At 36.8% G+C, this 62,062-nt stretch overlaps 5 protein-coding genes, 1 long non-coding RNA gene and 1 pseudogene across 10 annotated transcripts in view; 4 read left to right on the top strand and 3 right to left on the bottom strand.

The window, feature by feature from the left end:
- Nucleotides 1–12,333: 12,333 nt before the first annotated feature.
- On the top strand, nt 12,334–16,857 carry CLP2 (CLP protease proteolytic subunit 2). Of its 2 annotated transcripts, none has more exons than XM_086652959.1 (8): nt 12,334–12,609; nt 12,696–12,772; nt 13,570–13,687; nt 14,612–14,749; nt 14,858–14,974; nt 15,220–15,288; nt 15,398–15,493; nt 16,420–16,857. In XM_086652959.1, the coding sequence occupies exons 2-8, from the start codon at nt 12,738–12,740 to the stop codon at nt 16,555–16,557; spliced, it is 711 nt and encodes a 236-aa protein (XP_086509085.1). In that variant the 5' UTR covers nt 12,334–12,609; nt 12,696–12,737; the 3' UTR covers nt 16,558–16,857. The 2 variants fall into 2 exon arrangements, with proteins under 2 accessions (XP_086509085.1, XP_086509084.1); XM_086652958.1 differs by having other exon boundaries at nt 12,467–12,609; nt 12,696–12,765; nt 13,567–13,687.
- A 2,814-nt stretch (nt 16,858–19,671) lies between these two features.
- On the top strand, nt 19,672–20,711 carry LOC147566459 (protein FAR-RED ELONGATED HYPOCOTYL 3-like). The gene is made up of 2 exons (XM_086654681.1): nt 19,672–20,654; nt 20,708–20,711. Exons 1-2 carry the CDS (start codon nt 19,672–19,674, stop codon nt 20,709–20,711), a joined length of 987 nt encoding a protein of 328 aa, XP_086510807.1.
- Nucleotides 20,712–20,958: 247 nt separating this feature from the next.
- LOC147566458 (uncharacterized) lies at nt 20,959–21,732 on the top strand. Its single transcript, XM_086654668.1, has one exon. It carries the CDS (start codon nt 20,959–20,961, stop codon nt 21,730–21,732), a length of 774 nt encoding a protein of 257 aa, XP_086510794.1.
- A 5,231-nt stretch (nt 21,733–26,963) lies between these two features.
- LOC147566457 (F-box protein At5g49610 pseudogene) lies at nt 26,964–30,073 on the bottom strand (annotated as a pseudogene). Its single transcript, XR_015237432.1, has 2 exons — nt 27,243–30,073; nt 26,964–27,083 (listed from the first exon to the last, which is right to left on the bottom strand). The product of XR_015237432.1 is annotated as an F-box protein At5g49610 pseudogene (transcript).
- A 19,542-nt stretch (nt 30,074–49,615) lies between these two features.
- On the bottom strand, nt 49,616–52,757 carry LOC147566456 (putative splicing factor 3A subunit 1). Its single transcript, XM_086652966.1, has 3 exons — nt 52,583–52,757; nt 50,250–52,404; nt 49,616–50,144 (listed from the first exon to the last, which is right to left on the bottom strand). Exons 2-3 carry the CDS (start codon nt 52,389–52,391, stop codon nt 49,875–49,877), a joined length of 2,412 nt encoding a protein of 803 aa, XP_086509092.1. The 5' UTR covers nt 52,392–52,404; nt 52,583–52,757; the 3' UTR covers nt 49,616–49,874.
- Nucleotides 52,758–53,640: 883 nt separating this feature from the next.
- On the bottom strand, nt 53,641–57,485 carry LOC147566455 (endoglucanase 5-like). Its single transcript, XM_086652968.1, has 9 exons — nt 56,942–57,485; nt 56,206–56,619; nt 55,962–56,051; nt 55,661–55,825; nt 55,384–55,507; nt 55,106–55,269; nt 54,540–54,873; nt 54,326–54,397; nt 53,641–54,232 (listed from the first exon to the last, which is right to left on the bottom strand). The coding sequence occupies exons 1-9, from the start codon at nt 57,143–57,145 to the stop codon at nt 53,940–53,942; spliced, it is 1,860 nt and encodes a 619-aa protein (XP_086509094.1). The 5' UTR covers nt 57,146–57,485; the 3' UTR covers nt 53,641–53,939.
- A 1,232-nt stretch (nt 57,486–58,717) lies between these two features.
- LOC147566454 (uncharacterized) overlaps nt 58,718–62,062 on the top strand; it is a 3,811-nt gene continuing 466 nt past the window's right edge. Inside the window, exons 1-4 of one of the 3 annotated variants that reach the window (XR_015230465.1) lie at nt 58,718–58,951; nt 59,043–59,104; nt 61,543–61,667; nt 61,867–61,954. This is a non-coding gene — a long non-coding RNA (uncharacterized LOC147566454). Of the gene's footprint in view, nt 58,952–59,027; nt 59,105–61,542; nt 61,955–62,062 lie in introns of all 3 variants that reach the window. The other 2 variants (XR_015230463.1, XR_015230464.1) reach the window with 2 other exon arrangements.

The raw sequence follows: 62,062 nt of genomic DNA, 5'->3' as shown, positions 1-62,062 counted from the left end.
TATTTATATTTTGTGTTTGTTGTGATGTATAAAAGTTTTGATGTACAAAGTCCGGGATTAAATCTCAGCCATCCATCCATCACCCAATCATAAATATTTATATATTTATAATATTAAAAGTTTAAAAGTTTTAAATACCGGTTTGGTTCGGTTGCTTCGGTTATCCGGCAACCTCATCCATTAACCGATCCGAAGGCTTCGGTTTTGAGGTTTTACTAGCCGAACCAATATGAAACACTTTTGGATCGGTTCCCGAACCGCCCAAATTCGTTTGGATCGGTTTGGATTGGTCGGTTCGGATAATAAATGTTCACCCCTAATGAATTTTATAAAACAAGTGTCAAAACTTATACTTGAAAATTTGAAGAAGTTCTTTTTTACTTTAAATAGTATTATAAATAATTACTCAACCTTAAAGACCTTTAATTTAGCTTAATAAAAGCTTCCTCACTAATTAAATTACAAAAAACGATTAGCTTATATAAATAAAAAATAAAATAAAACTGGATGTAAGGAGACTTGAACAAGAGTCTCAAACATGGAATGTTGGCCAGAGTGCTCACAACTCGATGGATTTCTAATGGCTCACTTTTGTAGTACCTATTGATATTTAACCGAACTTTAAAAATCAAGGGGGTCATGGCCCTTCCTGACCCATACACAATTTCGTCTCTGATTTGTATGTTAAACTAGACACATAGTTTAGGATATGTTAATCTAGGGATTAAGCAGAAGTGCGTAGATGTATGGTGTGATAGTCAAAGTGCGATCCACTTGGCGAAGAATCGGGTTCATCATGCTCGTACTAAGCATATCGATGTCAGGTATCACTTCGTACGAGATGTTGTAGAGGAAGGTGATGTTTCACTTATAAAGGTTCACACAGATGAGAATCCCGCGGACATGTTGACTAAAGTGGTGACGTGTAGCAAGTTTCAGCATTGCCTGGAATTGCAACAAATCGGCTCGTGTTAAGTTGTCCGAAAGGGCGTAATGGCGACAAGGTAAACTTTATGTGAAGGGTTGGCAGAACTGCGGTAGGCTTGATCCTGTAATAGGGTACGTAGGCAGCCATGGTCATATGGTGCAGTTGGATGAAGTTACAAGAAGCAGATTTATCTTACAAGGAGTAGAGCTGGTGTTCGTCCAAAATTTGAAGTATATCAAATTGTGTACGAGGTGGAGAATTGTGAGAGTTGGTGGTGAGAATACATTGAAGTCGGTGGGATTGGAGTCTCCAATTGAAGTCGGTGGGGTTGGAGTCTCCAAATTGAAGCAATTGAAGCCGGTGAAATTTGAGTCGGTGGTGACTTTAGTCGGTTTATAATATATATATATATATATATATAGGATATTCTTGAGTGTTAACACAACACAACATAACAACTATTCAACATAGAGTGAGAGCAAGAGAGAGAGAGAGATAGAAGGTTATTTTCTATACTGTCTTGGGACGAACTTGCGGGTTGTGTAAGTCGTTTTCATCTATCATTCAATAAAGTTTTCTTGTTCGCCCGAGGACGTAGGCTTTAAGCCGAACCTCGTTAATTCTGTTTACATATTTAGTTTTGGTGTAGCTTTTCGATTAATTTTCATAATCAGATGAATTACTAGGATAGGTTCGATAGCTTCCGCGAACGTTTAGTACTAACACTCTTTATAGATTCGAAGGGGCGCCCCTCTTTAATCCAACGACTAAGTTGTATTTTAAAGAGACACCCTACCTCCGCCGTTGGATCTAAAGATGGTACGAGAATTTTCTACCGGGCGGACAGGCCGAGCTATTGGATTGGGGATTGGGTATCGGGCGGGCTTATACATCAGGTAGCGGGCGGATCGTCACGGACGGGCTTTTCGGGTCGGGACTCGAATTAGAGCCCCTGTCCGAGTCCCGCGCACTAACACCCGGTTCATCGGGCTGGGTATGCTCGGATCGGGTTCCAATCGGTCTGCGAGTGTAAACGGTCCGGGCGGATCGGGCTGGCCCCCGGGTTTCCGAACCGTTTTCCCACCCCTAAATTCATCTATTGTAATAAAACAGCTAAGTCGGTCACATGAGAGATAAGTCTGGTGATGGGCCTAGAAAGTTTCCTTAAAAGGTCTCCACCCGTAAGTGCACGGGCGTCAAGTAATAAAAACCCGGTAAGACCGTGGTCGATCCTCAGAGACTAAGCCAACCTATTCTAAAACTTAGAACTAGCCCGATTTTCTTCGAATGATTTGGTTTCTGTGATTAAACAATAAGAATAATAAAATACTTAAACAAAAAGAGACCAAGAACTAGTCGTCGAAGATATCAAAATGAGAGAGAACTCTAGAGTTCAGATTCCGCCTCGAACTAACATAAATAATATCATTTCCCTCCTAGCATGATTCTCTACCTTTATAACTCAATATTTAGTGAAGTAGTTTCGTCTAAACATCGGAACACTGAGCATATAAAACAAATATATTCGGAATGAATTATGCTAAATTGAAATCCTAAATAATCATATCCCAGATATCACCTATCAAACAACAAGTATAAATCATCAAAGAAAATCTCTTCTAAGCATGACCTATCAAGCTATAAGTGTAAACGATGAAGTTACTATCATTACTCTATGGAATCAAATAGGCATAATTAAACAATGATGCACATCATAAGAATCACGAAAAGAAAGAGAATAAACTAATTACTTCTGCTCGAAGTTTCATCTTACATCTAGATGAAGATTTGGCTACTCATACTTTGCATACTCATAAAATATTTTCTCATTAAAAATTAAAAGTAAGAGAAGAGAAGATCACTGAATAATTAGCTTATAGATCAGATTGCTCCTCCTTGTTGCGTGAGACGGATAGTTGACGATGAGGTTCTCTCTCACAAAGAAAACGCAAGTGCAAATACCCTCATTCTCTTTGTTCACTCTGTTCACTCTCTTTTCTCTCTCACAAAGAAAAGGAGATGAAGAAAATGAAGAATAAAAATAAAATATGATGAAGAATCTCTTATATTGTTCTCTCAAAATTCAATGAACCATCTCTTTCTCTCTACAAAGTTCTCTCTGTTAATAGAAGAAAAGAAATCAATTCAAACTCTCTCTTTCTTTACAATTTTCTCTTTCTTTAAATACTCTTTTTATCTATATCTTCTCATAAAATAACAAGAAAATAAGCTCTTTTACAGTCTCTTCCTCTCTAACTCTCTAGAAAATCAGAAAGGAAAATGAAGAAGAGAAGGTGAATTCTGTTTCTATCTCTATTCTCCTTCTTCTTCTCTCTCTCTAGATATTTAGTTGAAGCCCTAGAGAAGAAGAAGAAGAAAAAGGACCAAAGTTTATTCTAATTTGAGTTCCCTTTTTTTTTCTAAAAGATGAGATCCCCTGTTATATAAGAGAATAAAACCCAATAAGACTCAAATAGCTCTCTCCCTGATTTCTCTATCTCTCTGTGAAATTTCTATATAAGAAATTACTTCTCTTTCTCACAAGATTTTTGATATTATATCAATCGAATTTCTCTCTGTCAACAACTCCATATTCCCTATCTGACAATAGCAAAGATATGAATCTCCAACCATCTCTCTATGAAATCTTCTCTTCAATCTCTCTAAATTTCCATACTCAATGAAGAATATATCTCAATCGAATCTCTTTCTCTCACTAAGTCCAGCTCATTGATCGGACTTCTCTATGGGTTTCAATTGAATCTCTTCATCATCTATCTCTGATTTCTAAATGTTCCACCTTGTAGGTACAACTAGTCCGTGAACAGCCAACCATCGCACTGTAAAAAATTAGATAGGTTCGATCTATAGTCATTGGGGCCTCCTAAAAGGATCTACTAAATTCATCGAGTTGTGCCAAAGGATCAAAACGGCCAGTTATTAATGGAATTCCTTGTCGGCTCTCTGTAAAATACTCGTTTGGCCAAGGGCTTCCAAACACATCGTAAGCTAAACCCATGCTGACGAATAACCAACCCGCAATAAATAGGGAAGGTATACTAATGCTATGAATGACCCAGTATCGAATACTGGTAATAATATCAGCAAAAGAGCGTTCTCCCGTGCTTCCAGACATGTTGCGCTCCACATATTCTGTACAGTCAAAGGGGGATCGATTCCGTGAAACATGGGATCAGTAAATGGGTACAATTGAGATGGGATGAGCCTTTGAGTAAAAAATAATCAATAATATTAAGGTATATTGTCTCCTGCTTAGACTGAAAAATCCAAAGAAAATTGTTATATCCTCTATTCAAAGAGGAGAAATGAGTCTGGATATAATGTTGATTCAAAGGGGTCCAACTCTTACAAAATTGATCAAAAAGGAATATTGATTCTCAAACCAGTTCGCCTGGCTATAAAATGGGATGGGCAATTTATTATGTATCAAACTATAACTATTTCACTGGTCCATAAGAGTAAAGACCAAACTAATTGAAAATGCCGAGCAAAAGGAAATGTTGATAAGAATTTTTTGATGAATCCATTACAAAACAAAGACATGAAGGGGTCCTTGGGAATAAAGATGAAAATCATTATGAGTTTCTTGTTCCTGAAAATATTTCATCTCCTAGACATCGTAGAGAACTGCGAATTCGAATTTGTTTAAATTCGGAGAATATGAATGTTGTGGATAGAAATAAAGTATTTTGCAATGAGAACAACATAAGGAACTGCGGTCCATTTTTGGATGAGAGCAAGCCTCTTGATAGAGATCCAAATAAATTGGATACAGATACAAATAAATTCATTAAATTGAAATTATTTCTTTGCCCAAATTATCGATTGGAAGATTTAGCTTGTATGAATCGCTATTGGTTTGATACCAGTAATGGAAGCCATCTTCTTTCCTTCATGTGCTCTCTATGCTTTTGATTTCGAATTCCATCTTCAGCTCTTACCATCTCTGTTTTCTAATATATATCTAAAAAGAAAGGTCGCCAATATATGGACAACCAAAAACCTTATATGGACAACAATTTTATATGGACAAATAAAAAAAATTAGAAATCTTAAGTGGACAACAAATTTATAGGGGACACTAAAATAATATGTTTTGACTAATGTCCCCTCGAAAATACCATTTTTAATTTAAGTTCATCCCCAATTTTTTTCATAAACCCCAGTTATCATCTTGTTATTCCTTCTTCTTCATTATCATCTACTTAATTTATAGAGAGAAATTGTGGGAGAGGTGGTCGATCATGGCAAAACCAAGAAAATCATCATTCTTATATCAATGTCAGCATTCTTATATTTGGTTTATGGTTGTTGAACTTAAAATTTGGTTAGTAAATTTCATTTGGTTTCTGGTTGGGTGCTTATATGGAAACTGAGAATCACCATTGAGAAACCACAGCGACATGAACTTTATTGGTTAAAAACCAACCCTCTTTATCAATAAACAACCATATCCCTGGTTTTCAATGAATGAATTAATGAACTGGGTTGGTTGAAAAAAAACTTTTTTGAACCATACGCCAAGTTTGATAATGAGAAAATATTTGCCTATTAAGAAAGATAAGTTACAGAGAGAATGTGAGTGGGACTCATGATTCCATGAATTCTTGAAGATAACTGCTGTAGTTTCTGTTTTTCTCTTTCAAACGTTATCCTTGTTGGAAATTAAAAATACTTGCACAAACAAAGAAGAATAAAGAAGATATTTAACTTGAATTGAATTACTTGACTTGATTTGATCTGAAATTAACTACAAAGACTTGTCTATTTATAGACTAAAACTTCAAGCACTAACTAAGACCACTACTAAAATCATCCCACTAACTAGCACATTAACCCACTTACTAGTACATTAACTCCACTAACTAGTACATTAACTCCACTAACTAGTACATTAACCCCACTAAAATTAACTCTCTAATTACTTAACCAATAAAATATATCTACTCATTAATTTTGAGTTTAAATAAATTTAACACCCTCCCTTAAACTCAAACGACATAACGTCCATCATAATCTTCAACTTGAAAGATAAATGGACCTTCAATGGCTTAATAAAAACATTAGCCACTTGTTCTTCAATTTAAAAACTGCACATTAATCTGGTTATTGATCATACTCTTTCACAATTAATTTGTCTACTTGACCATCATCTGGTTTGTACTTGTTTTTGGAAGACCATTTCAACCCAATTGTCTTATTTCCTGTAGGAAGATAATTTAACCCCGAATTATCATTTTTCTCAATTGAATGAATTTCATCATCCGTAGCTGAAATTTGCCCCACATTTTTTACTGCTTCTTTAAAAGTAATAGGATTGCAATCTGCAAAAAATGCAAAACTTCCAAAATCTTCGTTAGAGTCCTCATTATCATTGCTTACAACGTATTCATCAAACCTCGACGACATAACTTGAATACAAGTTGAACTGGGATATAATTCTGGATTTGAGTTTTCATGAATATTCAGAGAAATAGGTGGAATCTCAATTACTTGAGATTCTGAAGCTACTGTCTCATCATCAATATCAATTTTTATTTGATGATCTTCTTTAATAAGACAGTCCCAAACTGCATCTTCATCACTTCTACCGCATAATCATCTAAATCTTCATCCGAATCTTCACCTGAATCTTTATTTATTCTGCAAGCTAATAAAAGAATTTCTCCCTCTTCTACATCATCTTCAGCAAAGTTAGCATGCTCTGAGTATTTTTTTGGAAACTCTACATTCCGACTTATAATGACCTAATTTTTTACAACGAAAACATCTAACTTTAGATTTGTCATACCTTCCAATTCTTTTGGATTCTTTACCATGACTCTCTTCACCATTAGAACCACCTTTTTCAAGCAGAGTCACTTTGCTTTGAAAAGCTTGTTCAATAGACCCTGCAGCAGCTCTCTGGTTCATCCTATGTTCATAAGAACATAATGAACTCATTAGACCTTCAACTGACATAGTTGAAAGGTCTTTTCCTTCCTCAATTGCAGCGACAACATAGTCAAAACGACCTGTCAATGACCTCATGATTTTCTCAATAACACGTAGATCAGTTAACTTTTCACCATTAACCCGCAATTGATTAACAATAGACTGAACTCTAGAAAAATAATCAGAAATACTTTCAGAGTTAATTATATTAAGAGATTCGAATTCACCTCGTAAAGTCTGCAACCTTACATTTTTTACCTTCTCATCGCCCTTGTAGGATCTTTGCAACAAATCCCACACTTCTTTAGCTGTTTCAGCTCTTGAGATTTTCTCGAAGACAATCTCATCAACAACTTGATAAAGAAAGAACAATGCCTTCTTATCCTTCTTTATGTTCTCTCTCAAACTATCTTTCTGGACCTGAGAGAGAGCTTCATGTGCTACCTGATCAACTGGTTCTACATACCCAAATTCGACAATCTCCCAAATTTCCTGGAAGCCAAACAATTCTTTCATTTGGATACACCATTGATAAAAAATTTTCCCACAAAATCGCGGAAGCTGAGGTTAGATTGATCCCTTCATTTTTTAATTCGGTTAGTAATCACAAAATAATTCTAGCTCTGATACCAAATGTTGGAAATTAAAAGTACTTGCAGAAACAAAGAAGAATAAAGAAGATATTTAACTTGAATTGAATTACTTGACTTGATTTGATCTGAAATGAACTACAAAGACTTGTCTATTTATAGACTAAAACTTCAAGCACTAACTAAGACCAATACTAAAATCATCCCACTATCTAGCACATTAACCCACTTACTAGTACATTAACTCCACTAACTAGTACATTAACCCCACTAAAATTAACTCTCTAATTACTTAACCAATAAAATATATCTACTCATTAATTTTGAGTTTAAATAAATTTAACAATCCTCCTTACCCAATAGTCATAAGAACTCTTATCATCACCAAACAGAGGAAGAACCAACACAATTAGAATTTAGAAACAAGAATCTTTGTTCTTGTTCCTAGACTAAGGCACTAATTTGTGTCAAAGATCAATCCAAAACTCCATTATGTATTTTGCTTCTTCAAGCCGGTACCATCAACTATGATACATACCGCTTCAGCGAAAAGAAGAAAACAAAACAGAAAGAAGACGAAGAACGAAACTTTTTTTACTTAGGTTTAGTGTTTGTTTTATGATCCAGGTTATTTCTTGTTTTAATATTTGAGTCCTAAAAATTATGTCCCCCAATCAAGTAGAGGTCAAATAAGTCAACTAAGATTAAACTTGCATTGGGTCCGAAATCTGTTGTCCGTATAAATTTGTTGTTTGTCCATATCTTGGCTACCAAAAGAAAAGAGAAAATAAAACCTCTCTCTTTGCATCTCTGTCAATCGAATCTTCTCCATATTATTTCTCTCTAAATAAAATCCATCACAACTCTCTGATTTCTCTATAATGAGAAACTCATATGAAATCTTTTTTTTAAATCATCGATCTCTTTATTTCCAGTTCTATTCTCTCTCTAATTTCAATTTTTAAGAGAGAAGCAGAAGATAAAAGGGAAAGAGAAAAACAAATTCCCAAAAATTTTGGGATTTAACCAATCGAGTGATGCTTGTAGGATTCCATGTGTAGCTGTTATGAGGGACTTGTAGGGTACATCGCAGCTAGAGAATATTGGCGCAACCCACTTTATCAACGGTATCCATGTGTATGGAAAGGACTGAAGGAGTTGAAGGAGATGTCCTTCGACCAAGGTGACAATGCGAACAATTTGTCGGATAGGGCAATTGATGTAGAAGATCATCAAGTCTGGTTGATTTAGGGGTCGTGGAGTTTAAGCTAGAAACCAACCACGACCGTCGAATTACGAAGTAATTCGCGGCTAACTTCGACTGGATCCTACAACGGGTTACACATAAGAGTGTCAATTTGATCTAGGATATGACTAGTGGGAGTGAGATATAATAATGGGAATGTCCCATAAATATATCTCATAGGCCTAAAGAGAAATTAGGCAAAGATAGTACAAAAAGCCCAAAAATGGGGTTTTGGGCCTAAATCGATTCGGGCACTTTTAGGGCTCGGATTGGGCTGATTTTTGGAGGGACGTTTCCTTATGTTATGAACGTTAAGTCTGCCAATTTTGGCTTGGTTTGGACGTCATCTCCTTAGGGAATTGAGAAAATATCAACTAATTGCTATTTTCGATAATTTCCCTAAATCTTATTCTAAAGGGTGTTTTAGGAAACCTAAAAGGAGGTAAATTCTTATTAGGGTTCTATATAAACACTCTTAGGGCAGAGAATAAGGTGTGGAATTTCTCTCTAAGCTTTCTTACTCTACCACATCAAGTAGAGGGGAGAAAGTGAGCTAATTCCCATTACTATCTATCTAGTCAAAGAAGAAATGTGTTCTTCTTCCAACCACCATTGGTGTGCTAGCTAACAACAAGGTGAGAGATCAAGTTGATTGCTCGTGTCCCAAGTAGAGGAGCCACGTTTGAAGCTCTTGATCTTCTCAAAAGCAATTGGAAAGGTTCGAGGGAAAAACTAGCGAAGATGTACCAAAAACTTCACATTCGCCGTTAGATTTCATGGTGTCTGGACGACTTGGTCAATTGATAATTTTGACCCCGACTTTGACTTGCTCTAACTTTCTCGCCCGGATTCCAATTTGACTTCCGCTTTCGCCGTTGGGTTCTTCTCGGACTCTACTTTCATCGCTAAATCACATTGGCCAAAAATATTAGAGTACCCTTCATCACCAAATGATAGAAATGCCCCTTTGTGTGTCTTTCTCCTGTTTTTTATCTATTTATCGTGCACAATTCTTCAGAAGACACCTGGGTAAGAGAAACAATCAATTCATCAGAGTAACTGCTCGAAATGGAATAACTAGCCCAAGTTAAGAGATTCAGACGAGACATTTTCATGTCTCATCATTTGGTCGTCCACTTTTATTGGGAGTTTGATAAAGATCGCATTCAACGACTGATATAAAATCTTCTTCATGTAAATCGACTCAAAATAGATGGGTATTAGTGTCAACAATCGGTTATGATATTCTTTTCAAATATTAAAGTTGGAATTTCAATTTCTTCTCTATCCAATAAATTGTTTAATTTGAAATTTATATGTTTTTTCTCTTTCTTTCTCTTCATCTTCACGTTATAGTTTTTTTTCACTTTATATTTGTGTTTTCATTTTCTCAAATCAAAATTAGTGTGATCTACCAAAACGACATTAGTCAAGAGGGATCTGTTGCGTTCATAAGATGCGACAGAAATCTAGTATTTTAACAAAAACGATAGAGCAACTGAATGTTGAGGCAGATTTAGGGCCTTAACATTGGGTTTTATCACTCTGGATATTTAAAATTTATTTGGATATCACTAACAGAAGAGGATTAACCACCTGATACCATCATTTCATCACCGTCTCTTAGCAGAAATACAACTGGTGCAGAATACAATGATGGGATGCCAGATTCCGACCGGTAAGTCCCACGAGTTGGTGATTGTGGCGATAGGCTCAAATATAAGCCTTATTGAGATGATCGACATGACCCAATTGAGTTAGGTAGTCTGTGGCACTGACAAAGTTTGTTTACAGAAGGTGAAGCTATATTGTTTGACGACCATAAATTGTATGAAACACGAGCGATGAATCCATGAAAGGTGGAGATTTCTTGCTGGGTTGAAGGAGAAATGTTAGGGTTGTGTTGAGAAGATGAAGATGGAGTAGTCGGAATTGGTTGAAGTGGGATTACGAGGAAATGGCGGTCCTTGTTTTAGTCGGATTACGATAAATTCGTTGGATTTAATGGAGGTCTGGTGACCAAGAAAGCCATTTTATTTGTTGTTTTATAAATTATTTAATCTCTTTTAAAGTCATAATACCAGTATTTAGATTGGAATGAACCTCCTTTGAGTAGAAGAGTAAATGGATTGACTAAAATAAGAAATTTGATTTAAAAATACGAGGATAAATTAACTTACCAAAGAATAATGCTTATAAGGTCTAAAAGGTTAACAAGACTGAAGTCCGCACATAAAAAAGGTCGCGGCTTTGGGGAATAAAGAAAATTCTCCGGGGAATAAAGACTTTTCTTAAAATTAGTCAAATAAGATTGACTTTTTATGTTTCTTTTTATTGCTAAGGGGCTTCTAATTTTAGAAGATGCTATAAAAAAGGCTCCTCCATCTCATCACCTCTCTTTACCACTTCATCTTCTCGACACCTCATCATCTTCTCCAGCGAAAGTCGTTGGCCGACGACCTTCAAACATAATTTTTTTTATATTTTCTCTCTCCTCTCTCTCTCTCTAATTTTTTATTTATTTTCTCTCTCTCTCTAGAACAGATCTAGAGAGAGAAGGTATGTTCTCACGAACAGACCAGATCTGTTCTCACGAACAGACCTTTTCTCTCTAGATCTGTTCTAGAGAGAGAGAGAGAAAAGAAAAAAAAAATTTAGAGAGACAAAGGAGAGAGAAAATAAATAAATAAAAAAATTTATGTTTGAAGGTCGCTGGCCGGCGACTTTCGCCGGAGAAGATGATGAGGTGTCGAGAAGATGAAGTGGTAAAGAGAGGTGATGAGATGGAGGAGAACTTTCAAAAAAATGTATTCTGTATTCCCCATAAAAATTTATTCCCTAGAGAATTTTCAAAAAAATCTGGATTCCCTCGAGAATTTATTCCCCAGAGAATTTTCTTTATTCCCCAAAGCCGCGACCATAAAAAATAAGCTTAAGCCTTCAGAACAAAATTAGTGTTAAGATACTCTCTTGATGCAATTAGCTTTGCAAGTCAATACTCAAAACTAAATAATTACTGATTTTACACTCTTTGTAATCATATTAACGTCACATTCGATTGTTTAGAATAAAGTGGCACAGTTTTGAAAGTTCGCAGTTGGTAAAGTTTTTTTTTAGGTTAACTCATTAAATAACTGCATATCTGCAACCTCTTCTTACTAATTTTTGTTTAAAATTAAACATCTTTTTATTTAAAACGCATTACTATCTTTTTTCTTCTAGAGATTGCGAATAACAAACCTGACGGCGAATATACAAGTTTATATTCATCTTTGATAATAAAATAAATAGTCTAACATTAACATCTTTCCAGTAACACACAATTGTTGGAAAATAAGTTTGTTGTGGAGAAAAGTTGAGGATGAAGAGGGTGAGATATGAAGATAAGGAGAATTTATCTCTCTTGCATTGAAAAAATACAAAATCTAACAAGATATAAGAAAGGAAAAGTTAGGAAATCGAAACATATGTCATGAGAAAAATTAGACAAAGTTAGTGTAAGGGCCCACTTTGAAAGCTGGTCAAAATTAGGTCTATTTTCGTATGGTAGTCATCTTTAGAGGACCAAACTAAAGTTATCCCAAGAATAACCGAGATGATTTTGGGGCACACGTGTTCGAAAACTAAATCACTAATACCTAAACAATTGTGTTAGTGATCAACATCTATTAGGTCTTTCTATCTGTGTTTCTCTTCCTAAAGCTTGAATTTTTGACACCCAAATTATCTCTTCCCCCCTTCTTCTCTCTAAACTCTCTTCCTTCTCACAATGGCAGCTCTACTTCACTCGACATGTTCTTCGTGTTTTCAATCTCAGAGTGGAGGTATCGTTCCTCAACCTTCTCTCAATTGCAACAAAGTTTTTGCAGGATTGAAGCTCCATTCATCAAGTATGCTCCTTTTTAACCCTAATTTTCTATTCCCCCTTTCTCAATTGATACTTATATTCTTACTTTTAGTATCTTAATTTTTGCAGGCACCTTCGGATCCAAGAAACCTAATTTGACTGTTGAATTCCATGAAAAAGTTCAAAAAAGCCTCCTATCTAAGCAAGTGATACTAATTTCATTATTTTGTGTATTTTTTTTCATTCTATTTTGTGGTGTTGAAGTTTTTTTCATCAGAAACCCTAGAGGGACTAGGGACATTGCTAGGTTATCTTAAAAAGACGTAAGGGTTAGAGTTTAATTTAATTTTATTATCATAGTTCATGTGTTCTACATTTTAGCCTAAGTGATTACTGCAGTTTCTATATTCATATCAATGAACCCAAATAAATTTCACTCTTTGATATTGATTTGAACACTTATGGGTATTTATTATTTTTAAAGTTTTCTTTGAACTAAGTGCTACTTGTTTCTTTTAACTTTAAGAATAATTCTAAATGTACTTCCACTTACACTTCCTAATACACTCCAGACGTCTTAAATGTGAAATTCTCGAGATTGACACACGTATCTGTATAAATTTATGATAAACGAAGGGTGGGATGGTTAAGGGGAATGTAGTAGGAAGTGCAAGTGGAAGTACGGCATCATTCAGTGGGGCAACTGTGATTTTATAGGCCTACTATAAAATGGGTATGTAAGAGAAAGGCATCATAATGTGATTGGTGAGATGGTCTTTTCATCATCCTTGTTACAATTTTGGAAGATATGAAGTCGTTGCATGATCAAACGGCTGAGTCATCTACACTCTAGCCTACAAAATCTGACTCCCTAGTGGCGTGCAGTTAAATATTGCATGCACATATGTTAACTTGTCTAGGTTTATATTTTTCATCTTGTACTATTGGTTGGTTTGTTAGATATAGCTGATTCAACATGCATGTGGTGTCTCATTGTCTGCAGGTCAAGTAAAAAAGCAACTCGAGCACGCATTGGAATGATGCCCATTGGTACACCTAGAGTTCCCTACAGAACACCAGGTGAAGGAACTTGGCAGTGGGTTGATTTGTGGAATGCTCTTGTAAGTTACAGATTTACAGGTTTATCTAATTAGGGTTATATTGAGTATAAAGGAAACAATAGATACTTCTTTAGGGAAGCTTTTGAAAAATTCAGTGTATCAGAAATTATGGTCTCTAGTTTGCTTCTTAACCTACTAAATATAGTACATATAAGTACTGAAGAGTATCAGTAACATTTCCAATTGGTCGAGAGGTACTTTAGTTACAATTTTCGGTGTTTATCTACTGAATAGTGCAGGAAAAAAGAAAAAATTCAAACTCTAATGTGGTGTGCAATACAGAATTTCCCTGTTCTGTACAAACATTACTAGATACTCTCCTCCCCCTTGCGTACCGGACACGGGATTCCTCGTACCATTTTTGGGTGGGTTCGTGATCCAGTACTCCAAAATTAGCATACAAGAAATTTTAATTTTAATTAACCCAAAGTAAGTGTAAAATCAATAAAATCAACTAGTAGGGTAGTTAACTACAAGTTTAATGGAGATAAGATGTCTAAGAGTAGTTGTGTTATTATAAATGCATCGTAAAAAGTATATATTGTCTAGGAAAATAGTCCAAAACGTACTGCAATCGAAAATGGCGTACCAAAGAAGTATACCCCTAGCGTACCCAATACTCACATGGTAGCGGACCCCGTACCACGTACCGGAGCGATCCTCTTATTAGGTAACCTTACTTCTGTATCTATATTATTTTATAGGTTCCATTGGTATTGAGAGGTGTAACATCAGAATAGGGCTAATCATTTTTTAGTTTAGGTCTTAATGTAAAGGGCCACCACTAATCATCCTAACCTTGAACACGTCTGTAGACATTTCCCAAATCTCATGATTCTGCTGTAATGAATCTCCATGTGAGCTACATATTTTGCTTTATGTTGTTTATAAATCCGAAATCTGAATAGGATTTGTGTTTTGCAGTATAGAGAACGTGTCATCTTTATTGGACAAGAGGTAGACGAGGAGCTTAGCAACCAAATTTTGGCGACAATGTTGTACCTTGACAGTATGGATTCTTCCAAAATGCTCTATCTATATATCAATGGCCCTGGTGGCGATGTGAGTTCTTAGAAGTTTTATCTTTGATAATCAAAGTTCTAATCTTAATTTCTGAATCTCATTCCTTGTTTTGCTGCGTTCTGATGAATATATTTCATTATTTTGCAGCTTACTCCGTGCATGGCAATATATGATACAATGCAGAGCTTGAAAAGTCCTGTTGGTACACATTGTGTGGGCTTTGCCTATAATTTGGCAGGTTTTCTTCTAGCAGCTGGCGATAAGGTCATACATGCTCTCAAACATTCTACTCCGTCCCTACGTATTCCATCTACGGATTCTTTATCCCACAATTTTCATATATCTAAGTGATAGACTGATATTAACGATTCATCCTGTAGATGAATAGATATCTTCATAGTGATCCTCTAATTTCCTGAACTTCCACCTGTTAGGAACCTTTTCTTTGTTAGAAATTCAGATTCTCACTTCTTTTATATTTTTAATTTTGTTATATACCAATCGTACAGAACAACCGCTTTGCAATGCCTCTCTCAAGAATTGCCCTGCAATCTCCAGCTGGGGCTGCTCGTGGACAGGTAGATCTTTGGTACTGCGGAAACTCGTCATAGCTGCATCTGAAAGCTTTAGTAGGATGAATATCATCTGAAGATTCTCTAAAAAATTGATGTCTGGATATCTTGACAGGCTGATGATATCCGCAATGAAGCAAATGAGCTTCTGAGAATCAGAGACTACCTCTTTGAAGAGCTGTCCAAAAAGACAGGACAACCTATTGAGAAGGTATCTTTTCCTAGTAACTGAAACATATTTGTCTTTCTTCGATAAGTGAATCTGACTCTTTATTTTTCTTTCCTACTGACGCAGCATCATTTAACTTGCTACTGTTCATTATTCTACAGTTAATATCAAAGATATAATTTTTGCCATAACATGGTATAGGTTTTATAGGACTTGGGGACATATGCTAACAATTCCTATTTCTTGATCATTGGTTGTACCCAAATTAGGTGTTCCAATAATCAATTTTTTAAATCATCGTAACTATTCATCATAATCATCATCATCACGTTCTAATGATATTCTGATGACAATATCTATCTATTTATATCTCGTTTTATACTACTCTAGCTACTCAGTTCTAAACTAAATGTAGCTTTTCTTTTTTATCAACACCATTATCTATTAATATCCAGTCTCCTCTCGTCCTTTTAGAATTCTTGATTTGTATGAATGGCCACAAACTGTTGGTACTTTCTCCTGTCGGCCGTCAATTGTTGGTTGTATGTCTATATTTGTTTTGTATTTTCATCACAGTCAACCATCTCATATCTTATTTTTTCACTCTCGTTCTATGGGCATGCCAAGTTAAAGTCACAAAGATTTATTTACAAATCTAGATATCTAAGATGTGGGTTCCTTGTTTAGATTACTTTCACATATTTTAATAGTAAAAACGAAAGTGCAACTTAACTGTATTTCACTATCTGTGTCTTTTAACTGAATCATATTTCCATTCAAGACTTTTAGACTCCGTTGGAACTGCACAAGATATCACATATGTGGCTCTATAAAGCTATTGAAAACTTCTTTGTATGGCATTGATGTTACATATTCAATTGTAGGCATGGGAGTGGCTTGGTTTCTCCCAGGGAGGAGTTGATTTTTGGTGTTTAACCAAGTGCATTTTGATTTTATGTATGTCACAGATCAACAAGGATCTTAGTAGAATGAAGCGGTTCAACGCTCAAGAGGCTTTAGAATATGGACTAGTCGATCGTATAATTAGGCCTCCACGTGTTAAGGCTGATGCACCACAGAAAAAAGCTGGGACAGGTCTGGGTTAAGCTGATTCTGCAATCAATAACCAAGGAAAGGCTATGTGACTTTTCGCGAAGTCCCTATTTCCATCCACAACCATCTACTAGTCCAGTCCTTTTGAAGCGACACGTATTAATTAATGTGAAGTTGTAATGGGCTTAGAGGAAGATGATTACTCTCTTTTGTTTTATACTTTATATGAAGTTTATTCAGCCTTTATTGCAATCGCTTCAGTCTGACTATTTGAAATTCTGACATCATTTGTAGTGGGCAGGCATCACGATGGGAAGACTATTTTCAATGTAATAATCAGCTTTTGGATCGTATATTCGTATCCATGTAATTGTATCAGGATCCAAATGCCATGAAATTGAGTCTAGTGTTTGCCCTAGTAAGAACAAGAGTTTAAGAAAGTGATAGTTTGCAAAAGGGGAAAAGAAGAGATCAAGGTGATGCCCTTGTGGTGCATTTGGAGCATGATTTGATAGTGTTCTGAGTGAGGGGTATTGACAAATGACAATGTGGTTGACCGTGATAAACAACAAGAGTTTTTCTCAATTGTCATGCATCTAAAAGGCTATATTTTTTTTGAGATAAGGTTTTACCCATTCTAAAATGTTCCAATTAAATTAACTTTTGAATAATCATTTTTAAAAAACTGCCATTTTGGAGAAATAAGAAAGAATTTCGGAGAGAAATTGTGAATTTTGACAAATTTTATGGAGAGTAAAATTTGGAAGGGAGACATTTTATATATGCTGCTCATGTTTAAACAAATATTTTCAAGAATATGGAGCCGAAAAAATGGTGAGTGGTGAGGTTGACTTGTTGAAGTTGGTCTGTTACGTGTAGATCAATTTTTCAAATCAGAGTTTTTCGCAAATGACTCAGCTTTGGTAGTTTGTAGTTTTTTTAAGAAATTGTAGAGCTAAAACATCAATGATCTGAACGAGAAGTTCACAGAAATGGCTCAATGTTTGACCTTTTGTCTAGTTTCCTAGACCTTGCATTCAAACTAATGACTTAAAGTCTAAAAATCTACTCCTTCCGTCTCAAAATGAATGACTTAATTTTCTTCTGGGGTTGTCTCATTTTAGTGTCCCGTTCCTAAAAATAAGGAATAAAACTTTTCGCACTTTCCAATAATATCCGTTACCTTTAAATTTAATGACGACTTTATTTTAAAAGTAAGTTAAACTTTTTTATTATATGGTTAAGAAGTAAATGAGGGTACAATCAGAAAAATCATCTTACTTTTAAAAGTCAAGCTCTAATTAATGATGTTCCCTTCAAAAGTTGGGTTTTCAAATGGCCAGCGCTTTGGGGAAAGCTAAATAGTTTCCGGGGTGTGAAGACTTGGTCAATTTTGTTTGACAATTTTATTTAGGGGGAAAGCAAAATAGTTTCTCCACCTCAGCTCTCTCTCTCTCTCCACCTCACTTCTCTCTCTCCACCTCACTTCTCTCTCTCCACCTCACTTCTCTCTCTCCACCTCATCTTCTCTCTCCCTATCATTCTCTCTCTCTCTTCTCCGATTAGGTCGCCAGCCGAAAAATTTTCTGGCCGGCGACGTGTCGGAGAAGACAGAGAGGTGAGGTGGAGAGAGAGTGAGGTGAGGTAGAGTGTTTTTTTTATTTCCCCTTAAAATTTATTTTCCCGAAAAATTTCTAAAATTCTACATATTCCCTTTAAAATTTCACACCCCGAAAACTATTTAGCTTTCTCCAAAACGTTGGCCTTTCAAATAGGGGTGCTTCTAAAGGCACCTGACCAAACAGCTGTTAGCATCCAAAAATATTGTTGACTCAAGTCAATGATTTTTGACTCGAGGTCTCTATAAGCACCAGTTTTTAATGTGGGTGACGTTCACCTTCGTTTACTTCTTCCATCTTCTTCTTCCAACAAAAAAGGAATCCTAATCAATTCTTCTTCCAAAACAAAACCCTAGAAAAGAGTGCAACATTCTCCGGCAACGGCGACGGCAACGGCAACGTCTCCGACACCTACCGGCGACTATTCTTTTATTCGAAAAAATCAATCCGGGTGATTTATTCATCATACAGCTGTGTTACATCTAATTTATAGCTTCTTTATATCATCTTTTGAAAAGAAATTAGGAAGATAACCATGGAAGAAGAGAGTTCTAAAAATTTAACAACTACATCGATTCCAACTCTTTCACCTATTTCCGAGCAAGGAGAAGTTTCTCATGAGGTATACAACCATTCCCCGATCCTATTTTATATGTTTTTATACGTGTTGTGTGAGTTTTTTAAAAAATCAAAGTGAAACTTCGGTGACGCGGACGGACTGAACCAGTCCGGTACTTATCAGTCATTAACGGATCGGTCTATCCGTTTATAAATGAAATGGCACGGACTCAGAAGTCCGTGATCCTGTAGATTTGGACGGATAGACTGATCCGTCCTTAGCTGATAAATCCCGGACTCGTTCAGTCCGTTCCATCCTGAAGATATTTTTTATCTTTAAGTGATTTTTATGTTTTTTTCACCTTTTGACAGATTCCGGACCTTAATATTGTTCCTATTGAAGAGGAGTACCATGCCGAAGAAGAAAATCGACCTTCAAATGATGGGTGTCAATTTATTAGTATTGATGTTGGTGAGTATTTTGTGACTGAAGATGTTTTTCAAACTAAAGAGGAGTTAATCGTTTGGGCTCAAGAAATTGGGAAAAAACATAAGTTTGTAGTATTGACCTCTAGGTCAGGTAATAGAAAAGGTGGACAGAAACCCCGGTTAGAATTATGTTGCGAAAGAAGTGGAGTATTTCGTTCACATGAGAAGAAGGATTTAGTTCCAAAATCCCATCAACCACCTATAAAGAAAAGGAAATCGAGCACCAAAAAATGTCAATGTCCGTTAAAGCTCAAAGGAATACCGGGGGTTAATGACACGTGGAAAGTGTCAGTTGTGTCTGGAATCCATAACCACGAGTTAGCTGAAAGTCTTCTAGGTCACGCATATGTGAATAGGTTGAAACCCGATGAAAAAGCTGTTGTGAAACATCTATTAAAAATTGGTTCGAAGCCAGCTCAAATTCTTTCTCAAATTCATGAACAATTCAAGGATAACACATCAACGTTGAAAACCATTTACAATGCACGTGCGAACATACGTATGGAAAACCAAGAAGGAAGGAGTCCGATGCAACAAGTCATTAAGTTGTTGGTGGAACACCATTACGTCTACCATTTTTCAAAGAACGAAGACACTGATGAGGTAACAAATCTATTTTGGGCACATCCTGATTGTATTCTATTATTACAGAGTTTTCATACCGTGTTATTGCTCGATTGTACGTATAAAACCAACCGATTTAACAAGCCATTGCTTGAGATTGTCGGGGTAACTTCTACGTTGAAATCCTTCACCGCGGCCTTTACATTTATGGATGGGGAGACAACTAATCAGTACACATGGGCCCTTAATCGTTTGCGGACGTTGTTTTCTCCCAACTCAATGCCAATCGTGTTTATTACCGATCGTGAACTTGCACTGATTAACGCCATTGGTGAAGTCTTTCCAAATGCTCAAAGGTTGCTATGTACTTTCCACATCGACAAGTGTGTGGTAGCCAAAGTCAAAGGTCATTTCAAACAAGAACAATTCAATGTGTTTATGACAATGTTTCGAGCTATCATGTATGCTGAGACTGAAAGTGGTTATAATGAGGCGGTGGAAACTTTTGTGAAGTTTTGGTCAAACACACATCATAAAGATGTTAGTTATGTTCAAGATACCTGGTTGGGATTGAAAGAGAGATTTGTGACTGCATGGACTAACGGGGTTATTCACATGGGAAATACTACAACAAATCGTGTGGAAGGTGCTCATTCCAAATTGAAAAGATATCTATGTAGCTCCGAAGGTAACTATGTTACGTGCTGGGAATTTATGCATATCATGACGGAAACCGAGACATGTGAAATTATAACATCTTTTGAGCACAGTCGTATTAAGGTGAAGGAAGGGCATCAAATCAAGTTTTTTAAAGAGCTACGTGGTTATGTCTCGCACGCGGCATTAGATCTTATGGTAGATGAGATCGACCGTGCAAATGGGATTGATATTAACGTTCAAAATTGCGGATGTGTTCTAAGGTATGTCTATGGTCTCCCTTGTGCTCATGAGATGGTATCTTTGATGAATCAAGATAAGGTATGTCCAAAGGACATCATTCACCCTCAGTGGACCAAGCTATCCATTAACCCGACTCCGCCGATTCATAATGATCTTGACGCATCACATGAGATGGAGCACCTTTATTTAATGTGGGATAAATCCAGTGATGCTGAGAGGACCGCAATACTTGAGAAGTTGAGGGAAATTTCTTTTCCGGTCATGACAAACTTGTGTGAGCCATTGCAACAAACAAAGACAAAAGGGGATCCGAAACAAAGAAGAATGAGCAAAAAAGAAAAAGAAGCTGCAAAATCTACTAAGAGGAACCCATCTGCTTTCGAATATGCAAAGTGTGTTGATGAATGTGTTCCCTCCACTCAGACAGTACGTAAAGTTAACAAAGTAACCAAAGCACCGAAAGCAACCATACCCAATTTTGAAAGATACAAAGGACATATTCCGTCAGTTATGCATCCATTCTTGGATGACATTATAGATGTGCCAGGCGATGGTCATTGTGGGTTTCATGCCGTTGGTAAAGGACTTGGGTTTTCACTAGAAGATGGTTGGAAACAAGTTCGCGAAAATGTCATAAAAGAACTTGAGGATCAGTACACACTCTACAAAGAGATGTTTGGAATAAGAGATTACACTCAAACATTAAGTGCCGCGAACAACTTCAATTTTACATGTCCGGAAGATTGGTTCTACATTCACCCAAACACTAGTATAGTTGTGGCGAGTAGCTTCAATTGCATATTAGTTCATTTGTCTTACGGTTGTTCGACAACTTTCTTACCCTTACTTAGTGGTCCACCTTCTGAGGGTTATAAAATTGCATGCATTACATATACTGGTGGTCACTTTATGAACGTTAAACTCAAAAAAGATTCTATACTCCCTCTCATTGCACCGCAATGGTCTAGGTATGCATCGGTAGAGGCAACGGGTTGGCTTCCACTTGTTAGAGATAGAATCGAGGATGGAAAGAAATTTTATTCTCATGATAATTCGAATGAGCCAAGTAGTAGTGTGATAAATTTAAGTGATGATTAAGTTGTACTGAAAGACCGAGTTACAAAGTTTTTGATTTTATATTTGAATAAATTTAGATGATTAATTGTCTTCGTTACTTAACTTTTTTTTTCTTTGGGTTTATAATCGAAGAGAAACAGAGATCCGTTTCTGATTTTATATTTGATTTTATATTTGAATTTCATACAGGTCACGGATCCCTCAATCCGTTCTGGTTCACAAAGGGACGGATCCAGAGATCCGTTTCTTGTAAAGTCGTCACGGATCCATAGATCCGTTACTTCTTATGACCGGGGCTATTGTTTTCATGTTAGAAAGAAACGGATCTATGGATCCGTTTCTTGTAAAGTCGTCACGGATCCATAGATCCGTTACTTCTTATGACCGGGGCTATTGTTTTCCTGTTAGCAATAAACGGATCTATGGAATCCGTTTCTTGTAACAAAGTCACGGATCCATAGATCCGTGACCTGAGAAGGGAAGGCACGGATTAGCTGATCCGTACGTTTTTTTTTTTTCCAAACAATGGTACTTAAGGTAGATATTAAAACTTGTTAAAAAAACAAGAATAACAATCAAAATGTAATACTTCATTCCCTTTGTGAAGTTAAGGTAGATACACATCGTTCACAAAAGAAGTTAAAAAAAAGTAACCGTTGTTCACAAAAGCAATTCAAAATAACGAGACTTAAGGTAGATATAATACTTCATTGGGACCCTACTTCATTCCCTTTGTGATTTCCTCGATTTCTTCACCGTAGCTTTTCTAGACGATCTTCTTGGTTCGGGTTCTGATTGAGGTTGATGAGGACATTCGGGAAGCGGCATTTCAGCCCTCGCATTAGTTAGGATTTCAAGCCCTAACGGAACGTCAGACGCATGAATCGCTACAATGGCACGATCAATTCCATCTCTCTAAAAAAACAACAATGGATTAATAACAAATTAGGTAACAAATTATAGCTACAAATTCAAAAGTAACAAAACAAAAGAATGATAAATCGAATACTCACGTAGTACGATACCGAACCTATGTACTGTTCTGGTCTATTGGATTTGTACAAAGCTGGGTTTTGTACAAACGGGTGAGATACTCTCTTGAACCAATTGTTATACTGAGCGCTTGCCTCCCACGGAGCCAAAGATACCTCCTTCGGTCTATCACTCATGTTTAGTAGGTGATCTTCCCAACGCCCCCAATAAGAAGCCACATTACCAAAGTTTTTAGAATCTCCATCCTTCGACACCTTTTTTGGTCGAATCGGTTCTTTAGGGATGACTTGAACCAACCCAAGTTGCCTTAACACCCTATCAGGGTGATAGGGCTCGGCAATATCGTTAACCGCGATGCAACCAGTGTAAAAAGAGTATTCAGGAAGTGGTAGTGCATCACCAGACGATAAGGGACGATATGGGTCCCAAATGACCTACATGATACAGACGTTTAACGAGTGATTCCTATAGCATACGTCAGGTATTATAGAACACAGGAAAAAATTAATAAATAAAATACATACATCTCTCTCGGTCAGACCGTCCAATTGCTCACGAGTGCTTCCTAGAGCACATGCCTTGTTGCCTTTCAAAACGTGTTCCTCCCATTTATACATCCGGGGCACGTTAGATGTAGGATCATATTTTGGGTTGGGAACAGACACCCCAAGTTTGAAGTGTTCATCGATCCACGCCTAGAAATGTAATGTTAAATACACATTTATTATTCGCTACTCTAATATAATAAAGAAATAATTGAGAGACAAAAATAAATATGAAATTACCTGAAATAAAGTAAGATAACCAGCCAATTGATTTCCTCCCCTCGAAGCAAAACCAATCTGCCGATAAAGATAGGCAAGCGCCGCTGTTCCCCACGAGTAACTCGAAATATCATCTAAGTTCTTCAGATAACGTAGATAGACAAAAGGAACCTTAGTTGCACTCTTATCAGCAAAAAGAGTACAACCAAAAAGATGCAAGAGGTATGCCCGTGCAACAGCATCTTTGACAATTTCGGGGTCATCCTCTTTCGACCCACTGCATTGCTCCCTCAACCACTTAAGCTCCACAGACTTAGATTTACCCAAGTGCAGTTTTACACCTTCGTAATCTAATTGTAAATAACGAGAGACTAGTAATGCATCTGGATCTTTTGTATCATCGTCATCGTCATCGTTCAAATCTTCATCATCCGTCTTGGACAGAACAACGGGTTTACCTTCAATTGGAAGACCACATATGCGATACACATCCTCTAACGTGATCGTCATCTCCCCGAACGGCATGTGGAAAGTATTTGTGTCCTCGTACCACCGCTCTGTAAATGCCGAGATTAGAACACGATCTAGCTTGGTGTATGAATATTTGGCGATGTGGGCCAATCCCGTGTTCCGGACTCTCTCTCGAACACTTTTACACTCAGTTTCGAGGTCCCACCCATTCGTCTTCTTCAAAGCAGTACCCACAACTACGGCAGACGCATGGTTGTGTAACTTCAGCACCGGCCTCTCCTGAAAATAAAAAAGATATTGTTTTAGATTGATGATTAACAAAATTTTATCATAACTACTAAAATTAGAAAATAATATTTGCTTACCGGTTTGTTCCAAATCGTATAAGCAACATGATTCTTGAAACAAGGTAGAAGCGAACGATCTATCGGACCTCCAGAGTACGGGTCTGAAAATGAAGATGACCCCCCTACTTCTGTTTCTGCTGTCGAAATAGGAGGCTCTGTTTCGTTCTCATCTCCTTGCGTTCGTCGTTGCTTACGTGGTGCCATAATAACTTTTGAATAATACGCGGATATGTGATGCACAAACAATAAATAATCAAAATATGTTTTCCTACTCTAAATTAATGAAGGAAAAATTAGACGTATCGCTACAAAAAAGGTCATTCAAAATAGGCACGTATCGCTACAAAAAAGGTCATTCAAATAATGAAGGAAAAATGATGAGAAAAATAAAGAAAGAAAAATATGAAAGATTAAAAAAAAAAAAAAAAAAAAAAATAAGGTCCCGGATCAGGTAATCCGGACCCTTTAAGTCCGGAACGGATTACCCAGTCCGTCACGGACTGGAAAGGGAGTCCGTTTCTTTGTACTAAGTCACGGATTAGCTGATCCGTGACTAGGAAGACACGGACGGACTGGACCAGTCCGTCCGAGTCGTTCCAGAACCTTCATAGATCTAGGGCAGTACACATGGGCATCAAATATTCACAGAAAATGCTCTAAATATATTCGAAATTGAAGAATACAACATTCTAAACATGTTACAACACACTATTAACATCCCCAATCAATCAAACAACAAATTTATTCAAAAAAATTAAAAAAGTTAGGGTTTTTGAACCAACCTTGAAGGAGCAATTGTAGCTTGATTTCAACTTCGTCTCCACCAAATGATTATTGATTCTAAGAGTTAGAGAGTCGAATGACTTATTCTCAGCAAAATTTGAGGGAGATTAGTGAGATTATGAGCGATTTGATGAGGTTTAAACTCGGTTTTGTAAGAGCTTAGAGAGAGAAAGTTTAAAATCCCCAATTTTGGATGGATTTTGTGAGAGATGGATGGAGGGGTTAGGGTCAACAGATAATGGACCGGTGCCTACATACTTGAGTGGTGCCAACAGAGAATAGAGCGGTTGGGCGTGGTGCCAACAGAGATGGACCACAAAGTTTGACTTTAGTTCTGGGAAAGAAATAATGAACAACCACTTCTGACTTCCTTTTTTGTTGTCACACGCATACATATTGTGCCATTTCTACGTGCTCCACTGGTTCGGGAGTAGCTTGTACATTTCATCAACAAAGAGACAAAAATTGTTTAAGAATGAGACCAAGTAGATAAAAGGTCTAGATCTTCCACAAATTTCGTCTGTAGAACAACCATCTAATTAGAGGATTTATTCGTTAAAAGATCCTTTCTATGAGAAAAATAAGGATCCCAAAAGTCAGGAACAACGATCATTTAAGTAAACGTAAGAAAACAAGTCAACACTGTAAGTGTCGTATTCTAGCTCGCCCTGAAAAAGATCGTAAGAGGAACCTGTGTCCCACACGACTTCGCTCATCTGAAACAATATAATATATACGAAACAAATTTAATCACCCACTTCCTATATAATAACAATATTAAATATCTCGAGGAAATATTCAACTTTTGAGAAAGATCAATGCATCTGAGAAATCTTGTACCTAAATCAAACTTGGGAGATTTTTTCACTACTTCAAACTTCTCAATCCAATCAAATACTGGATTTTGAATTTCGCGAGAAAACCTAAAGTTGTATCAAACAGGGAGAACTGAAATCCCCATCTTTTCAAAATCAAGGGACATGGTTAATCCAAAATGTAGCCGTTTTTTGGATTATAAAATTTCAGAGAACCAGAATTATAAAATTTTAGAGAATTTCAAAGTATCAAATGGTGTATAAAATTTCAGATATAAAATTTGTTCGTAAACAAAATAGAGAAACCTAGACAAGTGATTTAGAAAATAAAGACTGTAAGTATAAAGATTCAGTTAGAATACGAAGAGAGAGGGAGACTACGAAAAGAGAGGAAGAGTACGAAGACAGTCTGTTAACAACATCTCTCTCACTATTTCTTTAATCAACTCAATATGAACTTGAAAGATGGAGATAGAGATTACCTGACGAATGAGAACCTTGTCTGTAATTGTTAGAAACGCAAAGAGTATGAATTATAAAAAAACTTTAGTTCGAGATTTAACAAAGTGAAGATGAGGGAGAGAGGGTATCTTGAGACGAGAGTAAGCTATGAATGTAACAAAAAAGACTCCACCGTATCAACTTGGACTTCGTTTTAGTTATAGAAACTATGGTCAAACTTACACCACCATTTGTCTTAAATCAAGAGTGTAGCCCATGTAAATTGATATTATTATTTAATAATGTTATAAATCTCTCGTATTAAAGACGTAAATAATACGATTTAGAAATGAAGATAAACATACCTAAATCAATTCATATTAAACTTAAGTTTATCTTATCAAAATAAATTCACCATAAATTGATACTATTATTTAATAATGTTAGAATAGTTAGTATCAATTTATAATAAATTTATTATAAATTGATACTATTATTTAATAGAGGTAATTTCTATAAAGGTCAAAATAATATTGAAAATTAGTAGAGAAGCACAAAACATTTGAAAATTATTATTCAGGTCAAAAAGTGTGCAAATACTAAAATACCCCTTTTTGTCATTTTGTGTAACTAAATTCTTTTATTTTTCTTTAAATTTTAAAGCGATATAACTTTTGTTTGAGATGTCGGATTTCTATAAAAATTATATATTTAGAAATGATTTTTCATTAGCTTTCTAACAAGATCTACTTTCAATACTTTTTTTCAAAGAAAAAAACCGTTTTTTCTCTTTACGTTTTTCTGCAAACATGTTTGCAACAATCTGTTATGCAAACGTGTTTGCAACAATCTGTTATGCAAACGTGTTTGCAACAATCTGTGATGCAAACGTGTTTGCAACAATCTGTGATGCAAACGTGTTTGCAACCATCTGTTTTGCAAACGTGTTTGCAACCATCTGTTTTGCAAACGTGTTTGCAACCATCTGTTTTGCAAACAAGTGTGTGCAAACAAGTTATGCAAACATTTGTGCGCAACTATCTGTTCTGCAAACATGTGGTCTACAAACATGTGTTTGCATAATGTAAACTGCAAATATGTGTTTGCATAATATAGATTGAAATTGAAACATGTGTCAAGGATTTCATCGCTTCAAGATCTTCAAATACATCAACATCGTGGTTGCTCTTACATTTTCCATTGGGGTTGCATTATATTTGTGGTATTTTACCGTATAATGTATGTTTTTAACAAATAACAAGCAAAAAAGAACATGACATTTTTTTAATCGACAAATGCAATTTTGTACATACAAGGAATATGTCAACAAGAAAATGAACCCTTACCATCCGTTCTTAAAGGGAAACAAATACAGCAATATTGCAAGCAAAGCACAAGAAAGTTGGGTATTTCACGAGTAATTAACAACAAACTTCCTCAAAAGGCACTTTATAGAAGGCTCTATACAACTAAGTATTGGACTTGTTTCAACAAAAAAACTAAGTATTAGACTTGAGAATACCATAAATGACAGAAGAAATCTCACGGTCAAGCAAAACCAGAGCAACCAACATAAAAATGAAAATCAGTTTCGATTTATTCAAATTTTATGTAAGATCTACAATACAAGGAAGCATTTTGAAGTGAATCATGAACCTAGTTTTCTTTTTAATCTGCCACAATTTCATACAGGAATGGGCATTTGAATCACAAACCTACATTTTAGTCGAGCAATGGCTTGTTATATGCGTGTAAGTACACGAACTTCACTTCTGAAAAAGCAATCTTCAAAACTCCAATCCGAGCCCTAATCCAACAACCCAAAAACCCAAACTTTCCAAATTTCAAGTAATCAAAGTTCAATCTGAGCCCTAATATAACAACCCCAAAACCCCAAAATTTCAAAATTCCAAGTGATGGAAGCTTAAAGGTGAAACCTAGACAAACCTATATTTACCGCCACTCAACTTTCAGAGAAATGACGTTTCAAATTAAAACATATATGCCTGCAGAAGTTAGGAGTTACCAACCACCCTCTGATCATGACCATGGAAAACAGTGCTTCGAAAGCATGAGCCGAGAACCACAACGGATGCGATGAACTAAACTTCACCTAATACGTTTCTTGTTAAAATTTATTTTTCCGATGATAAACCAAAATCTGTCGTTGGGTCGCCAATGACACAAATTTGTCGGTACTAGTCCTTTGATACATCTAAGAATAATCCTATCTACTATTTCCCAATTCCCATTCTAGTTTCTGATAATCTTTCAAAACTCAAATAGCCATCCGAGCTTCTGAAATTCGAACCACAGACAAAAAACCGTCCAATTTCAAAAGACGAATTATAATTCCAATCACACCAACCACTTCTTTTGGCAATAAAATCTTACTCCAGACATCATTTTACAAATTAAAAACAAGTATATTTAAACAATTATATGGCGACCAATGGATGCACATACACCCATTCACAAACACAACCTGGTCCCTATTCATATGAGTGAATTCTTCATCTAGAGGTATAATTGTTCTCTTCCAACTATTTGTTTCGGAGTTAAATACCAAGCAAATGAAGGGCTCTTGTGGTTCTTGCAAACGACCGATGATAACCAGCCAAAACAACATTAAATCTTCAAGTAGAAAAATCAACTGTCAGACCAACAAAGGTAGCTTCATCATCAGGCTGGAATCTAGTGGAGGGTCTTTCCCTAGTTCTTGGAAGCAATTTGAATTCTCTAGTCATTGGATTACAAACATAATAGATATCCAAACCCTAATTTTAACCCTATCCTCCAAAAAATCCAGAAAACATTCAAAAACACCATTAAATCCATCCACACAAACATAACTTGATTTAATATAGAATGATTTCAATACTTCTACTAGTACCATATGATTCTTTGATGAAATTTCATGATGGAGTTGAAATGTTAAAACTTATTAGAAACCAATTCAAACCAAAGTTTACAAACAAGCTTATATCTTAAAAGGGATATAATTGGTAACCTAGCTAGAATTTGAATAACAACTTCTTCTGGGAAACCCCCATGCCTAATATCAGATGAACTCATGATTTCTTCAACAAAACTAGGTTTTCAATTTGTGAACATAAAAGGGTGAGTTTTTCCTCTTACCTGATCAATTTTTCCGAATGGAGTTTAGGGCTTTTGCAGATTATGCACTAGAGATAGGAATTTGAGGATCTGAGAAATTGGTATTTTCCTCTTACCCTGTACTCCTTGATTTTCCAGATCTTGTGAAACCATTTGTTGCTTTGCTCTGAAAGCTTCCTCAAAAAAAAAATGGTGATGATTAAAATATGCCCAAATCTCACCATGAAACCATAGTATTAGGAACTAGGTTTAGGTTTTAAGACACCTAGCAGAAACCAATTAAAATATGCCCACATCTCACCATGAAACCAGGAAGGGTCACTTCGTTTGGATTCCTTCAAATGACGCAGTACCTCTTTGTATACCTTAATCTTTTGCTTTTATCGTTGAAGATTTGATGGTGATGATTTGATATCATAAACTATGACGAACTGAACTTCTTAGAGAGAGAGAGAAATGAATCAGAATGCATAAAAAAGCAGAGAAGATTTCGAAGAAGAAGAAGATTTGGAGAAGAAGCATGGAAGAACCCTAAAAAAATTCTGGTTTTGTTGAGAGAGAAAGTGAGTTTTGATATGAAAGGGTATTTTGAGAACTAAAATATTAGAAAATGACCTGAATAATAATTATCAATATTATTTTAAACCTAACCTCTAATTAGCCTTAATATATTGATAGAAAATAACTAATAGTAAAAGATCGAGGCTTTTCTAGCTATTTTGAAATTTTTTACTACCTAAATAGTCATTTATCCTATTTAATAATGTAGTTAGTATCAATTTATAATAAATTTATTATACATTGATAGTATTGTTTGATAATGTTAAAATATTTTTCTTTAATAAATTTGGTTTTGATCCCTAATTTGCGACCAACATGCATGTGGTGCTTCATTTAGAGTAAACTAGCAACTCTAGCACGCATTGTAGTGATGCCCATTGGTACACCTAGAGTTCCCTATAGGTCACTAGGTGAAGGAACTTGGCAGACGGTTAATTACAGGTTTATCTAATTATGCTTGTACTGAGTATTAAAAAACCTAGTATATCTGTATAAAAAATGATGGTCTCTACTTTGCTTATGAACCTACTAAAAATTGTAGGTATAAGTATTAAAGAGTATTAGTATCATTTCCAATCGGTTGAGAGGTACTTTAATTCCAATTTTCGATGTTTATCTACTGAATAATTTAGAAATAAGGAAAAAGAACCCAAACTCTAATATTGTGTGCAATATAGAATGTCTATAAATCTGAAATCTGAACAAGATTCATGTTTTGCAGTTCAGATAACATGTTATCTTTATTGGACAGGAGGTAGATGAGGAACTCAACAACCAAATTTGGGCGACAATCTGTACCTTAGACAGTATGGATTCTTCCAAAATGCTCTTTCTACATAGCAATGGTGCTGGTGGCGATGTGATTTTTTAGAAGTCTTATCTTTAATAATCAAAGTTTTTTATTTTAATTTCTGAATCTCATTCCTTGTGTTTGCTACGTTGTGATGAATGATTTTGCATAATACATGCTCTAATTTACCACAATCCCGTCACCTCGGTTTATTCTTATCTCTCTTCTCAATCCTCTCTCTCTCTCTAATCCGGTGAAGGAGAAATCTCCCAAACCAAATCGACTACTGGTTTATTTCCTTCAAATCAGATCGGCTACGGGTGATGGTGGTCGAAAGTGGTGAACGAACGAGAAGAAAGATTCGAAAAAAAAATTAGTTTAAGAGAGTGGGAAAAAATGGTGGTGGAGTTGGGAAAACAAAACGGAAAAGCTAACAAAATTTCACTCAAAGTTGTTTCTTTAGAACAACTAGAAAATAAATTATCATTGACCAATTTTGAACAAAGTAAAATATTCTTATTTTCCCAAAATTAAGAGAATGAAAACAAAAACGGAAACTTAAAATAAAGATGAATAAATAAAATGAGTTGAGAAATCAGATCAAACTGATTCAGAGGTTAAATGATTTTAAATAAAGTAACCCTTAACAATTGGAGGATAAAACGGATGCCTATACACATATATGGGTTAAAATGACCATTTGGTCACGAACTGAGGGCCAAAACATCAAGCGTGATATCCAACAGGTTAAATTTAGTCACACAAATAGAAATTCAAATTCTCTTGCGGACAAACTCGCTAAATGGGCTCGAAGGAAGGAGATATCAAAAATGTGGAGTTGTATTCCCTATTTTCTTTTACATATGTATTGTAATGCCACTCTGAATGCTTAGTTCTTAATATATTTATCCTTAACAAAAAAAAAAACATTAACCCTACATAAAACCGTTAAAAAAGTATAGAAGTGAAATAATATGGGCATTAATCCCCACAATGATTAAAATTTGTTCTTCGTTACCTATCATGATAAAACAGTTATAGGAGGGATAAGTATGATTGTCTATTTTTGTAGGAAGTTTGATAAAGATCACATCCAACGTTTATATAAAAGTCTCTTCATATAATTCGACTCGAAATAGAAGGGTATTATATCGACAATTTTTTGTGATGTACTAAAATCGGGTACAATCTCCCTAAAATATCTCTCTACTTTTTTATCGCGATCTCCCTAGAATAGCTCTCTCTACTTTTCTCTCACGATCACCCATAACCGATACACTTTCTTCTCCTCTATATATAGTTTCTCATTCTTCTTTACTTAAAAGAAAAAACAAATCCTGTTCAGTTTTTTTTTTTTAACCGAGGGGTTTTCTCTATCTGTGTACCTATAGTCAAGAAGAAACTCTTGCATCGGCAACGAAACCTACAAAATGTATAACACTCACCAACATGAATATATGCCTCAAGTGTGTTAAGTTTGTGGTCATCCAATTCTAAACCAATTGACAATGAGCGGAGAGGAGCTAGACATCATATACTTGGTAGCTAGTTACCCCTTCTTCCATGTGGGACTATTCTCACAAAGTGGTCCTTATTGGCGTCAGTTTTAAAGTGGCACTACCTTTGAAGTGGTGTTCATTGCAATTTACACATTTGGCCCCCACGGGTTAGTTAATTGGAATTTTTTTTTTGTTGAAAGGGTTAATTGGAAGTTGATAACAGTTAATTTTGTTTTCACCAATCTGCGCATTTGGCCCAAAAAAATATTTGGCTGTTATAGGATGGTGGGGACCAGCCTTCCGGACTGCTAGTGACACTGTCCGCTTTGACACACTTGGCCTCACGATTTTAAAAGGCCTTACTAGGGAAAGGTGCTTAACCTCTTAAGAGGAGCACCACACTCCGTCTCACCACCAATGTGAGATTGTTGCCACAACACACCCTCCCAATACCACATCATAGTAGCGCGAATCTTGCTGATAACGTGTTATAGGATGGTGCAGACCAGCTTCCGGACTGCTAGTGATACGGTCCGCTTTGGCACACCTGGGCCTCACGGTTTTAAAATGCCTCACTAGGGAAAGGTGTTTAACCCCCTAACAGGAGCACCACACTCCATCTCACCACCAATGTGGGATTGACTTACAACACACCCTCCCAAGACCACATCATAGTAGAGCGAATCGTGTTGATAACGTGTTATAGGATGGTGCGGACCAGCCTTCGGGGCTGCTAGTGATATTGTCCGCTTTAACACACCTGGGCCCCACGATTTTAAAAGACCTCACTAGGGAAGGGTGCTTAACCTCTTAAGAGGAGCACCACACTCCATGCCACCACCAATGTGGGATTGTTGCCACAACACAACCTTTCAAGACCACATCATAGTAGAACAAATTGTGTTGATAACGTGTTATAGGATGGTGCTAACAAGCCTTCCGAACTGCTTGTGATACTGTCCGCTTTGACACACCTAGGCCTCACGATTTTAAAAAGCCTCCCTAGAGAAGGGTGCTTAACCTCTTACGAGGAGCACCACACTCGGTCTCACCACCAATGTGAAATTGTTGGCACAACATTGGCCTCCTAGCTAATTACTACTATGTTAATGAATTGCTATCATCATTCTATGGGAAGTTCTAAAGGAGGCTCTTGTAAGCGTTAAAAACGAGTCCTTCATTCACAAACTCTTCCCCAAGTTTGCCTTGAGGGGGGCCCCTTAAAACACTTCTTTTTTTGTGAAACATTTAGAGTAGGTGTCTTTAAAAACCCTCATTCTAATGCAACTTTACCCTATTAATTTTCGCCCCCTCTCCGTCTTTCTTACTCCAGATTAGGGCTGGGAAAACGGTCCGAGACCCCAGGGTCCGGCCCGGACCGTTAGAGACCGCTGCCCGTAGTCAACCCGAGCCGGGCTAACCCGGCCCGATGAATCGGGCTTATAGGGCCGGGATTCGGACATAACCTCAAATCCGAGTCCCGACCCGTTATCGATGCCCGAAACCCGCCTGATATACCCGCCCGAGTTGTGATGCCCGAAACCCGCCCGATCAAACATATAAAGATTTTGTTTTAAACTGATCCAAGGGGTAAAATCTTTTGGCCATCAAAGAGCCTTGCTCCCATATCTTGGACCCAATAGTGAGGGACTTAAGAGATAGAACTTACATAAATTTTGACCTTGAAGAAGCTTGTATTGTAGAGTGTTTAAGAGGTTATATATAACCATTCCCTTTTCTCCTTCATCTTCACCCCCAACAATGTGGGACTAAATAGGTTTAACTTGCTTACAATCCAAGAAGTGTGATTTGATTCATATAATCACAACCCATATGAATTCTTCTCTAGATGTTCAATGTGGGACTAAGTCTCCAAAGAGAACAACACAAATCTCTTAACTTTATTAGTCCCACATCACCTATTTACAGTTAGAACATGTATTTGAGACTCTTATTAAATAAAAAAAATAAGGTGTCTTTGATGATTTATGACATTGCAGCACTAGAAGAGATACTTTGTGTTCAAAATGTATGTTTTGGATATCTAAAATGAGATCACTATCATTGGCTTGTTGAATCAAGATTTTTCCCTCCTTCGGTTATTGGCCGAAGCAAAGGTATATACAATATATTAATTTGAGGAAGTGCAAACACCGAAACACCCAATTATCTTTTTCTGTTTCTATGTCTTCCATTTTGATCTTGATCTATTTTAGTGTTTCCAGTTTGTTTAATATTTCATTGAACACGAAAAAGGATATTTGTTGAAAAGATGGTTGAAAAGGTAGCTAAAGACAACGAGCATTTGAAGAGAGGGAATATGGATGATATTTTGGTACCAAGACTGATTTCTAAACTTTTGTGATCCAATTTTGATTCACATTTAATCGAGATCTTGATCATTAGCATCTGTTCTGGTGATCGGAGATAAGGGACTCTTGACCCAATCGCAGGAATTTGGCCTGATTTGTGATCAGAACTCTAGTTCAGATCAGAACTCAAGTCTATCTATTATAATAGAAGAACTCTAGCTGATAAAAAGCTTCTCTTAACCTTCCATCATCTAACAGGATCGAACCATAAATCTCTTATCTCTCTATACTCTTTACTCATCCACTAATACCTTCCTAACGTGTTATCTTTAACGTTTTTTTTCATCCCCTCTTTCAGGTGGCTGCTGGTTTCTCCGGTTGTGGGAGGAAGGTGATGAATCACAGTAGCAAGTGTCAAATGAACAACTTTACTCCTGGACGACAAGTGGCAACACGTATGACATCAGCAGGGATTATCCCTTGGGGTTTGGGGATTCACCATAATCTCTTACCTCATCCCCACACCCTCGAAACTATGCAAGATGGAGTCCGTTTACCAGCAGTTTACTGGGGTAGGTTTATTGGAACCACAAACGAAATGCCTACATTCTCTATTGGCTGCAGCCCTTTTCCCAAGAGTAACCACGTAGAGCATAATCAATGGATTGCATGCAAATTTGACATTACCTCTCTTCCATACTTAATTAACACACACGCTAACCCCTACTCCTCCTCTAACTCTTCATCTTCTTCCATCATCGTCTGCACCGTTCAAATGGTAACCTCTGAAAACAATCAAAGTCATAACTCCACAGACATTACTCAGCTTACCTCTAACATGGAAAAGCAGCTAAACCTCCCAAGAACTTCTGAAACTACTGTCTTCCTACCTAAAAAACTTACACAAAATAAACCCATCTCAAACATGGATAGGAAACTAATAGGAAGGTTATGTAGCCACCATTTTATCCCTCTGTACAAGATTCAAAATCAGCTAAAAAGAAAGTGGGAAATATCTTTTCCGTGCTCTGTAGAACCCATCCCTAATCGCACAAATTGTTTCATCTTTACTTTCAAATGCACCAAAGATAGAGATAGAGTCCTCATAAACAAGCCTTATCTTGTCCTTGATTACCTTCTCATTCTGCATGTCATAGATGTAGACACTAACCCTGAAACCATACCTCTCAAACATGAAATTTTCTCTGTACAGCTCTCTCCCCTACCTCACTGTCTCCAGTACGAATCTGATCTTAGAGTTATCTCCAGCCCTTTAGGGCATGTGCTTCGTTTTTTCCCTGCTCAATGGGGATCCCTCCCTGGAGACAAAATCAGAGCTGACATTGTTTGGGACGTCACTAAACCATGTCCAACAGGTACTTCTGTCCAACTTGAAGGAGATAAGATTCGAATTGAGTATCAATTCTTCCCTTTCCCCAAATCCACTTGTCTCTATTGCAGAGTTATTGACCACTCCCCATTCCCATGTCAAGAACAAGAGCTCCAAACAGCATCCTCATCTCAACAAACCTCTGTTAGAAATACATCTCTTATGCCCACCACTTTGGAGTCCCTTCTTTACTCGAACCCCTCCCTAATCACATCCATCATGCCCACTACTAATTCAGATATAGGCGCCTCCAGCACCCCCATCACAGTGGAAGAAGACACAACTGAAATTTCACAAGGGAACATAATCACCACTCCACCTATCATTCACACAACAAGATTCCAAACCCCTCAAGCTATGACTAGTCTTCCTTGTTGGACTAAGGCTTTTCTCAAAGATACTTCCACTCAGGCAGAAAAAACTGTTGCACCTAAAGGTATTCACATTCAAGAACCACAACCTTCTTTAAATCAAAACCCGGGAAAGAATCACTCCTACTCAGGAAAAGGAAAAGAACCAATGCAAGTTTTAGATTTCAGTAGACTTGATAGCAGGGAAAAAAGGAAAATTCTCAGTGACGAGAGCTTAGTCAAAGGGACTATCTATGAAGACACTGAATCCTTTCTCGTAGGATTAGAGTAGTTATGGAAGAAACACAAAGATAACTCATCCTTTAACCATCTCAACTCTCCTTGGACATCTGATTACAGCACTGGAACCTTTACCTCGATTGGTATAGACAAACCTTTCTCCTGAGCCCCCTTCTCCTCTGCAGACATTCCATACATTCCTACTACTTTCTCGGATATAAACTTCGATCAAATTTATGGAATGGCTCCACCTCCCTCAAATAGACAGAACACTCAAGCTAAACCAAAAAAGTACAGAACCCCAAGAGCTAAAATGTCTATTAAACTCAACAATTCAGCTTCTCAGGCTCAGGCAGGAACTATTATTCAGGAACAGAATAATCAGGAAAATTGCAACACCCAAGATCAAGGAATTACTGTGATTCAAAACCAAGCTCCTACAAATGGTCAAACCAGTAATCCACCGAACACCACAACTCAGGTACTCACCCAAAATCAAAATTTATCTTCTCCTTTGGTTCTTACTACTAAATTTAACACTATATATTACATTTTTTACATTGAGCTTTTAGATATGCATCATTATCCTTTCTCTATTTTAAGTTGGAACTGTCAGGGTCTAGGAGGGAAAGTTACTAGATACCATCTTTATAATTTAGTTAGAACCCATACTCCTGATTTTATTTTCCTCTCAGAAACAAAACAGAATGATGTATTTGTTAGGAATGTGTTATCCAAGTGTTCATATGGCAATCAAATTATACAATCTCCTAATGGTCTTAGTGGAGGCCTGGTCATAGCTTTCAACAAGAATTTTCAATTCCAAATTCTCCACCAGACAAAAAATTGGATTCATATCACTACTAGTACTCCTCAAGATAGTATACAAATCTCGCTCATATTCATTTATGGAGAGCCAAGTAATGCTAACAAGATAGACTTCTGGAACAGTATGAAGGATTATCTTCATCAAACAGAAACACAGAATATGCCACAACTTATCATTGGAGACTTCAACATCATCCTTCATCCTCATGAAAAATTAGGGGGATCAATACTTTCAAGACATCAGATAGACCAATACAGCTCTAAGGTTCTTGAATGTAATTTCCTAGAGATTCCTTATCTAGGTTCTCCTTATACTTGGACTAACAATCAATCAAACAACAACTCTGTCCAACAGCTTTTAGACAGAGCCCTGGCAAATCAATATTGGCTTGATCTTTTTCCCTTTACTAAAGTTACACATCTGCATAGGTTAGGCTCTGACCACCATCCAATTCTCCTTAACACCATCCAAGAGTCATACCAAAAAACCAAACCTTTCAGATATAACCCTATCTGGTTCTCTGATTCAGAATGTTCCACACTCATACAAGCTCACTGGAGTGAATACAATGACTCACATCCAGCTATAATGGCCCATAACAAACTGATGGATCTTTAACCAGTTCTTAAGCATTGGGATAAACATCATTATAATGCACTTCTAACCCAAATTAAAGATATCTCAGCCCAACTTCAAGTGTGTAATGACAAGAGGCAATACCCTACTCTTCTTGAAAATCTTAACCTACTGTTAGACACCCAAGAAAAGTTTTGGAAGATCAAATCCAGAGATAGTGTTATAACTTTGGGAGATAAGAACACAAAGTTTTTTCATGCTATGGCATCTTCAAGAGCCAGGAACAATAGAATCAAAGGGCTTAGAAATGAACTAGGAGAATGGGTAGTTAATAACCAAGAAATGGACTCAATTTTACTTTCTCATTTTAAGTCAATCTTAACTACCCAAAACACAGCCTCCCCAAATCTGTTAGATACTCTGTTTCATCCCATAATATCAGAAGAGAGCAATTATATGCTAACCATGATTCCTTCAATAGAAGAAATTGAGCTTACAGTTCACCAACTTAAAGCTGACAAATCTCCAGGTCCAGATGGTTACTCTCCCTCATTTTTTCACCAAAATTGGAATGTTGTTTCCACAGATATTATTCTCATGGTTCAACACTTCTTCAACTCAGGAAACATAGTCCCAGAAATCAATGAGACTCACATAGCTCTTATTCTCAAGACCCCAAACCCTGCCCACCCCTCTGATTTCAGACCCATTAGCCTTTGCAACACAACCTATAAAATTATCTCAAAAATACTGGCTAACAGATTGAAACCATTACTTGAGTCTTTCATTTGCCCTTCTCAATCTGCTTTTGTTCCTGGAAGACATGGGTCTGATAATATCCTTCTTGCTACTGAAATTGCACACTCTATGAAGTATCAAATAGGAAAGCAAAAGTATCTTGGGTTAAAGCTTGACATGAGTAAAGCTTTTGATAGAATAGAATGGAAGTTTCTGCTAGACATCCTTGCTAAGCTAGGATTTTCACATTCTTTCTGCAACCTAATTCAACAATGTATATCCACTTCCAAAGCTTCTATCCTTCTCAATGGAATTCCAGGGACTTCATTCACTCCTTCTAGAGGTTTAAGACAAGGAGACCCCATTTCTCCTTATCTTTTCATTATCTGCATGGAAGCACTTAGCAGAATGCTTCATCATGCTCAATCCCTTGGACTCATTCAGGGATTCAAGCAATCTAGAACTTCCCCTATCATCTCCCATCTTTTATTTGCAGATGATTATCTGTTGTTCATAAAAATGGACATCCCATCTGTTCATGCTCTTCTGGATCTTCTTCATCAATTTGGAGCAGCCTCTGGACAGATGATAAACTTTCAAAAGAGTGGTATATTTTTCAGTTCAAATGCTCATAAGAAACATTGTAAGATTGTTTCTAGAATCCTAAAAGTAAAAAGTATCAATTGCCAGGACCCCTACCTTGGCACCAACATCTTTATCTCCAAATCCAAAACTACTCCTTTCCTCCCTCTTCTTGAAAAACTCCATAAAAAGCTTAGCATTTGGAAGAAAAACCTTCTTTCTCAGGCAGGTAGAGGAGAACTTATTAAATCTTCTCTATCAGCTGCCCCTAGATATCAGATGGCAATCTTTAATCTGCCAAAAAAAGATTAAAACAGCCATAACATCTCTTCAGAGAGATTTCTGGTGGGGAAAACAAACTAATGCAAGATCTCTGTATTTAAAAAATTGGAACTCCATCTGTAAACCAAAATCTTTAGGTGGACTTGGCTTCAGGAACATAACAGAAGACAATCAGTCTCTTAGGAGCAAATTGAACTGGGACATCAGAACTAACTCTGACTCATTGTGGGTTAAGTTCATGGCTAACAAGTATAACTTCAATCCAAAGTTACCTCTTCCTTGTCCTACAAAAGCTTCTTGGGTTTGGAAATGTATATCTAAAAATCAGCAAAATGTTGATCAACATATCTCTTGGGAAGTTGGGGATGGTAAACTCATTGATATTTGGAATAACTCATGGATTCCTGGGATACCTCCTTTGGGAAATGCCTATCCAGACAGAGGATACACTAAGGTCTCCCAGCTTATTACCTCTGCCTCTAGTTGGAACTTACCTATTCTTCAACTTCTGTTTCCACCTGAAATCATCACTAAAATCATCTCCATACCTTTATTCCCTGAGCAGGATACCCAAAAATGGAACTTATCACAGGATGGAAAGTTCTCAGTCTCTTCAATGTACAAATCTCTTATTCACAGTGGTACTGATCCTATCTCTTCCAACACATCTCAATGGAAGCAATTATGGAGTCTCAGAATTCATCCAAGAATCCACCTGTTTCTTTGGAAGTTAGCTCATAATATTCTTCCTGTCAACACAGTTCTCAATAGATTCATGGAAAGCATTTCAGTTACTTGTCCTCTGTGCAAAGACTCTGAAGCATCAATACTGCACCTCATTCATGATTGTAGGATCACAAAAGAAGTAGTGACTAAGTTTATGCCCTCTCATAACATTGACTATCACCAAACTTCTTTTGAGGATTGGTTTCAAGCTCATAATGTTGTAGACTCGAATGTAAACTATGATAACTCACTCAAACCCATGGAGACTATATCTACAATCATTTGGCACTTATGGAAGCACAGATGTGATATTGTGTTCAGAGATAAACCTTTGGATCTGACTTATCTACAATCTTCCATTCAGAGTTACTTAGCAACACAAACTTTAAATCTCAGGACCTTCATGCCTAATCAACTACAACCTGACTCTAAATGGATTCCTCCTCCACAAGGATACTACAAAATCAATTATGATGTGTCTTTAGATAAAGCCTCTACTTTAACTTATATTGGTGTTGTTATAACTGATTCCACAGGAAACCAACTTGCCAAAGGATCCACCAAGCTCCTCAGCAGGTCAGTGGATGAAGGAGAGAGCAAAGCTTGCTTTTTTGGTATCAAATGGGCTAAGGATCATGACATCAAACGAGTTATTCTTGAAGGGGACTCCCTTAATGTTAACAAGTTTTTGAATGGTCTGATAAACTCGGTTCACTGGACAGCTAAACACATTTTGAGAGAAGCTAAGAGCATGGCTTCTTCTTTTGAACATATTAAATTTTGTTATGTCAATAGAAAGTTTAACAACCTAGCTCATAACATAGCTGTTAACTCAAGGAAGACTTCTTTTACTTGTTTTACTTGTCTTCCTTCATGCTCTTTATCGCATTGTAATATCTATAACAATGGTTTGAATCAATAGATATTATCTTGTCTAAAAAAAAAAGGTTCCATATAGCATTGTAATTATATATTTCTCACGCAGCTCAAAGGCAAGTTAAAAGTTAGAGATGGTCGATAAATTAGAAGATATGCACAAAAATCGTAAAACAAACAAACTTCCAGCTGTTACATTCTGCCCCATATCTGATTTGAACGATTTGATTGTCTTCAAATATTTTGATTTAAACTTGAAGTGGATTTGAAAATATTTTGATTTAAATTTGAAGTGGATTTGATCTTCTGTAACTCATGTAAATATTCTTCTCAACCTCGTATGTTTTCTGAAATTGAATTTGGGCATGTTTATATCCATTGTAAATTTGCAAGGTTGTGTCATTAAGAAACAAAACGTGTCATATATGGTATGAGTTAGATTGAATACAAAGCTTTAATCTTTAATTCATTTTGGAGGGTATTTGTAGTTTGTGACAGGGGCATGTGCTTATTGGGTGAATTTCAATCATAGATTTCATCTCCTTTTATTTTCTTTGGCTTTATAAGTTCATTCATTTACTTTGTTAGTTTGTGATTTCTTAATTTAACATTTGATTTCCTATTGACAGTGATAATAATTTTGGAGGTAAAGTACTTGACAAAAGCTTCTAAGTCCTAATATGTTGGTGAGAGTGATTCAAGTCCTAATATGTTGGAACAATGAAATAGAGAGGTGTGGGAATAAATAGATGAAAAGATGAGAGAATATGAGAGGTGTGGGACTAAATAGATGAATGGAGGCAAAAAAAGTGATCTTCAATTCTTGTTTTGTGATGGATAATGTTTTAGTCCCACACCTTTGGGACAAGAGAAAACGTACTTGGAGAAGAGTTATTTATATCCATCTTTTCAAATATCTCAAGTATCTCTTTCACTTTCCTCACACAAAGTGGTTGGGTATTGAGTAACTATTTGTTTTTATATAAAATATTATTTATATAAAATAAAATAAATATATATAAGATAAATTTAATTTTTTGAATATAATAAAATAACCCGAGCCCGTCCGACCCGAGCCCGTCCGACCCGAGCCCGTTGGAACCTGCTCGGGCAGCCGGGCTCGGACGGGCTACGGGCACCAATATGGCGTTTTTGGTCCGGCCCGATCCGCCCGACTCCCTACCGCAGGCTCGGCTTATCCGAGCCCAATCCGCCCGAGTCCGGCTGATTGTTGCCCGAGCCCGTTCGCGCCCGCCCGATTCCGAGCCCGATCCGCTCGAGTCCGGCTGATTGTTGCCCGAGCCCGTCCGCGCCCGCCCGATTCCCAATCCTACTCCAGATGCCCCCAACCTTCAGCCAAATAAAGAAGGCTACCTGCCCCCTTCTCTAATTCCCTCTTTCAGTCTCTCTCTTTTTAATTTAAGGCCAGCTTTGGGGAAAGCTAAATAATTTTCAGGGTGTGAAATTTTAAAGGGAATATGTAGAATTTTAGATATTTTCCGGGAAAATAAATTTTAAGGGGAAATAAAAAAAAAACACTCCACCACACCTCAATCTATCTCCACCTCACCTCACTCTCTCTCCACCTCACCTCACTCTATCTCCACCTCACCTCACTTTCTCTCCACCTCACCTCTTTGTCTTCTTCGATTTGGTCGCCGGCCAGAAAATTTTCCGCCGGCGACCATGAAGAAAAAAAAAATTAAAAAATTTTCACTCTCTCTCTCTCTCTCTAGAAACTCCGGCGAAGGGGTTTCCCTTCGCCGGAGTTCCGGTCTGTTCTTCAACAGACCGATCTGGCCTGTTGAAGAACAGACCAGATCGGGTCTATTGAAGAACAGAACAGACCAGTCCGGTCTGTTGAAGAACAGACCGATCTGGTCTGTTCTTCAACAGGCCAGATCTGGTATGTTGAAGAACAGACCAGTTCCTGTCTGTTCTTCAACAGACCAGTTCCGGTCTGTTCTTCAACAGACCGGAAATCCGGCGAAGGGAAACCCCTTCGCCGGAGTTTCTAGAGAGAGAGAGAGTGAAAAAATATTTTTTTTTTTTTTTTTAATGGTCGCCGGCTGGAAAATTTTTCGGCCGGCGACCTATTCGGAGAAGATAGAGGTGAGGTGGAGAGAGAGCTGAGGTGGAGAAGTATTTTGCTTTCCCCCTAAATAAAATTGTCAAACAAAATTGACCAATTTTTGACCAAGTCTTCACACCCCGTTCAAATAACCAAAGATTCCACCTTCTCTGGGATTCTAACCTGGGACCTCCAGGGCTTTCTGGAGTTCCACCTTCTCTGGGATTCTAACCTGGGACCTCCAGGGCTTTCTGGAGTTTATGTCAACACCTTGAAACCACTTGGGCTACCAACTGTTGACAAATATATAAACATATACAAATGCAATATACACACTTAATTTCTGTCAATTTATTTATGCACCATGCATTTTTTGTACAGTATTGACACATTTTAGAAAATGCTTGGCTTAATTAATTTTTTTTTTGTTAAGATGGCATAATTAATTGTTTATGACAAATACCAAAAAAGAAAATTCCCTTGAACGCATAAGGCATACGAGATGTATAAGACATTTGCAAACGTAGTGCACACACTCTAAATTTTATTTTATTTTTAATTTGTCGAGCTTATTTCATTCATTAGGTCAGGTTGGTCGAGTCTTGAAACTATTTGTCCTTTCGGGCTCTCTGACTTAATCAGACATGTTATTCTAAAAATCCTAGTATTCAAAATCCATTCAAGTCCGTCAAACATTTAGAATCTCAGGTTTTCAGTTTCTCACTATTCAAGATAGCAAGACTAGGTTTGGAAGGTTCGAATAAACATAGCACCAACAGATGGAGTGGTGGTGGAACAAAGAGATTTGAACATAGTGGTGGTGGTGGTGATGTGATGGTGGAGGCGTTTTAAATTGCTGCTAGTGGGTGGTGGTGGAGAAGAAGGATGTGGGTTTATGTTGTGGTGATTCATGATGATGGTGGATGGTGGTGGAGAAGAGGGTTATGGGTAGTTTTTGTGGTGGTGGATGGTGGTGGTGGAGCGATATGGGTTTTACGGCGAGATCGGGTGGTGTTTCATGATGGTGGTGTGGCGGTGATGTTATTTTTGTGGTGACGAGACGACGACGATTCTCCGTTGACGGAGCAGTTTTCAGGCGACAGTTGCGATTTTCCGGCGACGATGGCGGTTTTCCGATGACAGTGTCAGTTTTCCGGCGATAGCATCGGCGGTTCTTTATTTTCTTAATTGTCTTAGTACTGTAATTTTCTTTATTTTCTTTAGTTGGCCTTCAGGGTCTTTTAGTCGGATCTTTAGGATCCTTTTGTCAATCCTTCGGGGGTTCTTTTCTCGGATCTTTAGGATCTTTTGTGTCTGTGTCTAGTCCAATTTCTTTCCCTTCATGAGGCACTTGTGCATTTAAAGGTATGCAACTCTCATGAAGTTTTCGGAGAAGAGAAACAACAACTATCGTCCATGTAAATCGTGATTTTATCACTTATGAATGGATATGTTTCCTTTGGATAAAAAAAAATATCAAGACTACTGTATTTTTTCTTTTTTGTTGAAAGAAGACCATGGTATTTAAAATATATAAAAAATATATTATTAATATCTAAGAATTTACTAATCTATTTCATACTATCTAAGAATTTATTAATTTATTTCATACTTCCTTCACCTGTTCACTAATATATTTTATCACTTATCAACAACGGATAGCTCAATTGGTCAGTTTATATACTCTTCAATGCGGAGGTCTCAGGTTCGACCTACTAGAAGTGCAAATCAGAAATATCGGACTTGAGTATTTCTAAAATAGTTTATGTAGGTTTTAGGCCATTTAGTTCGTCGAACTTTAGGCCCAGTAGTATTTTGACCGTTATTGTGCTTATCACATCGTCTCGATGTATCAACGTCTTATTTATATATATATATATATATATATATATATCACTTGGTAACTACCACCACACAACCGTCACATCTACGGTCCACCATCTATTCGTAGTAAAATATATTACGTATTATATATACTAGTTATAACCCGTGCCTCCGGCACGAATAATGTTAGGCCATGTTTGGCGCGCGGGAATGGAATGTGATTCCTGGGAATCACATTCCCGTAACGTGATTCCTGAGAATCACATTCCCGTAGTTTGATGTTTGGCTTGACCAGGAATGGGAATTAGATTCCTGACGTATTCCTAATTAGGTGTTTGGTTCGTATAGGAATAAGAATGTAAATATATGTAAAAATTCACTTATACCCTTATTTAAACTACATAAAATACACATCAACTTTTTTATATATTAAAATCAGTATTATTTATTCAAATTCGTACATTTGAAATAATAACACGATACACCCAAGGATTATAACTTAAAGATAATAAATAAAGGTCTTAATAAAAAATTATCTAATATAAAATTTTGTTCGTAAACCTAAATACAAATTTATCTAAAATTAAATTTTGTTCATACACCTAAATAAATCGGAAGAGAGAGAGAAAGAGAGAAGTCGTGCGGTGGTTTGGGTTTAAAACCCTAGTTTAATCATGATTTATACATCACACGGTAATTTAGTAATTTAAAAATTGGTAATTCAATATTTTGTAAAGGATATATTTGTCAATAGATATTAATATATGTGATTCCGGGAGAATGGGAATCACAAACCCACCTCCCCCCTGGGTTTGCTATTCCCCCTTTTTGAGGGAATCACATTCCCGGACCCACGCCATTCCCGTAAGCCAAACAATGATCTGGAATGTGATTCCCGGGAATCACACTCCATTCCCACGCCATTCCCGCACGCCAAACATGACCTTATTGTACTAATTAAGTTTAATTGCTTCGTCGTTTGACACGTTCGCGCACTTCTGATGATTCAATCTATGTAAAACGATATGTATGGAAAACATAATAATACCCTTTAAGATGCTGTTGTTTTTTTGGAGTCTCAATCCGAAAAAAAAAAATTGTGGTAAAATAGCCATTTCCGGTTGTTTCAACCAATAATAGGCTCGTATAGTTGAGACTTATTTTACTCAGATTAAAAAAGAGTCCAAAAACGCATATGCACAAGTTAGATAAGTTTGAGTCGGAATCAAATGCACGAGTTGAATATGATATTTGAAATTGGAAAAGAAAACCACTATGGATCATTTAAATTACTCCCAACCCTTGTATCCACGTAAAAACTTCATCTACAATTAGAAACAAATAACAAAATAATATGTGATTAAGGTGAAGTACACAATCTGATTTTGTACCATAGACATTGTTTCAAATTAATATGGGTCGTTGATTTTGTGTTTCAGAATGATGTAGGTGATTTTTTTTTGTTGAACTATGATCTAGGTAATTGATTTCACAACTCAAGTACACTTGATTTCAGCTTTTTCAATGTATATGTGAAGAATATATGAAAGTGCTTTGGTGACAAACTGACAACAATAACCAAATAACTTGGTCTCTTAATTTTTTTTTGTAAATCATCGTAAAACAATGTATATTTAATTTTTGAAACACATTGAAACGAATATTGTACTCAGATATGCGTATTGAACAAGAACACTAACCTTGTTTTAGCAAGATCATTAGTTCTATTAAGGACCTATGTGCTAATGATGCTCAAATATCTCAATCATCAAAATGTGACGTCATTCGACACTTTATCGATATTTTAATTTATTAAAACGTTGAAATCCTAAAAATCATTGAATTACAAGTTGGTTTCCAAATTGCCATAGGAGTGACTAACAAAACTAAAAAAGATATTTCTCCCTTTCTACAGCGGTTTTCGTATTTATTGCTTCCAAATTGGTTTCGTATTAATTGTTTCCAAATACAACATTTTTACAGTAATAGATATATTTTCATACAATTTGTTTCGGTATTAATTGTTCCCAAATTAATTTTCGAATTAGTGTATGAATTTTAAAATTGCTCGGACAATATATCTTTCTATAGTGTCCAAATTGGACTAAATTTTCTCGGTATGTTTCCATACTATGGCAATTGGGAAACCAACTGCTAATGCCCACTTTTTTGGCGTGTTCAATACAAAAAAAAACTTTTTTTGGCTTGTTTCCATACTATAGCATTCCTGGTAATAAACTATGGCAATGTATGAATTAAATGTTTCCAAATTGATTTTTCATGGGTTGGTATTAATTATAAGAAATGGATTTTGTATAATAGATTTGATTTAGACCTTTGATATATCCTTAATAGCAAGGGATTATATTAAAAAATTAAAGAGCCTCTGGACAATATCCTTTATTGAAAAAGGATTTTATCCCAGTCATCGTTTTCCCTTCTGTTTTATTATATAGATATTTTATCGAGAGAGAATATCCCGTGCCCTAGGGCACGGACACTTGAGAGAGAGAGAGAATTTTATTATTTATTATTTTTTTTTGTTTCTAATAGTTATTATTTTATTAAAAGAGAGAGATTTTCATTTCTTTTTTTAACCCTTGAAATTTATTTTGTTTCTTTTTTTTTCTTAAGTTAGTTATTTTATTTATAAGAAGGAAGCGATTATTGTTTTTTAAATAGGTAACTTTATTTCTACGAAGGACTATATTTTAAATTTTGAGAAGGGCTTCTAGACAATATGCATAATTAAATAAGGATGTTTGTCCCAGTCATCGTTTTCCCTTCTGTTTTATATAATAGATATTTTATTGAGAGATTTTTATTAGTTAGTATTATTTTTTTTTTTCCTCTTAAATTAGTTATTATTTTATTGAGAGAGAGATTTTAATTTCTTTTTTTAACCCTTGAAATTTATTTTGTTTCTTTTTTTCTTAAATTAGTTATTTTATTCCTAAGAAGGAAAGGATTATTGTTTTTTAAATAGGTAACTTTATTTCTACGAAGGACTATATTTTAAATTTTGAGAAGGGCTTCTAGGCAATATGCTTTATTATAAAAGGATGTTTATCCCAGTCATCGTTTTCCCTTCTGTTTTATATAATAGATGTACATATATGTTACACATACATACAATGCACATAAGTATTATTGGATAAATGGCCAACACCATTAAGCAGGTTACGTCGAGTAAATATTAACGAGTCAGGGTCGAATAGGATGTCGGGTGGCCTTTCAAAATCCGAATCGATTTCATCGTGTCTATCGGGTTAAACTTGCCTCAAATTTTGGGTACCCGTGGCCCGTGGGCTCTTAACGGACTCGAAGGTCCATGAAAGATTTAGAGTCCTAAGATTTTTTCCCAAGGCAGACATAGAGACAGAGGAGATAAAGGAGAGAGAAAAATGATGACATGGTGATTTGTGACCATGTTTAGTCAAATGAGGTGGAAAACTCGACTAAATCCGCAATCTCCCTCTACAATTTTGTATCCCAACATTCTTTATGTTTTCCCGAAAAGATGCTATTCCCATGAATGTACAAAATTATTGTTTCTTTATGTTTTGAATAGGTGATCCCACCATATAAGCTAGAGTTCAAATTTCATTTATACGCTTAATCTCCCACCATACAGCCACATGGTACTGTTACAACCACCACCAGTCACCAGACGAGGCACCATCACCACTCAGAACCCATTGCTTTCTCGATACACAAACAACAATTTTGCATCTAGGGTCATGAAAAAGATTTTCATCACTTCCGCTAACTTTCTGCAGTCCTTTATCTACAATAGGTCTCTTTCTTTTGTATGGCAGCAACTCAGTTCCATTTATAACTGGCAAATTTATTTGATTAACTTAAGTTGGCAGACATAATAAAGTCAGTGTCAAGTGGCTGAAAGTATTGGTTTCTGATTTCAGAACCCACTGAGATTTATGGGTTTTTGGTAGTAAACTAGTAATAATAGTAAACACATCCTAAGAATGCAACAGAGATATAGGTTTATCTGTTTCCATCTTTTTGGTATCACATCAGACTCCTAAATTTTCGCCTTTCGTGTACAAGAGTAAATTAGTATCCCAAAATTACATGAAGAAGTAACCCTGCAAATACATGTGATACTGTAATGAAATTATCCAAAATATGTTTCCTACGTCATGATAATAGCATCCTAGAAATCAAAATGAAACTAACAGTACATCATATGATATGAATATTCCCATACTGGTCTAACCCATATCTTGTCCTAACGGTACCTGGGTCATATTGCTCCTAATATGGTTACTCCGTATTAATCAAAAGCATGTACTCGGCATTAGATTTCTCTTCAAAGCGCCTATTTATATTAGCAAAGACCTGCAAAACATTACCTTAGTCAGGCAGAATAACCTGCAGCTCAAAGAAGTAGGTGAGTAACTAGCAGGATTAACAATATGTTCGAATAATGCATCACTAGAACAAGGGTAAGGGCAACTGTAAATAGAGAATAAGCAGTAGTAGTATTACTAGTTTGTCACAGTAATAGAAGAAGTAACTGACTGGCTCATCATTATCCTTTTGAAATAATCATCTAAACGCCGCATCTGTAGCATACGCCAGACTAGCTATCAGTTTAAAACAAAACAATTAGAGTCTTACACAGATCTAGCAACACTAATATAAATCTCCAGCAGAGTACAACGAAAAGTAGGATATATGATGCCCAATATTTCAACACAAAACCATTTTGATGAACTAATAAGTCGCAAACCAAAACCCGGGAGTCAGGTCCAAGAAAAATGATTTATCGCTTCCTGCCACCACGTTCCCTTAGTGCAAGGGTAAGAGTTTCTCCAGGTCCAATGTTGTAATAGGCAAGTGATAGGTTATCCTTAAGAAAACCAGCCCGTCCACTCAGCTTCTGTTTATTTGCAGGAAGCTGGACTTCTCCTGCAATCTTCTCCTTCAAACTGCCAATCGTCTCAGACAAAGACTGTACTGTGATCTCCAAAAGCTGTCCTTTCAGGTTCCCTTCATCCACATTAGGAACCGACACAGTAATACGAACAGGTCCCTGAAACCAAAAAGGAAAGCATCAATGAAACACTGGAATTGTAAAAGTGAAGAAAGAAACAGAAGATAATTGCTGAAAGCTTGAAAGATAATAAATGATCAATACCGCATGTCGAGCCAAGAATTGTTCCTCTTCAATAAGCGACGAATCATCAACCCTTTGCCTCTTTGGCTCTGGTTCCTCTGGCAGTGGAGGAGGAGCTTCCTCTGGTGGTGGCGGTGGTGGATGCATTCCTTGAGGAATGGGTGCTGGTGGCATCATTTGCATATGCTGTGGTGGCATCATTTGGTGGCCAAAAGGTCGAGGCATTCCCAAATGTGTGAACTGAGACCCAGGAGGAGGTGGTACAGGTATAGGAACTGCTTGAGGATGTGGGGGTGGTCGATTCACCAAATGAGACTGTTGTGCAGAGTTCATATGCATTGAAGGTGGAGGAGGTATAACTGATGGAACCATGGACATCATAGATGGGGGCCTAGGTTGAGTCATATAAAGTCCACTGCTTGTTGGAGAAGGATATTGCATCGTGTTTTGGGGCATACGAGGCATATTCAATGCTAACCCAGCTGGGGGAGGGAGAGGACGAATCGACGGCACACCAGGTCTTGGAGGAGGGGCAGCTGGACCAGGTAAGCCATTATTGCCGCCGTCTGTTTGATCCTCACCGAGACCTTGTGACATTGCCTGGTTTGCTGTTCTACCAATGCTTCCTGTATGACCATCCCATATTACCTGCTTTGGTTGCTCTTCTTTCTTTTTCTCAATTTCTGCCTTAACAGCATTAGATACTTCCTCTTCAGTTGTACCAAAAATATCTGGACGTGTTCGTGCAAGTCCTACAATGTTCCTTGATATTTCGTCATCATGAGCAAGAGTTGTCTCCCGAAGCTTAGCCATCATTCTCTCTTTTTGTTCCTTGTACTTGGGATCAATGAGGGAAATCCTCATATGTTCTGCCATCTCATTTATAGGAATCAATTCCCCAGTGATTGGAGAAACAACAAACTTTGTCGGATCTCTTTCTGCAGGGATCCTATCTTCCGGTCTTTTCCAATTCTTAACGATTCTCATAGGTTGCTCTGGCTCCTCAGGTGCAGCCTTGTTTTCAAGCTTCTTCTCATCACCATTTTCATCAATACTAGCAGCTCGCATACCTTCCTCAACTAGCTGCACTTCTTCTTCGTCCATCTCCATATCTGCCTCCTTGTTAGGCTCTACAACTTCCTTTTCTTCTTCCATAGCTGTTACTTTGCTCCTCCTGATAACTTCTTCTAAAGTCATCGGAGGGGGGAGATCATCATCTTCATCATCAACAAACTCGATCGTCTCCACCACAACAAAATCATGCCAATCAATCATCGCCATCTGCATCCTTTCTTGTTCAACCTCATCCTCAGCTTTCTGCCTAGCTTGTTCTTGTGATTTTTCCCATTCAAGTCTATGCAAGCACCTCTCAAGAACTATAGTCATATCCACTACACTCCTACCTAGCTTCTCTGTCAGCCCCTTTGGAGGCATCAAAACTTTCGAGTAAGCATCAGCAAGTGCAGTGAAGAACATAAACATACTATGGGTTGGTTTCAGAAAATGAAATTGAGGGTTATTAATCTCTCTACTCGTCAAACCTGTCAAGAACGACTTCCCATTACGAGCTACAAACTGAGCAGTGAGCTTGATGATATCCAATTCCTCACCTGTAATACCCTCCGGAAGCCGAACTGTATATTGCTCAGCTTCTGGTGGCTCAAGAACTTTTCTAACAGGTTTAAACTGGGCCGAAGGATCAGGCTTTGCATCAGCTGATTCTTTGTCATCAGCAGCGGGAGCAGATCCCACAAGGGCTGACTCTTGTGCAGAAGAATCATCGGATTGAGAACCAGGTGCTTGCTGATTTTGGGTTCTGAATTCCGACAAACGATGCTGATAATATGCATTATAAGGATCAGATCCATTCAAGAAATTAAACTTAGCATTCCCAGCATTATTTGCAACTATCCTTTTCTCAAATTCAGGCCCGTTTTTAGCAACAAATTGAGCGGTCTTATCAACAATTGTTCGAATATCAGGAGGAGGATGAATAATACCAATAGTTCTAGTGTGTGTAGCGACGGATGCAGGTGGAGGAGGAATATTGTTCCTCACATCGTTTAATGGCGATTCTTCTGTAACTTGAGATGGTGGAAGAGGACCTAGATTTCCATCCGAAGGAGGCGCCGGAAGAGGCAAAATCGGTAACGATCCCAGCATTATGTATCAATATCTGCAGAAAGAGAAGCAGAATTAGGGTTTTGCTTAGTTCAAATCTATAAATCAACACAAAGGTGCGAAGATGATGATGATGATGATGACGATAAACGAAAGCAAATATCTGAGCGAAACCCTAGAAAATCTCAATAACAATAACAATCAGTAACAATCTAGAGAGATAGTTTACTTACTTCAGTAACTTCCAGAGGAGAACGTCCGGATTTGCCCTAGAAATTAGGTTTAAGCATTGATCTCTGTATAACCAGTATAGCTTTTTTGACTGGAGGGGAAAATACTAGGGTTTTTATATAGAGGGAGCTCTCTCTGGGCGGTTTAATGAAAGAAATGTCTCCTTTCCCGACTCTGGTATCTGGTTGGTTTAATATAGGCCTCAACCGGATCGGACCGGCTTGCTGTATCAATGGGCCGGGCTCGATCTTACGTGTCTGTCACGCTAAACATTTAAAAGAGAATAGGAAAATTACGACATTTTATGGGCACACGAACTCTTAACTAATTAACAAAAGCCCTTTTTGACTTAGTCCAAAGACTTGGACCAATTTTTCTTTAGGCCAATACATTCATAAACAGTCGTGGGAGAAAAATTTTCCGGTGACTGCTCATCAAAAGATAAGTTAGAGAAAGTTTGACACAGAGAGAGAGATATGTATCGAGTGCCTATATAAAATATCTAAACGCATGTACGAATGGATACTTGGGATACTTAAAATGGACTTAGAGATGATATTGGAGGCTGAAAGTGTCTACCCTCTTTGAAATCACAACCGATAGGCAAAATGTTGTGATTAGTTGCAGTTGGATACAACTAACCGAACATCTCTTTTTCAAATTCTAAATATTAAAACTATGATCCCCACCGGATGTACGCTCGTATATAATGTGATAAAGCCTAATCCCCAGGATGACGAGTTCACAAGTTACAAAGCTACTAATGTCTTGGATATGCTGAAAATTCAATATTTGCTATTAAGAATATGCTTATAAGAATCAATAAATAAAAAAATTTCATCTCCACCCAATTTCGATTGGCTTCTGAACTTCCGGAGTTTATGTTTCACGGCTTGAGCAAAAAGTTAAGTGCAATTTTTTAGGAAATAGATGAAAATGCAGTGGAGAGAACATAGGAGAAGTTATAAATGTAATGGCCTATTACAACTTATGTCCTTGGATGAACAAAACAGAGATATCAATTCAAACTAACACAATATCGGCGGAGATAAATCAACGATTGAGCTAAAAAAGTACCACCTTGATTTGTTATACGGATATTAGTTAAGTAGATACATGTCGTATTGGCTCAAAGAAAACATGATAAATAACAGAGAAAATCTTCAAATTCAGTAATAAAAAACTTCACTTATCTTAACTTCTCATAAAATATACAAACAATGAAACAAAATATCCATTCCCAGGGATTAGAAACATATATATATATATAGGTTCCCTTCATCTCTCTTTCTCACTCTAAACTCCATAAAAAAGAGAAAGGAAATTGAGAGGTTAAATCCACTTGTGAAATGGGGTTAATTAATGGTAACTCAAAAGTTTTAAAACAGCTTGAGGACCACTTTGAACATAAACAAAACTATATTGTGAACCTGGTTTTAAAGCACTAAGCCATTTTGGTAGGACATAAATATTCTTCTCTTTTGTTCTTTCAAGTCCCCATAAGTTTCCTGAGAGATTTCCAATCCCTAATTTAAGATTTGTTATTGACTTTCCTGAAGTGTTCTTGATTACTACTTTGTGTCTATAATACATTGTTGACCCAACCTTCCACTTGCTGGTTATCAAGTGAAGGAATTCCACTGGGACCCAATCTGCAAAAAAGAAAACAATTAGGGTGAGGTTAATATGGTAATTTGGTTGATAAATTTGCCATGTTGAGGCTTTGAGATGAAGATAGTACTGACTTGATGTTGTATGATGTGGTGGTAATGATGATGCTTTGTGATGGACCAATGGATTTGGTACATAAGAGGGAGCTGCAAATTCCAAATGAAAAAAAATTATTTTTAGGGTTTTGTTGTCAGTGTTACTCTGGCACGAAACTGTATCACGTAAATATATGCGTAAACAGTTCGAACTTAAATATTACAGTTTGACATTGAATTTGCAAATATATACCTGAATTTCTTGAGAGGCTTTGTAGTTTGGCGAAAAGCCCAATAAGAGGTGCAGTGCCAGAAAGTGTAGGCTCACTCCCCTCGTAATCAGATCGTTCATCCGAGTATTGATCGTTTTTGTCTGGCCCACCAACAAGCGCTCCGTATATCACGTTTGGGTTTGCCTGTTTCCGTTTATACCACCATTCAAATCCGGCTACGCACCCTACAGTTGACCTTAGCTTGAAAATAGAATCGATGGATGCTCCTCTGTGGTGAACTTCAACCGGGTAACGCGACCCAAATCCTACTAAATAACTCATGGATTTTGGGTTCTTCCCTAGAATGTAATCAGCCTGTGGATGTAAAATAAGCAACAAAGGTAAGATAACTAGTTTCTTATATAAACAAGGATGTAAATTGGATGGGCCTGGTCTCATAGGGCTTGATATGGGCTGGGGAGGGATTCAATGTTTTTAGAGATCCCAACTCCGGTTAAAGGCAACCGACAAAAAGCCCAACTACGAGTCTATGAGGGAGAAACAAAAACCCAAGAAAGGAGAGGAGAGAAAATAGAGAAAATTTAACCTGTGATTGAGAAAATTTGAGAAGATCAAGTGGTTGCATTTGTGCATTAGGGCATGTAATTGCAGTATTAGCAGCTGAGAGATAATCAGAGTACACGGCGAGAAGAAATGCAGCTGAAGAGGCATATTGTAGGTTATTCCATTCACGCACATACACTAATCCTCCTAAACAACAAAAAATCCCTTCTTGTATCAAATATAATTTCCATAAAATAAGAAAATTATAATTATTAATCATCAATAAATATAAAAGTTTATATAAAATATTACAAGACATACCCGGTGTCAACATTACGTTGTATCCGCCATTCTTTTGCATACAAGAACATGCAAAATAATCCGCTTTTGCTTTATATTGTTTTAAGATAGGAGTATAAGCTCCACCTCTTCCTTCTAGCAACACCTACAAATTTTTTTTCGAATTGTTTTTAGTATATGCATCTAGCTATAAACTAAAATAAGTTCAATAAAATAAAACGAATTTCAATTTTTTTTTGTAGTAAAATAGAATTTTGTAAAATTAAGGGACTAATAAGATAGGAAATATTAAAGATACCTTTGATAGAAGAATTTGAACACCAGCATATTTGTTGTCCCAAGAGAACTCTGTAACACTCCATCCAGTTCCTCCTAGAAACACAGCATTATCGACCACATATTTGAGGTAGTAATCGTCACCAGTGGCCCGATGTAACCAAGTAGCGGCCCATAACAGTTCATCCTTTATCACCAAAATTCAAAGAAAAACAAACACTAAGAACTCGAATTTTTTAATTAGGTGAATTAAGCGATTCTTTGATAATATAAACATACGTCATTAAAAACAAAAGTACTTAGCTAATGGTACATTTTCTTACCGAATAACCAGATGCCGACGCATAAAAATTCTTTGCACTTGGAATGGAGTTGTCATATCGCCCACGGAATTTATCAGCAAATGAGAAAAGCTGCAGTAAATATATTTTAACAATAATTAAAAAGTTTTCAAAATTTTATTTCCATTTTTTTTCTCATTTTTTTGTTTACCACAACATTCAGATCAATATACATCGGGCTAATCTACGAAAATTAGAAAATACAATCGTCCTAAGTAATAATTACCTGTTTTGCGTGTACCAAGAGGAGGTAAGAGTATTTGGAGTCGTAATGCTTGAAAGCAATGGAAGCCGAGGCCAAAGCAGCAGCCGTCTCACCGGCTAGGTCTGAACCAGGATGACTTGAATCGATCTTGTAAGCTGTTCTTGGAGTTGACATATCTTCGGCCCTCTCCCAGCAAAGATGATCGGAAACACCATCACCAACCTGGCCCCAGAGGACATTAAGTTGAGTGTGGGCTTTTAAGAAGTAATCAGTTCCCCATTTGATAGCATCCAAGGTGTGTTCAAATTCATTAGAAGATTTTAGGTCTTTGTCAAAATCAATAGCTGACCATGAAAGCATTGTTACACTGAAAGCCATTGGCAATCCAAATTTTACATGATCACCTGCATCATAGTACCCTCCTTCCAAGTCAACCTACAAAAGCATTTTTTTAATTACAAATTATCCACTCCCAAAAACTAATATATAATTTTAAATTGAATTTTAACACAACCTATTAGCTAGGAACTTTGGGTCTATGTGTCTATCGTCCACTTCATATGAACGAGGCGACATGAACGAGACAAAAAGTTTATACCTACGCACTTTGGTTGATTGTGAACATATATGTCTGTTCATAGACGAGACAAAAATTTGAATCTTACTGTTTCTAGTAAAATGTCGTACATTACAAACTTTATCTTTTCTCACTGGGATGAAAACTGCAATAAATATAATTGGAGAGAGAGAGACTCACTCCTTGCTGATATCCGTCACGGAGACCTGAATTGCCCCTCCATTTGACTCGGTTGTTGGACGGAAGTTTACCGGAGCGTTGTGCCTCAAAGAACATTAAGCTCTTATCAAGTGCATCTCTATAATCAAAACTACTTACAAAACTAGGATTACTTCCTAATAACACACTCACAAAAGCAACTATCACCATTTGAAAGCTTCTCATTGTTAACCCTTGAGTTATTGATAAAATTCTAGTAGTTGAAAGAATAGATAATGAAGAATAGAAGTGTAGTAAGGTAGTGTTTTATAGGAGAGAAAGATGAGAGAGAGAGAGAGAGAGAGAGTAGTAGTAGTCGTAGTAGTAGAGAAGTAGTGTTCACGTCGATAAGATTTTAGAAGAGAGATGGTAGAGAGAGAGAGATTAAGTAGAGGTACCCACGTTGTTATTGGTACGTTCATGTTAGAAAGAATTGTTTAGAACAAGGTCAAAGTATAGAATATGATCTATTTAACATTATTTAATGGCCCATGCACGCTCTAGCTCAGTACCAATCAGACAAAAGGTTCGACAACAAAAAAAAAAGAAAAATGATAAAGTTCTCTCCCACCTTACTCCCTTGTACACCATCTTGCCTATGTGGCACATAAAAGTAGGGCTGTTCTTAAAAGTTGAAACACTTGCAGGGACTGAAAATGAAAAAACACTCCCTTGTCTAATTCTATTACGGTAGACAAGGGAGTGAGGTGGGAAGTTACCCCATCACGGTTGAAAAAAAAAAAGTCAGACAAAAGGGTAGTTGTTAGAGAGACACCCAATTTTTTGGTAGAGAGATCAATTTTAGACAGACACCATTATTTTTTTTCAAAAATGATGCTATGCCCGGCAACTACCCGCCGAATCCCGGCCGGGTTACTCGGACGGGCATGATCTAGTGAGAGAAAGTCAATAACTTTCTCTCACTAGATCTAAACCCTCCAAGTACCCCAGTCGGGATTTGACCTGATACTTACAGGCCATAGCATCAGTGCTCTATTTTTTTTGTCTTTTCATCTTATCCCATTCTTCTTCTAATTGCAGGGAGCCAATTGCATTAGAAGCGTGAAGCCGGCATGACATTTTCTTCTTTCAGCCGCACGATCTCACTGTTAAATCTTCGTCGGAAGAAATGGTTAATTTAAATTGATTTGAATCTGCTCGAATTCATGGAAACGAATTGCTAGATTCCTGTAACAGATGTTAAATGGTTGTTAAAGTGTTGTCCAGACTTCCTCTAACATTAGTGATTTTCTCGGACATCTTCTTGATTATCAAGATATTCGGTGAAATGGTGAATTTTCTTGCAAGTTTTGAATTTGGATAGCCGAGAATACACAAACCTCGAGTCAACGTCATATTCTTTATGCAATTTTAAAGAAACAATTCAAAAGTCAAATTTCCTTATTTGAGACCATTTTAAGAAAAACAATAGTGCATAGGTTTTGGGTTAATTATATTTTACCCCACCAACCAGTTGATCTGACTCCATAAGTGTCTGAAGATTGATTTGGTCTTCCTGATTTAAAAAGATTCAACTTTTTCTAGAAAAACAATAGTGGACAGAGACAAATTTCAACTCCCTCCTTCCTTCCCTTCCCAATCATAAGTGTTGTTTGACAATGCCAGGCGCATTGTTGATAAAATCAGGAACTTCAATATAATGACATAGTCTTCACTATAATTAGGTCAGTTTGATATAACAAAGGAGTTTATACTAATCTATATAATAAAATAGGTTGAAAAGTGCTGACTGGGACAAACCCTGGGATAAATCCGGTCGTCCGTCCCACATCAGCATTCCTCTCCACCTTTGGATTGAGTGACTCATTACACCCGGGTGCCTGTGGCAATGCATCTTTTCAGCCTGTCCACCTTTAGACAGACACAACTCTCCGACATGCCTCTTCTCATTTCTCTCCATAAAAACCATCGTGAGAGAGAATTTCTCCATAAAAACGATTGGACCAGAATTTGATAGTAGCCGCAGGCAAGGTCAGTGTTTGTGATTTGAATTTTTTGTTCTTTGTTATATTCTTTGGATTTGATTTTTGGTTTTCTGAATTTTTAGATTTTTGGTTTTCAGTCGATCACTTCACCGAATCTGTTTGTGCTTCTACGTTTGGGGATTGAGTCGTCGTCGACAAGGTTAGTTTTTAGATTTTTGATTGTTTGAATCATTCATTCTTCTGATCTTGAGTTTCGATTGATTAATTAAATGATGCAATGTTTCTGCACACTACATGTTTGGTGAAATGTTTGTGTGATTTTTTCAGATTATAGATTGTATTATAGAATTTGGTAGGTGTACTCATAGTCATGTGGTTAAATTACTTGCATGTCTTCAGTTAAGAAGTTGATTTTTGATCCCAAAACTTCCAGTGATATATTATGACCCTTTATGCTTACTTTCATGTACTTGAAAGTGCTTTACTGATATAATGATTTATCCCTACATGAACGGTTTCGTTCTATATAATGCAGATGATGCCTTATTAACTCCCTGAATTTTTTTTTATCATCGGGCAACAGCATAAGTAGTTACAAACATCCCATTACTTTTCGCTTCCATTTCTTTGACACATTCCGCAACATTCAAGCTATTTCCCTTACAAGTAGATTAATTACGGGTAATCGTATATTGGGTTTTGTTAGTACATTGATTTTGTTAGTACATTGATTCTATTAATTCAGATTGACAAGAATTTGGTAGGTGTACTCATAGTCATGTGATAGGTCCCAATCAAAGCAATGAAATAAGTTGGAAAATATTATTCTACTTAGGGCTAGAATTAACTACAATTCTTTTGATTAAATTCAACTTTTTTCCCCCATTGTCGATTACAGAGAGTTTAAATAGAAGAAAGAAAGAGAAGAGAAGAGAAAACAACTACTTCCTCATTCTTAGGCCACATCCCAAGAATAAAGGCAGACTAACCTAAGTAGAATAAAAAGAAAACTAACCGACTACTTCCTATTAGCTGCCAACTCAAGTTAACTACCCACTTCTTGACTCAGTCCACTTGAATACCGAGTAGTCCACTTGAATACCGAGTTTATACCTGCTGCCCTTTAATTCAAATATTTTGGGTTCCTAAATCTCATCCTTTTTGACATTCTTGGCTCATCAGTACCTGCCCCATTAACTGGAACCTTGTCCTCAAGGTTGAGATTCATGAACCTGTCCTTGATGTCGTCTGTACGTTCCCAAGTTGCATCATCAGCTGGTAGGTCTTTCCATTTGATCAAGCTTTCCTCAATAAATTTAGAGCCTTGTTTGATCCAACGACTGTCCAAAATTGCTTCGGGTTCCAGAGTAAGTTCACCATCGTCGGCAATAGGTGGAACTTCAGTACTCAGAGAAACATTTTCTCCAAATTTCTTTTTGAGCAATGATACATGAAATACTGGGTGAATACGTGACCCCTCTGGGAGTTGAAGTTTATAAGCCACCTTCCCAATCTTTTCGATGATCAGATATGGTCCATAAAATCGATTGGCAAGTTTCTGACAGGCACGCTTGAACACTGATTGTTGTCGGTAAGGATGGAGTTTTAAATACACCATGTCACCGACTTGATAATTGATATCTCGTCGTTTGGAATCAGCCCTTTGCCGCATACGATTACTTGCTACATTCAAATTGTCTTTGAGATGTTGAAGGATGACATCACGAGTAACCAAACATTGATCCACTTCATGCACTGGACAACCCCCTTCATTGTAGTAAGGAATTTTGGGTGGTGGTCTCCCATAAAGAGCTTGAAATGGTGTCATTCCTGTTGAAGAATGATATGTTGTATTATACCAAAATTCAGCCCAAGGGAGGAAGGAATGCCATTTCCGAGGTTGTTGTGAAACAAAACAACGAAGATATTGTTCAATACAACGGTTAACCACTTCGGATTGGCCGTCGGTTTGTGGATGGTAAGCAGAGCTCATCTTCAATTGGGTACCTGACAATTTTTTTTTTTTGAAAAGTTATTGTTTAGGCTCTCCTTTAAAGGTCTTGGAATTGAAGAGAAGAATTCAATTACTTACTCTTAGTATCATGAAACATTAGTCAATCACTTCCCTTCATTTTCTTTCACTGGGCTTCGCTTTGGCCATATTTGGCTAACTTCCTTCATCTTTCTCCTTTTTACAACTGTCGACGGGTTAAGTGGCCTTACTGTTTTCCTTCATCTTTTTCCTATTGTCGAAGCAGTAAGATGAGAATTTATTGTCAAACTGTAAAGTTGGAAATTACATTGCACAGGCTCTTTTTTTCGATTATGATGAATATTTGGATTCATGTATTGTTCCATTTATATTAATATAGAAGAAATTCTAGCACATAATTCTCTTACCTTGATATTGTTTTATAGATGGGGAAACTATGGTGCAGGCATTATAACTTTTTATTTTGGCTTTGGTGTCTTTCTGGCCAGTTATATAGTAATGATGATGTACCTTTTTAAAAAGCATATACAATACAAATAATTGAATGCTTGTTGGGCATATAATAGTGGTATAAGCCAGAGGGGTGAGAGAATATAAAATCGATAAGGTTTCACTCCTCTCATGCATATGTGTGGTTTTTGTAGGGGTTGCAACTGTCAAGGAGCCAGGAATAGCGGAGATCCTTGAGTTGTTACCTTTGTTGTTTACTTAGGGGTTGATTGGGATTATGTGGCTTATATTTGGTGTCCTAATCACGACCAAACACAAGGTGCCTTAGTTTGTGGTCATACTTTGCATGCCCAATCAGTTTTTTTCCTGCCACCACGCAAACTGAAGATGTTTCTTTGCAACTCGTGTGCAATTGATTGTGGAAATATTTGCTTTTGCATTTGGCTTCATTAAAATGATAACACTTCCAGTTCCTTTTGACAATACTAAGTTACTGATATGGAATGTTATTTATGTAGGCATATATTGAAAAAGAGAACATTGAAAAGTTAAAGTAGAAACAGCGTGACAGGAACCTAAGACGGGAAAGTAGACATCAGATATCAGGTTAGTTTGTTTTCTTTTTCCTTGCACTCACTCCTAACTCAATTCTTTGATTATATCTATAACCTCTTAAACTCATTTGTGGTTTCTAATGTCTATCATTGAGGCACG

This window comes from Eschscholzia californica, unplaced genomic scaffold (genome assembly GCF_041429995.1).
Source record: "Eschscholzia californica isolate CP2 unplaced genomic scaffold, dmEscCali1.0.p SCAF_1, whole genome shotgun sequence".
NCBI lineage: Eukaryota > Viridiplantae > Streptophyta > Magnoliopsida > Ranunculales > Papaveraceae > Eschscholzia > Eschscholzia californica.
This window is presented reverse-complemented; position numbering and strand designations above follow the sequence as displayed.

Bases quoted from the DNA above. Each gene is read 5' to 3' on its own strand.
- LOC147566455 (XM_086652968.1), bottom strand. From the start codon at position 57,145: ATGAGAAGCTTTCAAATGGTGATAGTTGCTTTTGTGAGTGTGTTATTA. The intron at 54,874-55,105 runs GTTAAATTTTCT...TTACATCCACAG, and splicing joins TCAAATTTTCTCAATCACAG to GCTGATTACATTCTAGGGAA. The intron at 54,233-54,325 runs GTCAGTACTATC...TCTTTTTTGCAG, and splicing joins ACCACATCATACAACATCAA to ATTGGGTCCCAGTGGAATTC.
- LOC147566458 (XM_086654668.1), top strand. From the start codon at position 20,959: ATGAGCAAAAAAGAAAAAGAAGCTGCAAAATCTACTAAGAGGAACCCA.
- CLP2 (XM_086652958.1), top strand. From the start codon at position 12,489: ATGGCAGCTCTACTTCACTCGACATGTTCTTCGTGTTTTCAATCTCAG. The intron at 12,766-13,566 runs TAAGCAAGTGAT...TCTCATTGTCTG, and splicing joins GTTCAAAAAAGCCTCCTATC to CAGGTCAAGTAAAAAAGCAA. The intron at 14,750-14,857 runs GTGAGTTCTTAG...ATTATTTTGCAG, and splicing joins TCAATGGCCCTGGTGGCGAT to CTTACTCCGTGCATGGCAAT.
- LOC147566459 (XM_086654681.1), top strand. From the start codon at position 19,672: ATGGAAAACCAAGAAGGAAGGAGTCCGATGCAACAAGTCATTAAGTTG.
- LOC147566456 (XM_086652966.1), bottom strand. From the start codon at position 52,391: ATGCTGGGATCGTTACCGATTTTGCCTCTTCCGGCGCCTCCTTCGGAT. The intron at 50,145-50,249 runs GTATTGATCATT...TTTTGGTTTCAG, and splicing joins AATTCTTGGCTCGACATGCG to GGACCTGTTCGTATTACTGT.